This window comes from Nuphar pumila, chromosome 3 (genome assembly GCF_984573655.1).
Source record: "Nuphar pumila chromosome 3, dmNupPumi1.hap1.1, whole genome shotgun sequence".
NCBI lineage: Eukaryota > Viridiplantae > Streptophyta > Magnoliopsida > Nymphaeales > Nymphaeaceae > Nuphar > Nuphar pumila.
The window spans coordinates 133,234,818-133,306,906 of NC_143251.1; the positions used below are offsets into that span (position 1 = coordinate 133,234,818).

Here is a 72,089-nt window from a genome sequence, read left to right on the forward strand (position 1 = left end):
AAACATCAACGGATTCATGGTTTCTGCTACCACCTGATCAGCAACCCAAAGTTCATCACAAGCGTGAAAAGAAAACATCAAGACAACGGGATTTTCAAAGAAGCTCGATGAGGTCAACTACCTCTGTGTTGCTGCATTGCATTATAGAACACTCACCCGACGCCCAATAATCCTAATTCCATCAAGAAACAACAAAAGAAATTCTATTAACAAAGCAAGCACCGTAGTTACGCGACAATGCGATTAGACGAAACCTTGAACACATAAATAAACGAAGATGTAGATGATAACCAAACCAAGAAGCCCTAGACGCGGCGGAGAAAGAAAAAAAAAGAGCTTCCAGGAAATGAGATTCGATCAAATCTCGCCGCGATTTTGAGCTCGTCGACCTGCAACCGTTGGATAGCCTGTTGGAAAGTAGTAGCGGAGGAGGGTAGGGTTCTCGATTTCTCATCCTGCGGAGTGGACGACGAGGGTGGTAGAGAGGAATTGGAAGAGAGAGTTCGCGCGGAGGAGACTCTGAGGCTTCGGTTGGAGAGGAAGAAGTTAGGGCACAGATGCAGAGAGACGAGGAAAGGGGTGGTGATCGTCTTCGAGTGGAGGAAGGAGAGGTGAGGTCTCAGCAAGGAAAGGCTCTTGGGGAAGGCGGTTGGTTGGCTTAAAAAGGAAAGTGGAAGGCGGGAAAGGAAGAGAAGGCGGACCTATACGATTGGATTAACGGGAGAGCAGCCGCCTTTATATAGAGAGAGAAAGAGTTGGAGCGTGCGTAGTGTGGATGCGTTTGGGTTTGGCGCTTAGGAGTCGGGATCGGGTCCAGACCCGAAACAGTCTTCACACGTGAATTGGACGAACGAGATTACAGTATCTGGACTCGGGTCGGGTACCGTACTTTAAAACTTGAATAGCGGACTAACGGACTTTCATTGCCTTTCCTTTTCAAGTGCAATGTCTTTCTTTCCAACTTTCCTAACCTTGCCCTTTATATTCCATTGAACCGATATCGTTTCTATTCATTTCAGTGTTGTCAGTATCGGTATCGGCCTGAATCTTTTGACCAACAATTAAAGTTATCTTCTTTCTTTGGAGGGATTTAGTTTATATATATATATATATAATGATCGAATTGTTTTTATAAAACATGTTATCGTAAAAACACACAAATATGCCAAAATTCACCATTTTACCATTCACAACATATTTGTGCAGACCTCGACGTCCACACACATATGTTGTGAACCTCTGAATACGGTTAAAATCACTGAAAATATTCTCAACATATATGTGCATACTCCTTTATGTTCGAACAAATATGTTGTGAACCTCTAAATATGGCTAAAATCATCAAAGATATTCACAAAATATTTGTGTAGACCTCCTAACGTTTGCACGGATATGTTACGAACCTTCGAATATGGTTAAACTCACTAAAGAGATTTGCAATATATTTGTGCTGACTTTCTGACGTTCACACAAATAAGTTGTGAACCTTCGAATATAAGTAAAATCATCGAGAAGATTAACAATGTATTTATGAAACATCTAAAAATAACTATTTGAGTTAACATGGTTAAAATTAACTATATTTAAAGGTTCACAACATATTTGTGTGAATGCTAGGAGGCCTCTGCAAATATATTCGAAGGCTTGCAACATATTTGTGTGAATGTCAAGAGGTCCGTGCAAATATGTTGTGAATCTCGTTAGTGATTTTAACCATATTTAGAGGTTCACAATATATTTGTGAGAACATCAAAAGAACCGTATAAATATGTTATGAAGGGTAAAATGGTTTTAAATAAGTCAAGAATCAATGATTTTAGTACGCGGAGAATTTTGAAATGTTAGTTTTTGCAACAATACACTTTTTTACAACGACAATACAATCATTATATATATACCTCTTACCCGAGTAAATTGTGTGGACAGTCTTAAATTTTCATTTATTTTAATTTTTAGTTCTTTTTGAATCTTACTACACTGATGTGATCTACCATGGTTTGTTTAGTAGAATTCAGCTTTCAAGTTATCTGATTATGATGTGTGAGCAGGTTTTTATGAGACACTAAAAAATAATGGCTTAGAATTTCTATAAATATTTAAGTTTCTAGACCAAATCTAACCTCACAGGTGTGTTCAACATTGTCCGAACAATAGTAATTGGCTACCCTCGAGGTGCCATACCCTCTAGTAGAAAACAACTATTCTTTTCTATTTTCTTGATTTGTTTTTTGGATCAAGCTCCATGGATATAATCTATATGTTTGTTACACAAAAACATATTTTAGATCGCCTGATCATGTTGTTTAAGCTGATTTTCTAACGACTACATTCAATAGTCTATAATGATTGTTAAAAAAATCATATTTTTACATGAAAACCATATGATCTATAATGATTGATTGGGAACTTAGCCTGACAACTATATTTGTGTTGGAAACTAAGCCCAACGGTCTAGTTGTTGGGAACTAAGCCCAACGGTTAGATTTCTAGACCAATACTTATTGAGGTTTTTTTCTTTCCTCTATCTCTTTCTCTCTTTTCTCTCTCTCAATATATAGGGGGGGGGTCCTATTGTGGGTGAGAGAGTGATGGATAGTTTTAGGTTTTTGTTGTATTTTTTAGGATATTGTAGTGAGGCCCGTATGTATTTATTTTCTTTTATGTATTTTTGTTCATTATGAATGAAATCATTTATTCATACAACTTGTATCAAGTTTTGCATATTGTTAGTATTCAAATACAATTTGATTGGCATTTGGAATATGATTTGGAATGTCTTACGTTTTGTGTTATTTCGTGACATTGTACTTGCCCAAGGCATCTTGTTCTTGGCATCCTGTTCATGTTTGTGCTTTAAAAGAAATATTTGAATTGATGTACGACTTGGACTCAAGACTCTCGTATTCTGGTATGCATTTTTCTTTGGATTCTCTACTTTAAACTTTTATTGTCTATATTTAAAAATGTATTTGAAATATTATGGAAATTTATTAAAAATGAATATATTTTTAAATTAATTAAAATTAAAATTAAAATGTGTGGAAATTATTATCTTTTGGCATATGTTTTTGCATAAACATGTTTACTTAAAGTATATATTTTAATTAGGAATATATATTTTATGAAAAATATTATAATAAAAAATATATTTTGCAAAAATATGTGGTTTCTTAAATTCTATGCTTACATGTTTTGTCATGTTGTTTACAAAAATGTCATTTTTTGTTATATGTGTTGTGTTTATCATAAATTGTGACTTTATGCACATGTCAAAACATGTTCTTTAAACTTTTGTGTGGTACTTTCATTGAGATGTGCTACTTAAGAAATTTTAAATTCTTGTATGTATACTCTCATTAGTTATGCCATGGATGGTTTGTATGCTCTCGTGAGTTTGATCTATCGATATATCATCTACATATTCATGTGTCATACACATATGTCTATGCATGTTTTTATGTGTCATTAATAATTGTGTTATTTCAAAATCGTTGTTTGGCATTTTGTTGAAAAACTAGACATGTTCTCAAATTAATTTAAATTAATATTTTTTCTTAAAAATGTATTGTTTTATTGGTTCTTGCGTAAGCATGATAATTCAAAAACTATATTTTGGGTATGCTAGTATCTTTATGGCTATTTGTGCATATTTCTATGTGTATCTTATGTGGCTTTAAAGTCATTAGATTATTGCATATACATGATCTTTTATCTCTTGAAGAGTATTCATGATTAGTTGTACTTGTGTATGCTCTTGGTTTTCTCTATGGTTCTTTGAAAAATCTTTATATATGTTTTAGCTTATTTAATATTAAAAATCACTATTGTCTTGAATATTCTGCTAACGTGATTTGCTTGATGCATCCTATTTGCTTGTAACGAAAAATAGTTGCAAATCGATATCGTTTATAAAGGAAACGCCAGTTCATTTGTTCCTTAGTCACGAAACAAAGCGAAGTGACACCCTCCTGAACTGGTGCTACGTGTCATTCATATACAAAGGAAATGTCATTTTACCTACCGTCCATTTTAAAAAACCATGAACAAATTAATTTCATTGCGCATTAATTAAATGAAAAAATGTCATTTCATCCGCCTTTTACAAAACTAGTCAATGCGATAGGACGTATCAAGCAAATCACAATAGCACTTATCGTTATAGTGAAATCGATTTGCAATTAAGTCTCCATTTATAGTTTACTAATTCTAAACATCATGTCGATTTGTTTATTGCTTTTCTTTTCTGCATTTTATGAATCTGTAATTGTGTAAATTGCGATAGGATAAATCGTTCACATAGACAAAGTTCGACAATGCAAATCGCGATAGCATAAATCGATTTGCAACTGTTACTTAAATCGGTATCAAGTTGTAATACGATTTGTATTTATGCAGTTACCTCGATTTTACTTTATCTAGTCTGAACATCATCTTGATTTGTTTATTGTTTTTCTTTTTCGCCATTTATGAATCGGTAATTGTGTAAACCGTGATAAGACATATCGTTCATATTGACAAAGCTCGTAACAACAAATCGCAATATGACAAATATTGTTAAATTATAAAACTTAAAGTATTTTGGTTGTAAGTCAATTTGTATTTGTTAAGTTACCTAGATTTGTAGTTTACCAATAAACAATGTGGTGATTTGTATTTATGAAGTTACCTCAATTTTTATTTTATCTAGCCTAAACAACGTCTCGATCCTAAACCCTACAACATAAAACCCTAAATCCTAAACCGTAAGTCGTAAACCCTAAACCCTACAACATAAAACCCCAAAACCCTAAACCCTAAACTCTAAACCCTAAAACCCTAAACTCTAAACCCTAAAACCCTACAACATAAAACCTACAACCCTAAACTCTACAACATAAAACTCTAAACCCTAAACACTAAAACCCTAAACCCTACAACATAAAACCCTAAACCCTAAATCGTAAACCCTAAAACCGATGGTGGCAACGATGGTGCCACTGTGCAGACGATGACAAAGGATGCTCCAGCGGCAGCAGATGACGACAAAGCGTGCTCCGGCGGCGGCAAACAACGATAAAGGGTGCTCCGATAGAGTTTGCTGCTTAGGGCAAAAACAAAATGTTTGAACTTTTTGAAGACTTAAGATCATCCTCTCTTTTCTAGATCGAGGACAATTTTGTCCTTTTCTCGAACTATCATTTCATAACGAGAATGGAGGTACACTTTTCTTGATGGAGAGTAGTTTTTGTCCTTTTCTCGAACCGTTGCTTCATATCGAGAATGACGATAAAAGGTACTTTAAGTCTTTGCAACTCCGATGCTAGGTGATGTTGATACACACGGGGATACGAGCCCCGTTACTCTCATTTGGACCCCGAACACACACTGTAGCTAACAACCGTCTTGGGGGGGGGGGGGCATATAACCTGCTTCGCCTAAATTAAGATCTAAGAAGAGAAGTGCCCAACCAAGAGATATCATCGTCATGCCGAACAGCAAACATATGCGATTGAATAGCATGAGAGACGTGATCCACGTACAACCTTTTATCATTGAAGAGCCTGAAAATTCTCTCCCTCCAAGTCTCCCACCAAGCAGAGAGCAGCTAACATTTCCACACCCATCGCCATTTTTTCAAATAATTTATGAATGGAGGGCCAATAATCAGCAACCCAAGGCTGGCCGACTCATACAGATGCAGATCTAAGGAGCACCAGGCCATTTTAAAAAGAGTTTTAAAGAAAGGCAGGACCAAAAAATGTGTTGATCCGATTCCGCAATTTGTTCACAAAGACAACATCTATTCACTAGCTGGATTTACTGTTCGTTTGTCTTTAAACAGGGCTGTCAATAGCTCAGGTATCTGACCCAATGTTCAGTATCTATGGGTCAAATTTACCCAGACCCGACCCAGATCAAACTCTATAGGACAAACAATAAGACCTGATTAAGACTCGGGTCTGGACCTGAAGGTCCGATATACATGGATCCGGGTATAGTTTGTGAAATTTTATACCAGACCGGGCCCAACCCGATTTTCGATTAAGACCCACAAATTTTCTATGTGAAAATGATAAAAAATATTATTTTATAGGGTATGGTTTATGTAGTTCTTATCCGGTCCAGGTATGGTTTTTCTTATAGTTGACTCGATTAGACTCTTGCCTGGACTCGATACCATACTCTAAAATCTGGTCCAAGTCTGGTTTCACTTGGGTTCAAACCAAACCGGACTCGTTGACACCCCTATCAGTATCGGTGCCCTGTGTCTTTTGGCCAACTATTCAGGCGAATGAGCCAATATCGATACTCAAGTGAATCGTTTTGAATTAGCCAAAAATTAATTAAAAAAATATTACTTGTCAATCAGAGCGTGACACATGTTAAAGTCATTAAAATAATATTAAAAAATAATTTTAAGTATTTTTTTTTATTTATTAAAAAATAGCCAATTCAAGGGTGAAGGTATCGATTGTCTGCCGATACGTATTGGCTGATACAGGCCGATATGGGTCTAAAAAGATATCTGAGCCAAGCTTGAACAGTTCAAGCTCCTCTCGTTCAGCTCGTTTACCAGACCTACACATGGCCCACCAAAGGCTGATATATCAAGCCCCCCTGCTCACTACACTGAGATCCAACGGCCCACATCACTCACATCATGTTCTCATCCAAAACGGGTTGCCTTCTTCTTTTGGAAAGTGACAGGATCACGAGGAAAATTTGTTATCTTCATTCATATCCCTGGAACAGCGTCCATCTCAGAGATGTACGGCTTCCGGTGCGGCTTGACATCTTGGGGGTGTTGGCTTTCAACCAACCATTGAAGCACAAACTTGAGAGAGAACCACAATAGGACAGAAAATACATAGAGGAGAGATTAGATGGATAGATTGCGAGCGTCTCCTCCCCAGTTGGGATTTGGAAGAGAATGGAATAAGACTCAGCATATTCTTTCAACTCTCTCTCTCTCTCTCTCTTCTTCTACACTTCTTCACCTGCATTCATTCGGATATAGGGAAGTTTTGACTCCAAACTCTTTGCATGGCTTCCGCCATAACCACCACCAGCACTGCCACCCTCTCTCGAAGAAGCATATATGCAAGAAGTGGAGGAAGTGCAAGTGAGTCGCTTTCTTTTCACTTCAAGAGGTCACCATTTTCCTCCCACCGCTCCAAAACACTGCAATTCCCCATTTCCAAACAACTTCTTCCCTTTTCGACACGAATATCTCTCAATTTTGTTGCTTCCAGTTCTTCCATTGTTTCAGTAGCACACCCATCAACATTTGATCTCGAAAACGAGATTGCTCGGTTGGAGGCTTTGCGATCGAAGCTCTCGCGGGCCGGGAGTTTGTGGGATAAGCTCAAAGTGCTCGATGGTGATTCCTTAGTTCAGGATTTCTTTAACAGTAGGGCTGGCGAAGCTCTCAGCTTCTTCAATTTGAAACCCTCAGAGGTTTTTCTCCTCAAATGTGTCGTCGCTGCTCGCCAAGAACACGTTTTGTATCGGGATCATATTGAGCAGTTGAATTCGAGTTATGGTGGTAGCTCGCGATCGGAAATGAGTTCGCTTAAAGCTGCATTTTACGCATTGTTGGAGATGATTGAGAAAGGGGCGGTGAACGATGCACATCACAGTAGGGATCATGGGGACTCCATGGTTGCTTCAGTGAAGAAGCTCCTTAGAACACTTGAAGAAGTTGAGAGCTTCTATGATTGTATAGGAGGAATCATTGGGTAATTTTTATTCCCTTGTTTGTTAACAAGTTCTTACTGGAAATTGATGGCCTTGCTTGCTAATTCATGGTTTAAAAATTGCTTGTTTTTTATTCCTTTATCGATGGACTTGGTAAAGACATTGGTACCAACTTCAGCTTGGTGGTTATTTTCATAACTGAATTGTGGAAGTCCGCACCTGTTTGTTCTACTGGAGGTCACTTGACTGATAGAACTTGAAGAGATTTTTAAGTTAGCACATTCATTTAGTTATGACGTAGTATGAATTTAACTACTTAGTTTGGGAACGGGCTTACTATGAGCGTGATTAATTAATCGATAACAAAGAGGCTGATCATTGGGAGATAGTGTATGTTTAAGAAGCTAAAAGTCGATAGCTTAGCTCTTCTCAGTGTGACTTTCCTACTCACTAGATATGATGTACTACTGCAGCAGTCTCCATGTTGCTATCAGTTTTTTTTTCTTTTTGGCATATCACTGTTCTATCATTAACTATCATGATACTTCATGACCAACACCCTGTTGTTGTGGATGCCATCATGCACTCCATCTGCTGTTTGCCACAATTGATTCATGGGAATTGTAAATATTCCCTCACGAGAATTATACATGACCTTCATTATACGCGGCATTGCCTCTGTACTTTGTTTGGAGTTTCAATGTTAATGTTTTTGTCAATCTCAGAGAATAACAAAGGTTTAGCAATATCTTGGTGAAGATATGTGGCTACATGTCTCATCCAAGAGTTCTTTCTTAGCTGTTACAGTGCCTAGGGATCTATCCTTACTTGATGTGGATGCATTTCTTTGACTTAGGTTATCCAACATATCATATTTCTTACTAGGAAAATGCAACATCCTGAGATAGAATATGGGATAGCAACAACAACAACAACCACACAGCAAAGTTGATCATGGAATCACTTGTCAGTAGTATAGGGGCGTGAACCAAAATCTATGTGGAAAATTTGTAAAAACACTTTTTGTTAAGTGTAAAAAGAAGCAAGGAAATTTTCCCATTAGCAATATGCCTTTTACTCAGTTTCTCTTAATTTTATTGTTTTTTAGTTAATGTGCATTATAGCCATCTTGAATAGATTTCAAGCTATGTCACATGGGTGCGGGTGCGGGGATGCGGCACTTCCAAAAAACCCGGGTGAGGGGGTGCAGCAAAATATATATATATATATATATATATATATATATATATATATATATATATATATATATATATAAAGTCCAAAAGTTGGACATAAATGACCCTGGGTGCGTTGACTGCACCCAGGGTCAGGTTGACCGCATCGGGTGCGGGTGCAGCACCTAGTTGGAGAATCCCTGTGACATATATTAAAAAAAAAATCTTTGGCAATTTTTTTTTAAGTCCGAAAAATTGGACCAAAATGACCCTGGGTGCGTTGAGAGCACCCAGGGTCGGGTTGATCGCACCCGGTGCCGCACTTGCACCTGCGTTGCGTTGCATCGCGTCGATGCGGGTGCGGCACACTGCTAGCCGAATCCCTGTGACATAGATTTCAAGTAATTTATTGCTCATTCATTGAAGGGGACAATAAATATCATTTAACTACTATGAAAAAAAGATCCTTTTTCCTGGAACTCCATCTCTGGATGTTGCTCATGTATCAAAGTGTCTCTTTGATCATTTTCTCACAGAACCAGAGTAGAGGCATAGATTTTTATACTTGATAAATCCATTGAAGTATTTTGGTTTTGCTGAAGATCCTTCACATAAGGTGGAGGAAATTAAAACCGATTAGCAATAATGAAAACAAGCAAGTGGTAGGAATGCTGAATATTATCTCTTATGAGGTAGTAAAGATGTGTTAGGTGAGGAAACACCATCATTGGGTATAATGGTTAGATTTTTCCTCTTTCACATTACTTTTCTTACCCATGATAAAAAACAAGACTAGAGAATTAACAGATCTGAGCAGAGTGTTGCAACTTTCTAGCCCATGATCGATGAGCCATGCCTTGAACCATTTAGGTAAAATTCTGGTTTCAGATGAGGTGGGAGGTCCAGCATATTCTAGAAAAACTAGATTAGATGTTTGCTTCTTTAGGCATTAGAGCTTGAATGTGGTCTCAAATAGGTATTGAATGCAACTGATAATTGAACAAAGAAATGACAGTTTTTACTTTGTAAACATGAACATCAATGGAAGCCTGCACCAAATGGAGGTTTGTTTTGAACATCATTATTGATGGGAAAATGGGGGAGGTTTTTTTCTGAGATAGTGATGTAGCTGGTCATGTGCCTTGGAGAACAAATGCCATATTTCTGGTTTTCGGGTTCACTCTGCCTACTTATGCTTCTCAAATAGATGATGCATCTATACCTCTACCCCATATGTTATATTTGTTTGACATGCTTTAGGAGTTAAGATTTTGACAGATGCATATATGCTTCTAATTGGATAAAAAATGCTATTAAAATCATGCACTACCAGGTAATCTTGCTGCTTCGATTTCAAACTGGCTGATACAGAGGAGATGGTGTACACTTGCCAAAATTGTATCTCTTTCGAGTCAAGGAACTTGTTGGTGTTCACCTTCTAGAGGTTGGAGAAACATTGATGTGGCAATTGTAATGTTTTGAAAATTAATGCAAGATGACTATATAGTTTATTGATTTTGAGCTTCGAGCTTATCTTAATGGCGTTGTATATGCTTGATAGAAAAAGTACCTTATAGATTAAGAAACTGATAAAATATAGTTGACTCTAGCCATGAATATCTTTGATGTATAGAGTTTCTTTTATTCGCATGTTAAGGCATGATATGAACTGAAGATCCTCCTGTTTAGTGAATTCAAAGCATACAGAAAGAAAATAAAATTTGGAAATTTTGGATATGTTAACCCACCCTGCTTATAAGTATTCCTTTTATTTGTAAAGTTTTATAGTGTAATCATTGAAATTTTTTACATCTTTTTGTACATTTTTTGACAGGTACCAAATTGTGGTGTTGCAGCTTCTACTGGCTTCAAATTCATCAACAGAGGTTTCAACCTTTGCTTGCAAAAAGGATTTGAATGCTACTAACCAAAAATATTATGTTCCTGTTGGGGTGGACCTCTTTGAAAATCCAGAATATGCCTCACAAGCAGCACTATGGGGGATTGAGGTTAGCAAAATACACAAAATTCATATACATTTTTTTGTGATACTGCATGACAGCCATTCCAGGAAAAGAAAAAAAACAGAGTTTTCAAAGAGCTCGACAATGCTAATTAAGCATGGTTACATGTTTTCCAGGCTTTACCAGACCTAGGAGAAATATATCCCCTAGGAGGCTCAGGAGACCGACTTGGTTTAACCGATCCTGAAACAGGTGAAGGTCTTCCTGCTGCAATGCTTCCATATTGTGGACGGACACTCTTGGAAGGCCTTATAAGGGATCTCCAGGTATACTGGTTTTCAAAAGTTAATCTACACCCAAGCTTAGAAGTTTGTTAAATTGGCAATTGCACAAAATCAAGAATTTTTGAGTCTGCTATTTCTTTTTATTATCTGGCTGTCTCTTAAGTCTCTCATGTTTGATTGTTTGCCTGATTATGTTTGTTGTTTTCTCGATTGAAACCAATTTTTGGGAGCCCCATTTTGTTCTTTTCCTTTAAAAAACTAACTGTACTGTTTCAGTTCCATATCCTCCCTGTTCTGCTAGTAGAATTAGATTTGATGCAATCAGTGTCTTGTCAAGATTAGGCCAGGCACCAGTTTTTTTTATCATGTTTTCTTTTCTTCTGCAATGTTAGGCCAGAGAGTTCCTCTATTTTAAGATCTTTGGAAGGCAGTGCATCACTCCTGTAGCAATCATGACAAGTTCAGCAAAGAACAACCATGAACGTATCATGGCACTTTGTGAGAAAAAGGGATGGTTTGGGCGAGGAAAAAGAAACTTTTTTCTTTTTGAGCAGGTAAAGATTTAAAGCCAGTCTGTAGTGTGGATTGCTCTATGAATTACCAACTTTAGATTGCACTCATGAAACACAACTTATGTGGTTTGCTGTTTTGGCCTTTTCTCAGCCGCAAGTACCAGTTGTTGATGCAGAAGATGGTCAATGGTTGATCCATGGTCCGTTCTCACCTGTGCTTAAACCTGGTGGTCATGGTGTTATATGGAAGCTAGCATGGCAAAAAGGTGTATTTGACTGGTTTTATGCTTGTGGTAGAAAGGGTGCAACCACCCGGCAAGTCAGGTTTTATTTCACATTCCACAAGCTGCATCTAAACTACTCTTGGAAATTTTGAGTTGTCTTTATATAGGAAATGTGTGCCATTATATATAAGCAAATCATGGTGATCTTTAATAGTGATCTTGCAGTAATGTTGTGGCTTCAACAGATGTGACTCTTCTAGCACTGGCAGGGATAGGTCACCACTATAAGAAGGTATGCATAAAGCTGAGTCTTAAGAATTCAGCTTGAAGGGATGCATATCCATTTTTCTGACATCCATTATAAGGAATTGGGATTTAGAAATACTTTTTCTATACCAATATTTCTCTAAAAGGATAGAATCATGTTTCCATGTCCATTAATGGTTAGCATTCTTCCACAGTAAACAGTTTTCTAAACCATTGTGGCCCTCTCAGGTTTCTAATTACCACTCTTACAAATGCATCATTCACAGCACTACATGAAGGGGCGTTCTATAGGAACATTTGGTTTGTCATGTGCCACAGCTAAAATAATTTCAGTTCAAAGTGTAAACTGATAATTTAACAGCAGTAGTCTTATCATACAAACTCTTATGAGACAGAGTAGAGTTTTGCCATCTTTTTTACTGAACTTGTTTTTCCAAATATTTTATTTTCTTTATAGTTTATACTGCATCAATATTTTTAATTGATTATCCTCGATATGATATTTGCTTTATCAATTTTTCAAAAGATGAAAAGGCATAAAAAAAGTTCTGTTTTATTTCATTGATTGCTTCACTTTTCATGATTTTTTGGGGCTATCAAATGTCATAGTTTGTGATACAATTCCATTGTTATTCCTACTTTTATTTTCTAATTAAATGATATCTAATATGGTGCAGAAACTAGGTTTTGCATCTTGTAAGCGTAGTTCATCTGCCACAGAAGGGATTAATGTTCTTGTGGAACAAAAAGAAGATGATGGTTCGTGGTCGTACTGTGTAACATGCATTGAATACACAGAGTTTGACAAGCTAGGAATTACAGATTCACCATTATCACCTAGTGGGTAAATTCTTGTTGCTTCTAGTATTCTGGATGCGGATTATCATCATATTTCACTTGGCCTATTTGATTAATAAAAAATCAATGTATTCATTAACTATGTTGCATGTTTCATGAATCTATCCTATCCCTCGCAGAGTTGCATGTCCTTACTAGAATAATACCTGCTCATGCATGGTTCTTGCTTACATTGGTTTACGTACAACTGTGCAGTACTTAACAGGCTAGGAATCATGAATAAAAATGCATCTAACCTAGTGTATATGTTATGAACTTTTCTATCATTTTAAATAATGTTTCCCTCTCTTGTTTAGTTATAAAGGACCAAAATGCTGAAATTTAAGATTGTATGTCTAACATGGAAGCTTTTCTTGCAATTCCTGTTTCTGTTCATGATTCCATTTAAATAGTCAACCCCAACGAGCTGTGTCAACCAAGTTCGATTACTACCAAAGAAATCTTAATAGAAAATGTGAGGCTTGAGGTCCAAGCAGCAGGTTCAGAAGATAAAGAATGAGATAATTTTCTTGTGTAATAAGTCCTTGATAAGGAAGAAATTTGTGATCCTCAAAAGAAAGGTTGAAGACCTACCGTGAAACTTTAACAAGAGAAAGAACGTGAGAGATGCAATATGGAAGTGAAAACAACAAAGGTCTAGATCCCGTGGAGGTAACTATGCAAGGTCAGTCAACTTTCTTTCATGCCATGTTGATAAGGAGACAACACAAGCTTAGAATTAGGGAAAGTTCTTACATAGTGCTCAGTCATGTTTAGGGTTGATGTCTTAGCTATGATATATTGCAATACTTGCTTAAATCATGTGGTTTTGAATAGTTACTGCAATATCCTTGACACTGACCCTGATATCAGTAATATATAATGTTATGAATGACAAACCCTTTGCAACAGTGAAAGAAAAGGAAGGGTCCTGTTAAGATATATGTATATATGTATATATATATTTAGAATGTATTTAGGATTCTCATGTATTACTTTTGTTTTTTAATTGTTTTTTGTAATTTGTATTGCCCATAAAGCCGTTTTAGTCTTTAGGGCAGCTAGCTGTTAGATCATCCTAACAGCTAGCTGGTACTACTCTTTTGTGTATAAATGGGGCAATGACACATATATCTTATGCATATTTTGTGCATTATCTGAATAAAATTAATTATTTTTATTGTGAGTGAGTGCCCTTAGTGGTTTGTGTTTGTGCTATTGCCTTAGTGTCTTGTGTTAGTGTTATTGGCCTTAGCGGCATTGTGATCTTGCTCTCTTGAAGACTTCATTATAGGGCCTTCCCCTTTGAGGTCGGTCATGGGCGAGGAGGGATTTTAACCCCTGACATTAGGGTTTCTAGCAGAGTTTTCAGTCGAGGAAGTGGAAGCGGGAAGCGAGGCACTTCTAAAATGTTAGGAAGCGGGAAGCACAAAACGACTTAGAAGCAAACCGAGAATCGTCTCGAAAGCGACCTAGGATTCGAGTGGGAAGCAAAAGGGAAGCAAATAGGAATCGAAAGAGAACTGAAAATATAATTATTATTTTTTCTAATTTACCAAAATATAAGATTTGTATTATCATTGACAAAATAAAACATGAGTAGATAACATTAAAGCTGATATATTAATCTCAAAACAGAATCATATATGCAAGTGCAACCATTTAACAAATGCATCCTTTTGCAAGCATTTAATAAATAATACATCAAGAAAAATTCATAATTCATATTCCTTTTGCAACCACTTAACAAATGTATCATATTACAAGCATTTAATAAATAATACATAAAAAATTCATAATTCATATTCTTGTTGCAACCATTTAAAAAATGCATCCTGTTGCTAGCATTTAATAAATGATACATTAAGAAAAAATCATAATTCATATTCCCGTTGCAAGCATTTAATAAATGCATCATGTTGCAAGCATTTAATAAATAATACATCAAGATGGCATTGTTCATTTTCCTAAGAAACTCATAGCAGGGTACAAGAGATAAATGAACAAATGTCATATTTTTTCTTTCAAAAAGAGAACACAATAATGGTTATATGACAATACAAAATACAACCAAATAACTATACAAGTTAAATATTTGTTTTTTATACCATAAATGCATAATGATATTTAGCAATTCCTTTTCAAAAGATGGTTGAATTTTCAAGCATAAATGTATTATGAAAATTGAAAGAAATGAGTAGCCAATGAAGAATACATGGAGATAGCCACCTAATAGATGAAGACAAAGTGAGAGAGAGAGAGAGAGAGAGAGAGAGAGAGAGAGAGAGAGAGAGAGAGTACCTGAAGACACCCATGGAGGTCACTGGAGGTCGCACGAAGTCTGGGAATTGAGAATGAGAGAGGGAGAAAGAGAGGGCAGTCACCTATATTGTTACCTTTATCCATGTGCATATCATAGTCACCTGTATTGTTAAAGGTAATTTCTCGGCGAGGGTATTTCTCGAAGAGTTTTTCAAAAGTTGATAAATCTCAAGAATATCTCAGGAGTTTAAAAAAAAATTAAAAATATAAATAACAAAAAAACTAAGAAAATAATAAGTTTTGCATTTTTTTCCAAAAATATAAAGAAACATGTTTTAAAGGTTTTAAAATATAAAAGAAACAAAAAAATATAAATACAAGCTTAAAATAAAAAAGGAGTTTTTTCCAAAAAAATATCAGGATATTTTGTCTTCTAGCGATATTTTGAAAATATCACGAGATATTACCTTTAATATTGACTACCTTAAAATATTGGTATTTCTCACGATATTTTCAAAATATCGCCGATAGCGGTGATAGTGGTGCAAATGCATGAGTAAGAATTTACTATGAAATGTTGAACAAAGGAGAAAGAAAGAGAACATCAACCGAGTGCCATTTGTTATTCAGCAATTACGCATATAACTAACCTTGATGCAACAAAAGAATAACATATATAAAAAGAAAAATGATTTCATTACTACCTTCCTTACATTCTAATCAAGCTCCAAAAGTTTGCTGCTATCTTTTAAAAAGTGTTGTGGCACTTTTACAAAATTTTCTTTTTTGTTATCAATAATTCCCAAAAGCACCACTCTCTTTGCATGTGTTCCAGCCAGAGTTACCGGAAGCTTCTTAGGTAGGTGGGAAGCGTGCTTCCCAGAAACTCGCTTTGGAAGCGCGATACTCATCGTTTTCGAAACTTCATGGGAATTTTGATTCCCCGACGCTTCTTCTATGCTTCTCACACGCATGGTCTATGTTTCCTACATGTTTTTTTTCACGTTTCTTTTCATGTATTTTCTCTCATGCTTCCACTCACTTCCCATGTACTTTATCTAAATTAGTAACCATCATTGTTAGATTTTAATAAAAAATTCATTCTTTTATTGAAAAATCATGAAATATAAGAATAATCAAATTTATTTTATTTTTACTAGCTTCTTGTTCGGTTCCTATTTAGTTACCATATTGCTTCATTTTTTATTCCTATTTCGCTTTCACATTGATACTTCGCTTCCCGCTTCCTATAAATTTTAAAATATCTCGCTTCCGTTTCCTGTATTGTTTCCCGCTTTTGCTTCTTAGTTTGGCAACCTTGGTTCCAGCATCCATTGGTGTGATTCAAGTTTGTGGTAACCTTGTCAAGATTGATAGAAGAATTGCCAAACTTGTTTAATTCAAGACAGGGTAGAAATTTGCACTTTCTTTTGTATGCCTATAGGTAGTTTCTTGGTATTTATTATTGGGCCATGATTTGTTGATGGTGGACCCTTTCATGTTGCTATTGCATGTCCTCATGTTTCTCTCTTCAAAGCTCTACTAGACTTGTAAAAACTGCTTATAAATTTCTTTATTTGTAACTTGTCTGTTGGATTCAAGATTGCAGGCTAACTTCCCTGCCAATACAAATATTCTTTATATTGATTTAGTTTCAATTGAGAGAATTGTATCAAGTGAAACATCAGCATGTTTGCCTGGTTTACTTTTGAATCTAAAGAAGACAATCTCCTTCAGAGATCACCTTGGAATCCTGCATAGGTAATCCATTTTCCCTCATATTTTGCGTTTTTACTTGTGATTGTTGTGCGCACTCTTTGTTTCTTTTGTATTGCATAAATAATGCAGTTCCCATAGGTTTTGCTATTTTAGCTTGTGATTTTCTTTTATACCCACTTTTGTTTCTTTGCACCCTCAGGATTAAGCTATGTAGTTAAAAGTGCTAGACGGTAGTCCCCTAAAAAGACTAGTCAAGAACTAGGTAGGACCAGTCAGTACCCCAATTAAAAGGTTAAAAAGCATACAAAATACACACAAAAATGTTTGTTTCTTTTAGTAATAAGATGTTTTCATCTCACAAATACAAAATTATACATACTTTCACAAAATATACATCACCAGAGTATACATATATATAACTGTACGCACTCACACACACACACACACACACACACACACACACACACACACACACACCTCTTTTCCTGCACAATCTCTTTCCCGTTCTCCCTCTCCTCTTGACCCATTCAACTCTACTGGCCCACCATCCCTGACAACATCCCTCATCCTCAGCCTTCCCCTCTCCCCACTATGCCACCCACCCCATGACGATTTTCCATCCAGGTGGCCACCAGACGGTTGTTGGGGACCACCAAGCGGCTGCCAGACAGCCACCTCTCTCTCTCCAATCGCCTATGGTCATCCATTGGTGGTCAGCTGTCAGCCATCACTGACCAGCTGTCAGGCAACCAACCACCATCTGACTTTGGCAGCCTGAAGGAGATGGCAGAAGCTAAAAAAGGGGGGAGACTGGCAGCTAGCAGGCGACTGCAGGTGGTTGGCCGGCCGGCCAGCTGGAAGCTGCTAGCTTGTCATTGATGGACCACCGCTGACAACTTACCGGCATGGTGGGACTCATGGAGAGGAATGGAGGGTTCGGGCATGTTGAGCAGTTGAAGTGGGGTTTGATGGGCGGAAGGGTTGGTTAGTCAGAGAGAGAGAGAGAGAGTCTCCAGCAGATCAGACAGTCTGAATCTTGTTGGACTGTCCTATTGCTGGACTGTTCCCTTACTATATATATATTCAATTATTCACAACATATTCAATACTATGTCACAGGGATTCGGCTAGGAGGGTGCCGCACCCGCGTCGACGCGACTCAACGCGGGTGCGGGTGTGGGTGCCGCACCGGGTGCGGTCAACTCGATCCTGGGTGCGTTGACCGCACCCAGGATCATTAATGTCCATTTAAAAAAAAAAAAAATTGCCCAAATGGGCTTCGAAATTTTTTTAAAAAAACTTTATGCTAGTCAGCACAGCTGCTGACAGCTGCAAAATTTGAAAAAAAAAACCCGCCTATTCCCCAACCCCCTTTATATATATATTACATTTTTGCCCCTGCCGCACCCCCGCACCCGGGTTTTTTGGAAGTGCCGAATCCCCGCACCCGCGCCCGCACCCGCACCCATGTGACATAGATAATAGATTCAATATAATCAACAAAATATGCTTTCAGCTTTTCACAGAAAAATTGATTTTAACACACATACAAACATATATGTTATATTCATAGCATAATCAAAGTTCATATATATAGAAAAATCATTCTCTCAGCCTTTCATAGAAAAAATCGCAGAAGCACAGTAACACAAATATATAAATAACATGTTACATAATCAGTAATACTAAACATGCTTTCAGGCTTTTATAGAAAAATTCACAGAAACTCACACATATACAAATAAAAATCGCACATATGTATCACTTTCAGTCTTTAACAGAAAAATTCAACAGAAACAAAGTAACACACATATATAAAAAACATAATCAATTAAAATTAACTATACATGGTTTCAAAGTTTCACAGAAAAAAAAAGCTCAAAAACAAAGCAATACAAATACATATATATAACATAATTAACTAAGCATGTTTTCATCGTTTCACAAAACAAATCACAAAAATACGCACATATGTATATAATTATATATACAAAAAAAATATATGCAATAACAATAAAAAATGCCTAAACTGCCCTCTCGCCTAGGCGAGGTTAATTTAGTTGCTGACTAGGCACCCTAGCCACCACCTAGTTGGCAAAATTTGTACCTTTTAAGGTACCCACCTAGGAATTGCAAAGCCTAGGCGTTTTACTTATGCCTAGGCTGACTAGACAGGCTAGTCGGTGCTTTTGACTATGTAGACCGGAAGTAAGCTAAGGGATATGTCATATGATTCATATAAAAGGTTTTGTAAACCAAAACATTAATGTCATAGAGAGAAATCTTCAGGTTACAATAATCCTTCCTTTATTATAATTTCTTGAAATGGAAATATAAAGTCTCCTTTGCTTCATGGGGACTAATGGTATAATCATAGTTAACTCTTGGGAAAGTTGCTGGCCAATCTTTTTGTGAAATATTTATAAGCAAGCTTCCATACTCAATCATAGATTGCATTGATAAATTTGTCATACAATGCAGGTTTAACCTCATAACCACTTTTTGTGCCTTGTAAGCTTTTTATGCTTGTATTTCAAAAGAATAACCAATTATACCTAAATTTGATTGCACACTATCTTTTTAAATATCTTAAAAATATTTTTAGGTATGTCATATAAAATATAAAAAAGGGTTAAAACGATAAGGTTTCACCTTCTTATGCTACTGAGGTATAACTAATACTTATCAAAATTTTGAAGGGTAAAAGGGTAGATCATATGTAGCCGGAAAACAGTCATATGTTTAGATATGAGATGTAAGATGATCAATATATCTAAAATTTCTTATAGGACACAAGAATAAATGGTTATTAAAAGGTGCAAGAATATACCTTAAAATTGTAAAAAAATATAGACTGTAGATCATAATCATGAAAGTTGCATGTAATATTTTTAGGTGAAACTTTGTTGGTGTTTTGAGAATGGCAGCTTTTCTTAGCATATGTATCCAGTATTCCACTTACATCACAGGTGTTGGAATAGCACATCATTTGGAATGGTAGTGATCTCACTTTTGTCTGAACCTTCTGTTACTCAAACAATAAACAGAGGCTCTGTTACCTCAATTCAGGTCAAGAAATGTAAATTAGTTTCATATTATAACTAATTGATTTGCATGTAATTCCTTGACCACTAGTACGATGCCCCCGTTCTATTGTGTCCAGGAAAGGTGATTTTAGAGCAATATATATTTAGGTAAAGATAAGAACTTTAGATGTTAATATCCCTATTATAGTAGAGGTAAATTGTTTCTTATAGCACACTTCCTTTTATAACACAATGACGTCACACAATCTGTTGTATTTGAAGGATTGATATTGCTCAAGAAAGCTTATTCAAGCGTAGTGCATATGCATATATTGTATTGGAAAAATTATTCTACAATAAGCAAAAGTTGGTTCTATCATCTCAATCATCCTAAATTAGTGCCTCCAATGTGCTTCTGTGTTTTGCTGTAAAAAAGTGTGCTAGGTAAATTTACTTTATGCTCTTTATATGGAATTTACTGTAAAAATATCCTATATTGCAGTGTTCAAGGTGGGAGGTTGGAGTGTACAATGCAAAATATAGCTGATTATTGTTTAAATAAATTTCCATTACAATATTACCACGGTATGGAAGGTAAGCTTCATTTTTTCTTCAGTTTCATCCATTTCTAGGAGTTTTGGTTGATATTCTGTCTACTATTGTTCTTTGTATTTCTTCTGCTCTTTATTGTGTTGAGCGACCATTTATTTTGTCCCTTCTGTGCTTGCAGAATCCCTGGATACTTTTATTGTACACAATGAGAGGAAAAGGGTGACATCCTCTGCTAAGAGGAAAAGGAAACTTTCTGACAAATCTTTTCATCAGGTTTTATATTTCCTATTTAACTACATTTGACGTGATAAATGAATTTATGACCATAAAGAAAAGAAGAAATGGTGATAGTGTAATGAAGTATGCGGAAATGTAATATAAGAATGCTAATGTATTCACAATGGACAAATACAAAGGCACAAGAGAGAGAGCTATGGGACAATACAATGAGCCTTAAAAGGCAATACAAATAAAAAGGAAATAGCTTTATTAGAGATGATCTCTAGAAGTTTAAGAATACAAGGGGAGAACCCCCTATTTATACACAAAAGAAGAGAACAAAAAGGGAACCATTGGGGGCTCCCACATATTGTCTTTGGGAGCCCAACAGTGGGTGTCCCAACGACTATATGTGGGACCCCCTTTGTATATTAAAAAACAAAAAATAAAGAAAAGAAAAAATAGAAAAATAAAAAAGAATCTAACCTACTTAAAATAATTGTTTCTAGAAACAACTATGTAAAAAGACAAAAATACCCCTATCAGGTATTATATATATGTAATGAAATACGCAAAAATAAACACAATGTCCTATAATGGACATTCACACATAGAATGCAAAGATCAAGTCCACAATGGACATACACAAAAGCCAACAATGGCTGCAAATAAAAATGTTATAGAAGCAAGAAATGGGCTTCAAGAAGCCTTACAATGCAAAGGGATCTACTCCTTTATTTATAAACAAGAGAGTGAGAGAGAGAGTGGGAACATCCGGGGGGGGGGGGTGACCGTTGGGGGTCCAACGACTCTCGGTTGGGACCCCCAATGCAACATGCATTTAATGCATGTACAATAAAAAAGAAAAAAGAAAAATACAAATAATAAAGGGAAAAAGAAAAAGAAGAAAAGCATGGAAAAGACTAAAATGCCCATATTGGGCAGAATTATAGAAATACCCTTAGTCGGGTTATATATATATATATATATATATATATATATATATATATATATATATATATATATATATATATATATATATATATATATATATATATATATATATATATATATATATATGAGTACATATATTTTAACACCCTCCCTCAAGCTTTACGGGGACATAACCGAAAGCTTGTTGAGAAGGAACATAAAATGAGGAGCAGCAAGAGCCTTGGTGAAGAAGTCCGCTAACTGGTACTCAGATGTAACATACGGCAAAACTATAGTCCCTCTTAGATATTCATCATGAACGTAGTGGCAGTCCATCTCAATATGTTTAGTATGCTCATGGAAAGTGTGGTTGCTTGCGATATAAATGGCACTTTTATTGTCATAGCACATCTTCGAAGGTGTAGAGATGATTATGCCCATATCACTGAAGAGACTTCTAAGCCACACAAGTTCCATGGTTGTAGTAGTCATTGCACGATATTTCGTTTTCGTTGAGGACAATGATACTTTGTGTTGCTTCTTGCATCTCCAAGAAATCATCGAGTCACCTAAGAATACACAGAAACCAGTAGTTGAGACTCTATCATTGGGATTTTCTCCTCAATCAGCATCAGTATAAGCAATTAAATCAAGTGATGAAGAAGAGGAAAGAAAAACTTCCTTAGTTATAGTATTTTTAATGTATCTGATGATTCTTAAGACTGCACTCATGTGCACGGTTGTAGGTGCATGTTGAAACTAACTGACTGAGTGAACTGCATGAGCTATGTCTGACCGAGTGATAGATAAGTATGTCAGATATCCAACGAGTTGACGGTAGGGAGTGGGATCTTCGAGAAGGATTCCATCTTCCAACCTCAACTTTGCATTGATAACTTCAGGGGTTTCTATTTTCTTGTAATCTGAAATGCCAGACTTTGAACAAATGTCAGCAGCAAGTTTCATCTGAGAGAGAATATACCCTCGTGGAGAGTATGCTACTTTAATACCTAAAAAATATCTTAAGAAACCAAGATCAGACATGTCAAAATTTTATTTTAAAATTTTCTTAATATCATTAATTCCTTGCTCATCACTTCCAGTGATGATCATATCATCAACATAAAGCAGTAGAATAACTACTAAGGACCCTACACTTTCACCAAACAAAGCAGTGTCAGTATAACATGAATAAAAGTTTAAACTTGTCATTACATTGCTAAATCTATCATGCCAAGCCTTTAGAGCTTGTTTCAATCCATATAATGCTTTGTTAAGTTTGAGAATTTTATCTTTACCAATACATACTCCTGGTGGAGGATGCATGTAGACCTTTTCATTTAATTCACCATTTAAAAATGCATTCTTAACATCTAATTGATAAATAGGCCATTTTTTAACTGAAGCAACTGCAATAAGAGTCCTAACACTAGTCATTCTAGGTACGAGAGCAAAAGTTTCTTCATAGTCAATGTCGTATTCTTGGGTGTATCCTTTTGGCTACCACCCGTGCTTTATAGCGTTCTAATAACCCATCACTTTTAGTTTTGATTTTGAAGACCCATCTATAACCAATAGATTTCTTTCCAGTGGGCAATGAGGTTATTTCCCAAGTTTTTGCTTTTTCAAGAGCATTAAGTTCTAAATTCATGGCTTCAACCCACTGGAGAATATTTTTGGCTTCATTATAATAAGATGGTTCATGAAAAGAGTGTAACACAATTAGACACGCCCTATATTTTGGTGTTAGAGACTCATAGAAAACAAACCTATTAGGAGGATTAGAGATTCGGCCAGATCTTCTTAAAGAGGTTTCTTCTATGTTGGAACCTTGAGAGTATTTTTCTAAGGCACTTATGGAAACTTGTTGATCACGCCTAACATAGGTTTAAATTGGTCTACTTTCAATGATATCACTTTCATTTTCAACATTGTTAAGAGGAATATCCTCTTGGTCATTCAACAACTCATTAAAAATTACCTCTTCTTGAGGAGTCACATCTTCTTGAGGAAGAAGATCAAACAAGAAAGCATATTCGCTTTCATCAATGTCTTTTGTTTTCTCAAAACCATTTTCATTTTCTAGGAACGTTACATCTTTAGAAACATATAGTTTGTTGCTTTTGAGGTCGAAGCATCTAAAACCTTTTTGATTTTTTTCATATCTTAGAAAAACACATTCAATAGCTTTAGGGGATAATTTATCTCTTTTATCTGAAAGAACAAATCATTTGCACCCAAAAAATCTTAATCTATTAAAATCGGGTGTTCTTTTAAATAGTTTTTCATATGGAGATGTATTTTGTAAGGATGAAGATATCGTTCTATTTATCAAGTAAGTTGATGTTAAAGCGGCTTCGGCCCAATAGCTTTTTAAAACTTCTTTGGAAATAAGAAGTGTTCTAGTGGTTTCCAAAATATGTCTATGCTTTCTTTCGGCTAGACCATTTTGTTGAGGAGTTCTAGGACAAGATTTTTTATGACAAATTTCATTTGATTCTGAATAATTTTGAAATTCATTTGATGGGTACTCTCCACCCGAATCGGATCTAAGAGTAGAGATATTACTTAAAAATTGATTTTTAACTATCATATGAAATTTCTTAAAGAAGGCAAAGACATCGGATTTTAGGTTGAGAAAATAAATTCACACATATCTAGTGTAGTCATCAATGAATGTAACATAATAGGAGTATTCTCCTTTCGATATGACCGGAGAAGGGCTCCAAACGTCCGAATGAACTAACTTAAATGGCCTCTTGGACACAAAGGTTCTATTTGAAAAAGGAGTAGATTTCATTTTCCCCAAAATGCAACTCTTGCAAACAAAATGTTTCTCATTACAAAATTTCTTTCCAAAGGGAAAGAAGTACATTTTTGAGAAACTTGGATGTCCAAGTCTTTGGTGCCAAGTTTCAATATTTTTATCTTAGACATGGTTACAAAAAGAGTTGGTTGGAATTTTCAAGTTGCTCATGTAATAGAGATCTTCCCTCCTATGACCTTGCTCAATCTGCTTCTCGGACCAGAGATCCTATATAGAGCAACCCTTAGTTGAGAAGGAGATTTCACATCCATGATCACATAATTGAGAAATAGAGAGAATGTTTAAATTAAGTTGAGGTACCACCTTCACATTTGGCACAAAGAAATCTTTGGAAAAACTTAACGTTCCAAAACTTTTGAGTTGTAAAGATGTACCATCGACGGTTGAAACGTAAGAGGTTTTTTAGTTATTACATAAGTCGGATAGCCCATTCTCAAGAGGTGTCATATGAAAGGATGCTCCGGAATCAAGGATCCAAGAGGACATACATGGAGGAGAAGAGGAAACGATGGTGGCACCCGAAGTTGATGGTGATTTGAGTAGAATTTGAAGTGCCTCCGATAGTTGAGCAAGAGAGAAGAAATCATTCTCTTTGATGGGCTCTTCCTTCTTTTGATTAGTTTCTTCAACGGAATCAACCTTACTTTTAGGAGCTTCATTTAGCTTAGGGCAATTAGGTCTTATGTGATCCGGTTCTTGGCAATGATGGCCAATGGATTTTCAATAGTTGTCATTATAGTTATTTTGCCTTCTAAAGTGTGGAGGCTTGTAAGCTTTCATATGATTGCCGGGTTTAGACACGGCCAAAACTTCATCTTCTCCTTTAATCATGTCAATACGAGTTTCTTCTTGGCATATCTCGACTATGGCCTCTTTCAACGGAAGAGGCTTAGATCTATGAAGTAGAGAAAATCTAACTTGTTCATATTCGGGCCTAAGCCCATGTAAAAATTGAAAAAGTGCTCTTTTTCCATTTGTTCTCTCTGAAGTTTAACATCTTCACTAGAAACCCATTTTGGTTTTAGTAGAATTAGCTCATCCCATAAGGGTGCTAAAGTAATCTCTTACACCCATTTTCTCTTGCTTAATGGTACGGATTTTCTCTTGAGGAATAATTGTCTAGCAAGGTCCTTTTGAGTATACATACCTTTCATAAAGAACCATGCTTCGTTTGCCATTCAAAATTTTGCAATGTTGGCGCAAATTTTGAGCTCTACTTTGTTTATGAACCATGCAAGAATCTTTGCATGTTTGCTTTCTCAATCTTCGACTTTAGATTGGTGATCTTCAATGGCCTTCATGCAAGCATTTCCTTCAAGTGCTTTTTCTTGATCACCGTCCATCTTTGTGAGTTGGAGTTGTGGTTCCAAAATAGTGCCCATAACATATCCCCAAAGCTTTTTACCTGTGAGGTTGTTCTCATGGCGGCTGCCCACATCATATAGTTGGTACCATCAAGCTTGAAGGAGAGATCGATCTTTTGTTCTCCTTCCATAATGACTCAAGAAATGATGACAAATAAAGAAAGAGAAATACAATATGCAAACTATAACTAATCAAGCAAGAATCAAGAGCATAAACCTTGCTCTAATACCATGTAATGAAATACGCTGAAATAAACACAATGTCCTATAATGGACATTCACACATAGAATGCAAAGATCAAGTCCACACTGGACATACACAAAAGCCAACAATGACTTGCAAATAAAAATGCTATAGAAGCAAGAAAGAGGCTTCAAGAAGCCTTACAATGCAAAGGGGTCTACCCTTTTATTTATAGACAAGAGAGTGAGAGAGAGAGTGGGAGAAAAGAGAGGAGTGGGCATTGGGGGGCCCAACAAGGAGTCGTTGGGCCCCCAACGGTCACATTTGTGATCGTTGGGGGTCCAATGACTCTTGGTTGGGACCCCCAATGCAACATGTATTTAATGCATGTACAATAAAAAAAAATACAAATAATAAAGGGAAAAAGAAAAGGAAGAAAAGCATGGAAAAGACTAAAATGCCCCTATTAGGCAGAAATACCCTTAGTCGGGTATGATGGAATTATATATATATATATATATATATATATATATATATATATATATATGTTTATGCATATATTTTAACACCCCGCCCTCAAACTTTACGTGGAGATGACCGAAAGTTTGCTAAGAAGAAAAATAAAATGAGCAAGAAGAGCTTTAGTGAAAAAGTCTGCCAACTGATACTCTGATGTGACATATTGCAGGGTAACCATTCCTCTCAAATATTCATCACGTACATAGTGGCAGTCCATCTCTATATACTTAGTGCGTTCATGAAAGGTGTGATTGATGGCGATATAAATTGTACTTTTGTTATTGCAGTATTGCTTCGAAGGACCGGAGATGTCTACACCCATATCTTTGAGAAGGCTTCGTATCCAAACGAGTTTCATAGTGGTAGTTGCTATAGCCTGGTATTCGGCTTCAGTAGAGGATAACAAGACTTTCTGCTGCTTCTTGCATCTCCAGGCAATTAGAGAATCTCTTAAAAAGACACAAAAACCAGTGGTTGAGATTCTATCATTAGGGTTTCCTCCCCAATCAACATTAGTATAAGCAAGTAAATTTAATGGTGAGGATGAGGATAGAAATAGCCCTTTAGTGGTGGTATTTTTGATGTATTTGACGATTCGTAGCACAACACTCATATGAACAGTTGTAGAAGCATGCTGAAACTGGATAGCAGAGTAAACGACATGCGCAATGTCTGGTTTGGTAATGGACATATATGTGAGAGAGCCAATGAGTTGTCCGTAGGGTGTGAGATCTTCTAGAAGAACCCCATCCTCCAATCTTAATTTGGCATTGATCACTTCAGGAGTTTCAACCTTCTTGTCATCTGAAATTCCAAATTTAGTACATATATCTGCAACAAGTTTCATTTGAGAAAGTATATAACCTCGGAGAGAGTATGTAACTTCAATTCCTAAGAAATATCTTAAGAATCCTAAGTTAGACATATCAAAATTATCTTTTAACATATTTTTAACATTACGAACACCAAGTTGATAATTTCTTATTATAATCATATCATCAACATAAAATAGAAGAATAACAATACTAGTTCCTACATTCTTCACAAAGAGAGTAGTGTCAGTATAGCATGAACAAAAACCCAGACTAGTCATGACATCACTAAATCTATCTTACCAAGCCTTGGAAGCTTGCTTAAGACCATATAATGCTTTTAAAAGTTTAAGAGTTTTGCCTTGTTCAATGTTAAATCCCGACGGAGGATCCATATAGACTTTTTCATTTAGTTTTTCATTAAGGAAAATATTTTTAACATCCAACTGATATATCGACCATTTTTTTGTTAACGCCACAGCTATTAAGGTCCTAACACTAGTCATTTTAGCCACAGGTGCAAAATTTTCCTCATAATCAATACCATATTCTTGTGAGTATCTTTTAGCTACTAATCGTGCTTTATATCGTTCTAATGTGCCATCACTTTTAGTCTTAACTTTAAAAACCCACCGACATCCAATAGGTTTTTTGTTTGGAGGAAGTTTAACTATTTCCCAAGTGTTAGTTTTCTTAAGAGCATCTAGTTCTATATTCATGGCTTCAATCCAATGTGATATATTTTTTGTTTGATTATAATGTGCGGGCTCATAATGGGAGTGTAAAATTATTGAGCAAGCCCTATAATTGGGTGTTAGTGTTTCATATGACACAAACCTATTTGGTGGAATGGATTCTTTAGTAGATCGCCTAAGAGAGGTTTCTTCTAGCGACTCATTGTTTTAAGAGAATTTTTTTAAGGCACTAATAGGTTTATGTTGCTCATGCAGAGTATAAACGGTCTTATCAATGATGTCATCACTGTAATGAAAAGAGGCGGAAGCACCAATAGAGCAAATGTCACTCTTAAAGAGTGACCACTAAAGCCAAGAACACAAACACCAAATGTGCACACAAAAACTCTCAAATATGGAAATGACTTAAAGTCATAAGTTGGATATTATTGAAGAAGAGAAGAGAGAGGGGTATAAAACCCATACATGAGAAGGAGAACACCTCCTCTATTTATAGAGGAGGGAGGCTCTAAAGAAGAGACTACAAGGAGGCTCCCTTGTAGTCGTTGGGAGCTCCAACGGTCAGAAATATGACCGTTGGGGCCCCAACGACTACAAGAGTGGGCCCCTTGTGGTCATCCTAAAGAGAAAAAATAAAAAGATAAAAAAGGTAAAAAGCAAAAAGGAAAAAGGAAAAAAGATAAAAAAGAAAAAGAAAGGTACATTGACAGAATTACAATAATACCCCTATCGGGTATTTCAATAGATAAGAATATGTATATATATACATATATGTATACATATACTTGTATATATACGAATGTATATATATAAGTATATATATATATATATATATATATATATATATTTTAACACGCCCCCTCAAACTTTACGGGGAGAAGACCGAAAGTTTGCTAAGGAGAAACATGAATCGTGGAGTTGGGAGCGCCTTGGTGAAGAAGTCAGCTAGTTGATGCTCTGAAGTAACATATGGTAATGAGATAGTCCCTCTGAGGTATTCGTCTCGAACATAATGGCAGTCCATTTCAATATGTTTGGTCCGCTCATGAAAGGTGTGATTACTAGCAATGTAAATCGCACTTTTGTTGTCACAGCAGAGCTTGGTGAGAGTAGAGATGGGGACGCCCATGTCAGCAAGGAGACTTCTGAGCCATACGATTTCCATAGTTGTCATTGCCATGGCCCGATATTCAGCTTCAGTGGATGACAGTGAGACTTTCTGCTGTTTCTTGCATCTCCACGAAATGAGGGATTCACCTAAAAAGATACAAAGACCGGTTATTGAGATACGATCATTGGGATTTCCTCCTCAGTCAGCATCAGTAAAAGCAGTTAAGTCAAGAGAGGAGGAAGAGGATAAGAAGAGTCCCTTGGATATAGTATTTTTGATATATCTAACAATTCTCAATACAGCTGCCATATGAACTGAAGTAGGTGCATGTTGAAACTGGCTGACTGCATGAACCGCATGAGCAATGTCTGGACGTGTGATGGATAGATAGGTGAGAGATCCGATTAATTGACGGTAGGGGGTTGGATCCTCAAGAAGAACACCATCTTCAAGTCTCAGTTTTGCATTAATGACTTCAGGAGTCTCAATTTTCTTTTCATCAGATATTCCTGATTTTGCACAAATTTCAGCAGCTAATTTCATCTGAGATAAGATGTATCCTCGCGGGGAATAAGCCACTTCAATCCCTAAAAAATATCTCAAATAACCAAGGTCAGACATATCAAAAGTTTCTTTTAACATGGATTTTACATTATCTACTCCCTTTTTGTCATTCCCAGTGATGATCATATCATCAACATACAACAGAAGCATAATAATGGAGTCACCTGTTCTTTTAACAAAAAGAGCAGTGTCAGTATAACAAGAAGAAAAAACTAAATTCATTAATACATTACTAAACCTATCATACCAAGCTTTAGGAGCTTGCTTAAGACCATATAAGGCCTTTTTTAATTTTAAAATTTTTCCATTTAAATCCATACCCGGAGGCGGTTCCATATACACTTCTTCATTTAAATTACCATTCAAAAAAGGCATTTTTGACATCTAGTTGAAAGATTGGCCATTTTTTAACTGCGGCTATAGCAATAAGAGCTCGAACACTAGTCATTCGAGCAACGGGGGCAAAGGTTTCATCATAGTCTACCCCATACTCTTGGGCATATCCCTTGGCTACCAACCTAGCCTTATATCTTTCCAAAGAACCATCACTCTTAGTTTTCACTTTAAAAACCCATCTACATCCAATGGGTTTCTTGCCATTGGGAGGATCAATGATTTCCCAAGTTTGTGCCTTTTTAAGGGCATTAAGTTCAAGTTGCATAGCATCATTCCAATGAGCATATTGCTTAGCATCATTGTAATGAGATGGTTCATGAAAAGAGTGAAGAGCAAGTAGACATGCTCGAAAATTAGGCGAAAAAGAATCATAAGAAACAAATTTGTTTGGTATTTTAGAAATCCGATTTGACCTTCTTTGAGAAGTCTCTTCGATGGACTCATTTTGGGAAAATCTTTCAAGGGCACAAGGAGGATTCCTTTCATTCCTTCTAGAGTAGACTTGTATTTGTCTTGAAACATTTTCTTCTAAGTTTTGATCATCGCTTGGATGTTCAACAAGATCTTCACTAAGGGATTCATTAGGATCAATATGATCATCTTTAGGCAATAAGTCAAATAAGAATGAATAATCCATATTTTCATTTGGTTGGGGCGAAAAACCACTTTCCTCTTCAAGGAATGTGACATCTTTAGAGATATAAAGCTTGTTTTTAAGTATGTCAAAACATCGATATCCTTTTTGTTTTTCGCCATATCCCAAAAAAATGCATTCAATAGCCCTAGGGGAAAGTTTATCATTCTTGTGGGTTAAAACAAAACATTTACATCCAAAAATTCTTAGTCTTTTATAATCGGGAGGCATATTATAAAGTTTTTCAAATGGAGAAAGATTTTTCAAGGAGGACGAAGGAGTTCTATTGATAAGATATGAAGAGGTTAGAACCGCTTCGGCCCAAAAAGATTTTGGAATGTTTCTTGAGATTAATAACGTTCTTGTAGTCTCTATTATGTGCCTATGCTTTCTTTCCGCAAGGCCATTTTGTTGTGGAGTGTTGGGGCAAGAACGTTGGTGAAAAATTCCATTTTCTTTCAAATAGGTTTGAAAATCATTGGACATATATTTGCCTCCCGAATCGGATCTAAGAATAGATAGATTTCCCAAAAATTGGTTTTTGACCATTGCATGAAATTCTTTAAAGAAGGAAAAAACTTCGGATTTACGACTTAGGAAGTAAATCCATGTGAATCGAGTAAAATCATCAATAAATACCACGTAATACGAAAAACCACCTTTAGACAAAATAGGGGAAGGTCCCCACACATCGGAATGAATAAGTTCAAATGGCCGAGTGGTAAAGTAACTTCTTTGTGGAAATGGAATAGCTTTAGATTTCCCAAAAATGCAATCTTTACAAGTCATGTGATTGTCTTTACAAGTATTGTTCAAAAACGGAAAAAGAGACATTTTTACAAAATTTGGATGGCCAAGTCTCTCATGCCATATTCCAATACTTTTGTCCTTTACAAGATTGCACGATGGCTTAGATGGAAGAGTCAAAAAATCCATAAAATAGAGGTCACCCCTTCTATGGCCTTGCCCAATCAGCTTCCCTGACTGGAGATCCTGCACGGTGCAATCCTTGGGTGAGAAAGAGACTTGGCATCCATGATCGGTAATTTGAGATACGGAAAAAAGGTTTAAATTTATTTTAGGAACGATTCTTACTTTAGGAACAAAAAAGTTTTTAAAATTAAGAGATCCAATACTTTCAATTTTTAATGATGTACCATCGGCCGTTGAAACACAAGAAGATATAGGTTCGAAAAAAATATTTGAAAGTGAATTTTTATGAGATGTCATATGAAAAGAAGCACCGGAGTCTAGTATCCACATACCTGGAGGAGATGAAGAGTAGGCAATGGCGGCCCCGGATGTTGAAGTAGAAGCCTTGAGTAGATGTTGGAGAACTTCGGAGATGTGATTTAGAGTTTCTTTGATATCTCCTTCTTTGTTACTTTCTTCCTTCTTTGGAGAATCTTCTCCAACCGCGGCAACTTTCCCTTTAAGCTTTGGGCAAACCGGTCTTATGTGTCCCGGTTCATTACAATAATGGCATATAATCCCCTTTCTAGGTCCATAGTTATTTTTGTTAAAGTGGGGAGGTCTATATGCTTTAACATTAGATCCGGGACTAGTAACGGCCAAAACATCATCACTCTTAATGCTCAAACCAAGTCGAGTTTTTTCTTGACATATCTCGGCAAGGGCATCTTCAATAGGTAGAGCTTTGCTTCTATGGAGAAGTGATGCCCTAACTTGCTCAAATTCCGGGCGAAGACCATGAAGGAATTGAAAAAAGTGCTCCTTTTCAATTTGTTCCCTTCTTAGCTCAATATCTTGTGGAGCAACCCACTTAGGCTTAAGAAGAGCAAGCTCATCCCAAAGGGGGGTTAGAGAGCTAAAATAGTCCCAGACACTCATGTTCATTTGTTTGGTAGAACGGATTTTCTCTTGACAAAAAAATTGTCGAGCAAGATCCTTTTGGGTATACATACCCTTAAGGAAAAACCAAGCCTCATTGGCCCTTCTAAATTTGGCAATATTAGCACAATTTTTAAGATCTACATTGTTCATGAACCATGCCAAAATTTTGGCATGGTTACTTTCCCAATCCTCAATTTTGGATTGATGTTCATTAATGGCTTTGATACGCTCATCCCCATCTAAAGCCTTCTCAATCTCGTTTTCAATTTTGGTGAGAACAAGAGAGGGTTCGGGAGTAGTTCCCATAACAAAACCCCAAAGTTTCTTACCTCTTAGGTGATTTTCCATAGCGGAGGCCCACATGAGGTAGTTGGACCCATTTAGCTTAAAAGAGAGCTCCACTTTAGAGTCACGTTCCATCGGCACCAACTATTCTTCTTTTCTTCAAAAAAAAACTTTGAGAGGCACGCGTTCCAAGATGACAAAAGAGAAGCCCAATCACCAACCGAGCTTTGATACCATGTAATGAAAAGAGGCGGAAGCACCAATAGAGCAAATGTCACTCTTAAAGAGTGACCACTAAAGCCAAGAACACAAACACCAAATGTGCACACAAAAACTCTCAAATATGGAAATGACTTAAAGTCATAAGTTGGATATTATTGAAGAAGAGAAGAGAGAGGGGTATAAAACCCATACATGAGAAGGAGAACACCTCCTCTATTTATAAAGGAGGGAGGCTCTAAAGAAGAGACTACAAGGGGGCTCCCTTGTAGTCGTTGGGAGCTCCAACGGTCAGAAATATGACCGTTGGGGCCCCAACGACTACAAGAGTGGGCCCCTTGTGGTCATCCTAAAGAGAAAAAATAAAAAGATAAAAAAGGTAAAAAGGAAAAAGGAAAAAGGAAAAAAGATAAAAAAGAAAAAGAAAGGTACATTGACAGAATTACAATAATACCCCTATCGGGTATTTCAATAGATAAGAATATGTATATATATACATATATGTATACATATACTTGTATATATACGAATGTGTATATATAAGTATATGTATATATATATATATATATATATTTTAACAATCACTACTTGGTGATGTTTTACTATTAGAGTTTTTATGATGTGTATCATCTATTATTTCAAAAAGATTCAATAAATCATCATTAGTATGCATATCTTCCATTGGCGAAAGATCATACAAAAACATATAGTCAATTTCATCTTTCTTATCAAGTTTTTCAAAACCATTTTCATCTTCTAAAAAGATCACGTCTTTGGAAATATAAAGTTTGTTGTTTTTGAAATCAAAGCATCTGTATTCTTTTTTATTTGCACCGTATCCAAGAAAAACACATTCAATCGCTTTTGGAGACAAATTATCGCTTTTGGAGAAATATAACCTTTCTTAAAAAAAAAAAAAGATTTGATATGATCTAGTCTAAGAAAATTATGAGTACTCTTTTCTTTTTTATCTAGTTAATAAACATGATAATGATCATGATAATTGTGATCTTGATATTGATATTGCATGAGAACAATAATATTGATATTCGATGTTCATGAGAGCGACTAATGACACTCATGATGCACATGAGAATGACAATGATACTCAAAATGATATAGTTGAACCACATAATGAAATGCAAATCTATACTCATTGTACTAATAATTATCCTCCATGTGCTTTAGAAAGGTACTCTCAAAATCAAGACATAGACCACTCTTGTATTAGAAGATCCATGAGGATCTCTAAAGCACCTAGTAGATTTGTGTCCTATAAATCATTTGAACTTAAGTATAAAGCATGTCTTATGGCCATCCATTCATACGTAGAACCATCCTCTTATAATGAAGCTAAGAATTATCTAGAATGGATTAAAGCTATGAATAATGAATTAAAAGCCCTAGAAAAGCAAAAACTTGAGAGATTCAATAATTACTTATAGGAAAAAAACCCATAAAGTATAGATGGGTCTACAAAATTAAAACTAAAAGTGATAAAATATTAGAAAGATACAAAGTTAGGTTAGTAGCTAAGGGTTACAGTCAAGAATATGAAATAGATTATAAGAAAATGTTTGCCCTTGTAGTTAGGATGACTGGTTAAAACTCTTATTACCATAACATCTATTAGGAAATGACCCATTTTTCAATTGGATGTTAAAAATGTTTTTCTTAATAGTAATCTTAATGAGGAAGTGTATATGCAAGCTCCACCTAAATTAGGATTGACACATGAAAAGGTTCTCCGTCTACACAAACCCGATAATCTGAAGCACGCACCTAAAGCTTGTTATGATCGTTTTAGCAATGTGATGGTTCAACTAGATTTGAAATACTGTTATACCGACACTGCATTGTTTGCTATGATTTCTGATACAGGTATAGTAATTTTACTTCTCTAAGTGGATGACATGATTATCACAAGAAGTGATAAGCAGGGAGTTAGTCATATCAAAGAAGTTCTTAAGGCTAACTTTGATATGACAGATCTTGGATTTCTTCATTATTTTTTGGGTATTAAAGTAGCTTATTGACCTCATGGGTATTTTTTATCATAGACTAAGTATGCAGCTGAGATAATAAAAAGATTGAGACTTAATGATAAAAAGCGAGTTAATACTTCAGAGGTCATCAATGCAAAGATGATGGAGAACCTCTGAAAGATCTAACTTCATAGATCATCAATACAAATGATTGGAGCTCTAAGCTATCTTTCTATTACTCGATCTGATATTGTATATGCTATTCATACTGCTAGTCAATTTCAACATTATGTCGCTATAGTGCATATAAGTGTTGTAACGAGGATTGTTAGATATATTAGAAATACTGTCAATTATGGTTTATTTTTATCTTCTTTCCCATTATAAGTAATTGTATATTCTGACTCTGATTGGAGAGGAGATGTGAATGATCGATACTCAACTACATGTTTTTGTGTTTTTATTGGTAACTCCTTAGTTTCATGGAGATGAAAAAAACAACAAAATGTATCATTATCTTCTAAAGAAGCAAAGTACCGAGCTATGACAACTATTACTTTTGAGTTTATGTGATTGAGACAGTTGCTAGAAGACTTGAGAGTTCACATAGCAGAACCCTCAAGATTATGTTGTGACAACAAAAGTGCAGTCTACATTGCAAGCAATCACACATTTTATAAGACAACCAAACACATAGAAATGGATTGCCACTATTTTATAGAAGAATCTTGACGAAAACCATCACCTTGTCGTATCTGCCATCTAAGCATCAACTGGCAGACTTATTCACTAAGGTGCTTTCATCTCCGAGATTTCACTTTCTTCTTGGCAAACTCTCGGTTGTGACACCGTGAGTTTGAGGGGAGTTGTTAAAATATATATATGTTTCTTTATCTTGTAATAGGGAATACCTTGTAGAGGTATTTTGGTAATTCTGCTAGTAGGGACAGAATTGTCTTTTTTTTATATTATTTTTTGTATTTTTTTCCTTTTGTTTTTGTTTGAGGTCAATATGGTCAAATGACCATATAGTCATTGGGGAGGCCCAACTTCTATATTTCTAGCTGATGGCCGTTGGGGTTCTCCAATGACTCTCTTTGAGCTCTCTTTTGCCCATTACTTGTATAAATAGGGACCTCTTGTCCCTTTGTAAGTTATGTGCTTTTGTGCATTCTCAAGCAATTAAATTATTAGTTTTTACATGTTCTCTTGGCCGTTTGTGGGTGAATCCTTTTGTGGATTGTGTTGTGCCTCTTGTGAGGTGTTGGAGCTCTTCTTCATTTCATTACAATCACATCGGCCCCAAATCTCATGTTTGGTTGGGCATGAGATTTGAGGTCAATGAGAATCACTCATTCAAATGAGAGAGTGATTCTCATGGGGAACAACCAAACATGCCCTTAACAAAGTTAGGTTCTGATTCTACTTCATATTGAACTTGAAATCACTAAACCAAACCCAAGTCCAGGTAAATCTCTCCTGAAACCTGCAGTCAGATTTGTCTAATACTCATGAAACCTAGTTATATTTATAATGTATTTTATTCATGTTTTACAGACTTTATAGCAACACTTGAGTGATTTTATGCCCTTACGACTAGTGTAGTTTTCTAATTTTTTTCTTGTCTCCCAGTTTTACATGGTGAAACTCAAGGCCATCTTTTTTCATGATATAATGGTATTACAAGGATCCAGTTGCATCATACTATAATCTTGTAACCACATCTCAATCCAGCCCTATTTTGTAAGTTATTGAACCCAACAGATTTGGTATAGCTTATCAAGTCCATTCAAATGGATTTAGGTCGGTTGGATTTCCAACATCCCCAAACATAGGATCATGCAGATCATTGTGAACTTTTCAGTGGAATTCTCCATCTATTCCCTTGGAAATGCATATTTAATTTGCTTGATACTTTGTATACTTTTCTTGCTTTTTCCCCTAATTTTACATATATGCTTCTGCAGACTCCAGATGGATCACTCTTAGATATTATGAGGAATGCATATGACATCCTTTCAGCTTGCAATATTAAAATGCCAAAGGTACATATATGTATTGGCTTTACTATGGGAAGTGGTTGCTTGTTAGCCTGTCAAGTTTAAAAGATATTCATTAGATGTATAGTGTCCTTTCCTTTTCCTTATTGTCTGAATGGTATTTGTAGAGTAATAAATGTGTTTTGGACAACTGACAATTAATTTGAGAAGATAATGTTAGCCGGTCATAATATATTCACCATGCTTAAGGGTGTGTTTGTGTTCTTACTTTCTGCGCAAATGCACAAAACTCTGTTTCTGCAGGCCCCACTGTGGTGACACAAACAGCAGGATCAGAAAGCTGTCCTGGTTTTCATCAGGGACAACTGCCTCAAACTTCCTGTGGGGGTGGAGGGATTGCAACATTTTATATGCCTTGATTTTGGAGAGATTTTCCTATATTTTTGCTCCAGCTTGTTATTTTGCTTACTGACTAGGGTTTCTCCAATACACTTCTAGTCATGGAAATCATTTATCCTCCATATAGATTGTGAATTCTTTTAGTACATCTTTAGGGATGTTTGTATTGGGAAAATGGAAGATGAAAATAAAATACTACAAAATTATAGCATGTATTTACCATTACATATCATGGACTACAGATATTGCAGATGAGTCTCAAAATCATGTCTTTAAATTAAACCCTCATGATGATTAATGTCTCACACAATACATGATTGCATTACAATGAGCTCATTATTCTACATGCAGGTGTACTTTTTTCAATTGACACCCTACTAACACATTATGTTGTCAACAGGGCCATTATCCGTGTATCATGTCTTGACTTTTACAGTTTATTCTGTAATAGTGCAGCCAGAGAAGTGGTTTCTTGGAGACATAATTCTCATTTTATATAAGATCCTTGAGCTTTTTTAGTTAAAGGCTGTTATTGAACTCAAAATAGCTGGATTTTTTTTCTGCATTGGAAAATAGCTGGATACTTGTGTGAAAATCTCTACAAAAAGAGATTGTGTGTAACACCACAATACAAGAAATACAAAGAGTGCACAAAGGCACAAAGGAGAACACTCACAAGTGCACGAAGGCACGGATACACATGCACAAAAGCATGAAACAAAATGAACTTCAATTCATAAGTTCCCAGGAGGGGCTTTACAAAAGCATTGTTATTGCATATGCACTCACAAAAAAGGATGTGTTTACAAGGGCCACTAAGGCCTATTTATAATGCAAAAAGAAGCCACAGGTGCAGCTCAATATGACTGTTGGAGCTGCACCCAACGGTCACATTTGTGACTGTTGGGGCAGCTCCAACAGCTAACAGCTATATGGAGCTGTCCCTTTCACAACAGTCAAAAAGAAAAAAAGTGTAAAAAGCAAAAGTAAATAAAAAAAGAAAAAGTAAAAATGTTAGCCCATTAGGGTGGCTGACACCTATTGAGTAAAAGGACTGAAATACCCCTGATGGGTATTTCAGTTTACAGTTAAAAGAGACATAATATTTTAACTTGCTTATTGTGGTTATGTACTTATTTTTTTTATATTAACGAAAATTTAGGTTGCTGACAATTTTCACTACTTGCACTCGGGGCCACCATTTCTCATTCTTCTTCATCCTGCTCTGGGGCCACTTTGGGAAGTGATTAGACAAAAGGTGTGGTTTCTTCCCCCAGTTACTTTGCAAAATGCAATTTACTAAGTGAATAGGTTTTATTCTGTTTATTTTTTATTTTATCTATTTATTTTAAGGGACAATGCTAATTTTATCATGTGCTTACACCCGGTAAAGAAGTTTCTGTTTGCAGTGAGGAATATAAAACTGAAACATTTTCTGCAGGGGAAACTAATTCACACTTCAAACATGGATACTGCATGGAGTACTATCTGAACTAGAAATTATTTGACTTTGAGTTCATCTGTCCTTTCAAATATGGGTTCATGTGAAGGAGAATAAACTCTTATTAGAGGCAGCTTACATTTCTTGTTAGTTTTCATGAATTATTTACACGATTGGATGAGCAAACTGAAATTTGACTTTGTTTCATCATATGTAAAACCATGTTTTAGGACAACTGCTTTGGTTGCCATCTATGTCACTTGGGGGTACGGGTGCAGGTACGAGTATGGGTACGGGTACAGGAACAGAGGGTATGACGCGGCAATTCCAAAAAATGTGGGTACGGGGACACAGCTAAATATATACTGAAAAATATATATTATATATCTAAAATATATACTGAAAATATATATTATATCTAAAATAAATATTATATATTAAAAATATAATATATAATATAGGATAATATAGGACACGGCAAATGATGTGTTGACACAGGTACCAGTACCTGTATCGACACGGGTACGACACCCTAAGTGCCGTGTCACGGTAACATAGGTTGCCATTAAACCTTTCCATCATGTTGCTCCTGTATCTTGTCTTTTGGAACTTTCTGTAGCAAGATTTTTTATTTGTGCTATGGACAAGAATGCCTTTTTGTCCTACAAGTTAATTTTCTTTGTCTTCTCTTGTGATTGCCAATCAATGCTTCCATGTTCTCAACAGATCTAGCGATGACTTGCACCAAGTAGGCCTGCATTCTTGCCTTTTTCTAAGAGATTTTTTCCCTTCTGCAAGTTCTCATACCAATTAAAGAACTTGCACCAAAGTATTTCTTATCCTAAACAAATATCCATGACTCTCTCTCTCTCTCTCCATATATAGACACATGCGTTTTAAAATACAGTATGCGTACGGATCTGGATCCAGATCCATACGCATGTTAAATAGAACACGCAGAATGATGTTTCATTAATGACAATATTGTAATATCATTTCTTACTTATGTTTATATAAGAATTAGGGCTTGGAGGTCGTGCGTGTTCTGCCGCCCCAGCTTTGTGCTTCTCTCTTTCTTTTTGTTTCCTGTGCAGGTGAGGCGTGAAGCAAACCTATCTCACTTGTTTTCTTATATGGTATCAGAGCCACGGCTGTGGAACCCTACCAGCCACACATTCAACGAGATCTGAAAAAAGGCAGCCGTGAAGACTCCTTCAGCCATGAAGAAGATTCCTTCATCCTGTTCTTCGGCTGCGTCTCTTCCTTCTTTCTTCAACATCGTCTGTCAAGACTTCTTCAACATCAACATCTCTTCTTCTTCACCATCGTATGTCAACACCGTCTGTCAATATCTTCTTCAACATCAGCTGCATCTCCTTCTTCTTCTTCAACATCATCATCTGACTGTATCTCCTTCTTTGATATCACTTCTTTTATCCCCAACTGCACTTACTGTGTTCTATTTAACGTGCGTTAATATTTTCCTAAATCTATGCTGGCATCGACTTCTTCTAAAATCTTCAACGTCATCATCTGACTGTATCTCCTTCTTCGATATCACTTCTTTTATCCCCAACTGCACTTACTGTGTTCTATTTAACGTGCGTTAATATTTTCCTAAGTCTATGCTGTGAATACTCCTTGATTTATACTATTTTGTTTATTTCTCATTGCCATAGTTTAGCATTCACCATCGTATCAGATTTTCTCGAATTTGTCTTGATGTTTTCCATCCTTTTCAATCAGCAGTGAAATCAGAGTTTTCTGTGCAACGCCTATAGGCAGACTGTAACAGATTACATTCTTGTTCTAAAAAAAAAAAGGAATTCCCTTTCAAGGTATTGGTTGCACAAGTACATATTCTTATTGCAGCCCTGTTGATTGATTAAGTGATCTCAACTCAGTTTGCTTTCTTCAATCCTTTTTGTTCGCCTATTCATTGTTGCCATTGATATGGATTCATACTCGTCATCCAGTTCCTCTGCAAGTTTCTTAAATCAGCTTGTTACAGAAAAACTTACTCATTCTAATTTCTTAACATGGAAGAGACAAATACTTTCGTTTATACGGAGTCAGGATCTCGATGAACATCTGGATGGTTCCATTCCTGTACCACCACGGCTTATTTTGCAGGAAACCAAGGATGAAAGGGGTGATGCATTTACCAAATCTATTAAGAATCCGGAGTATACCACTTGGAGAAAACGGGATCAATCTTTGGTTGCGTATATTACATCAACACTCTCTCAAGAAGTGTTGGCTACTCTTTGAGATGATTGCACTGCGGCAGATTTATGGAGTAAGCTCTCTCAGACATACTCTCAGATATCAGAAGCCCGATTTATGTATTTAAAGAATGAGTTTCAAAGTTTAAAGAAAGGCTCCATGACAGTTATGGAATACATAGGCCGCTTGAAGAGTATTACTGACCAATTGGCTGTTATTGGGAATGCTATTTCAGATAAAGACAAAGTACAACAACTCCTTAATGGGTTGGGCTCTGATTTTGACATGTTTACCATAGCTTTGACATGTCTTCCTCACTTGCCCAATTTTGACGATCTTCAAGTGAAACTTCTCCAGCATGAGATGATTACGAAACAAAGGGCAGAAGGAAATGAATCAACTCGTTCTCATTCAGTTTTGGCTATGGAGACTTCTGTAGGTTTTGGATGAGGTAATGCAGAGCATCAAGGGGGCAGAGGCCGAGGCCGAGGCCGCTTTGGACAGAGAGGACGTGGTATCTTACCTACACCTAATATTTTGGGTGTCTCTAATGCAGGGAATCAGAGAGTGCCCACTTGTTTCTTATGTAACAAAAGAGGACATGTGAAAGTTGATTGTTGGTTTAACCTGCAGAATAGAGGAAAAATAAAAAAAATTGAAAATAAAACTTCTACTGTGGACATGAAAGCGCCATCTACAGATGTGCAACAACTTTTGTTATCAGCATTGTCACAGATGATGATCAAGCAAAATGAGCAAGGCGAGTGGTACGTTGATTCTGGTGCTGTCACTCATGTCACGGATAATGCAGGTAAGTTATCTCACTTATTGCCTTATTTTGAAAAAGGTAGTATAGTTACGGGAGATGGAACTTATCACTCCATTAGTCATACTGACAGTGCACATATCCCTATGTCAAAGTCCTCACTTCATTTGTTTGATGTCCTCCTTGCCCCTAATATTAAAAAGAACATTGTTTCTGTGGCTAAACTTGTTGATGATATGAATTCTTCCATCGAATTTACTCCTTCTTCTGTTTATGTTAAGGATCTACGAACGAAGGAGACGTTCGCTAAGGGGGAGCTTCAAGGAAACATGTATGTCTTCAAGGAGATTCCCTCAGTGTCTTCGTCTTCAGTCCCAGTTCTCCAGTTGAAGTCGTCCAAGCATTCTTCAGTGTCTTCGCCTTCAGAGCCTTTGTTTTTCCCTTCATTAAAAGTTTTAAATTCATCATATCATTGTAATAAGACAAACATTTGGCACAGTCGCTTGGGACATTGTAGTCGGGGCTTTGTTGAAAATCTTGTATCTGATGGTCTTCTTCCAGAGTCTAGTTTATGTTCATTTTTAGAAAGTAATAAATGTTCCTCATGTGAACTCTGCAAAAGTCGTGTTCTTCCGTTTCATATCATTAATAAAAGAGCTTCAAGGCCATTTGAGATTATTTGTTTCGATGTTTGGGGACCTGCACCTATTCCTTCTCTTTCTGGCAGTCGTTACTATGTTATCTTTGTTGATTTTTATTCCCGTTATACTTGGATATATTTCTTGAAACATAAGCATGAAGTTTTCCAAATATTTCAGGAATTTCATTCGATGGTCAAAACCAAGTTTTCCTGTGATATTGTGTATTTACAATGTGATGGTGGAGAAGAATATTCATCGAACGAGTTTATTGCCTTTCTTCGGGATAAAGGAATAAGTCGACAGGTTTCTTGCCCTCATACCCCTCAACAAAATGGGGTTGCGGAGAGGAAACACATGCATATTGTCGAGAGTGCGATGAGCATGTTACATGATAGCAATGTGCCCGTTAGTCTCTGGATAGAAGTTTTTCATACATCTGTTCATGTCATAAATTGTCTTCCTATGGCACTTCTGGATCAGAAATCTCCCTATTATACTTTATTTGGGCAACATCCCTCTTATGATGAGCTGTGTGTTTTTGGTTGTGTATGTTACGTACATATTGATTCATCACTATGAAATAAGTTTCAGGATAAGGCCACTAAGTGCAGATTTGTTGGGTATGCGGATGAATACAAAGGCTATCGATGTTATGACCCTACTACAAAACATATTAGGACCTCCAGGAATGTTGTTTTTGATGAACAAAATTTTCAGATCAATGACTTCGATGAGTTGCCATCTCGAGAATTAGAGGTATATGATCCATGGATGAGCGCGGATCTTGTTGCTAATACAGAAGAATCATGTCAGGCGAATTGTCCTTCCTTCGGCTTGAGTAGAGAGTTGGATGACTCACAGATGCATGTTGAACCATCTCCAGTTGAGCCACCTCCAGTAGAACGCTTTTCTGGACAGATATACACCAGGAGGGACAAAAATACAGGGCCGAGGAATGTGGAAAGCATCACCAATGATCCGGCTCAAAGGTTGTCACGCATTAGGCATCCTATTCAACGATGGGTGAGTTATGAGACCTTTTCACTTGACTTCCAGTTGTTTATGTCTCAACTCACAAAACAGGAGGAACCCACCTGTTTTAATCAAGCCCTTCAATCCCGTCATTGGACTAAAGCTATGAATGAAGAAATGGAAGCACTTCATGAGTGCCAGACTTGGGAAATAGTACCTCGACCAGAAGGAAAGAATGTTGTTGGCTCAAAATGGGTTTATAAAACAAAGTATAAACCCGAAGGTAGTATTGACCGATATAAGGCGCGACTTGTTGCTCGAGGGTTCACACAAAAATATGGTGAAGATTACGATGAGACCTTTAGTCCGATAGTCAAAATGGGTACAATTCGTGTCATCATATCCCTAGCAGTCGATCGAGGATGGAGGCTTAGCCAGATGGAGCAGCAGAAAACAAAAGGCAGTGGCACGATCAAGTACAGAGGCTGAATACAGGTCGATGGCTGCAGGCACGGCAGAAGCTACATGGATTAGACACTTATTGAGTGACCTTGGGGAGACAATTATTCGATCATTTCTTCTATGTGATAATCAAAGCGCAATAAACATTGCGTGTAATCCTGTTCAACATAGCATAACGAAGCATATTGAGATTGATCAACATTTTATACGACAGAAAGTCGATATGAAGGAGATAGAACTACGTCATGTTCGAACAGAAGATCAAGTGGCAGACTTGTTTACCAAAGGGTTAACAGGACGCCAATTTTGGCTATTGAAGAGCAAGTTGTACATGCTTCAAAACCACGTACAACTTGAGGGAGGGTGTTAAAATATAGTATGCATATGGATCTGGATCCAAATCCATACGCACGTTAAATAGAACACGTAGAATGATGTTTCATTAATGGCAATATTGTAATATCATTTCTTACTTATGTTTATATAAGAATTAGGGCTTGGAGGTCGTGCATGTTCTGCCGCCCCAGCTTTGTGCTTCTCTCTTTCTTTCTGTTTCCTGTGCAGGTGAGGCGTGAAGCAAACCTATCTCACTTGTTTTCTTATAATGCGCACATGTACACGCATACACATATGTATATAACAGTTAGTTTAAATCAATCAGAAATGTTCTAATTAGGGAGAGACTGTAGGTTTTATTTCCCACAATCGTGGAGCCAAACTGTGTGAAACATACTCTAAGAAAGAGTAGAAGCCAGCTGGCTTCTACAAGGATTGGGCATTTCATTTCTAAATGCATTTATACAATAGGCACATAAAGTCTCATCAAAGTCTCAAGAATAGAAATCAGTTGGCCACACTAAGATTAAGTTTCAAGGTTTTATCTATCACGAGTGCATTGAAGTCGAAGTCCAAACAAATTCATAATTTAAGAATTACGATTGGAAAAAATATGATGAACACATTAAAGTTAAATGCATACTGATTTTGGTTCAAAATTATAAACTTACTCCTTTGTTTAAAACTTTAAATAAAGTGCCTTTTTCTGAGACTCTTCTATTGAGTGGGTGTATTGCTGTGTCTAACAAACTGGGTGCCAGCTTCCCATGACCCGTGTCATGACACCACATGGAGAAGTGGCACTTCAGTGACTGATATTGGCTGAACCATGTTTTTGGTTACTTGCTCAAATTCAGTTGAAGACATAATAGTCAAGATGGTCCTCCCTAAGACCCATTCTGTATTACTAGAATTTTAATTGTAACAAGAAACCCTTCTTTCTCCACAGTTCCAAGGTGGTTCAATTTCTCAAGGTTCAGAGTTACAGATAGAGGTTGCTGAGTTTTTCTGGAAGGATGTTGAGGTATGATTAGTGATGTAGTGTCTTATTGTGATATAAGACTTCCACAGATTTTACTTATGTGAGACTGATGGTCTTATTGTGATATAAGACTTCCACAGATTTGATTTATGTGATAGACTGATAGTGTTACGCTATTGATGACAGCTTGATGGAAGCCTTATCATCATTGCTGAAAACATTATGGGTTCAACTTCAACCACTGATAGTGACAGTTCATTGATACATTATGGTCGTAGGTAATTTAATAATTTATAATTTTGGTAAAGGGTCTACACTTTTATCTTAAAGCTGATATACTTTTGTGGATTTAACAAGATGTGGCCGGTGCAAACTACAAAATGTAAAGGTTGTGAACAAAGGGATTGATTGGAATAATGCTGATAACACCTACTGGAGACATGACGTTAGGCGGTTTGAAACCATGAGAGTTACACTGCTAGGAAATGCAGAATTTGAAGCAGTGGATGTAGTACTTGAGGTAGGTTTCATTTTTAGTAATATAAACGAAAAACTGTAACTCCCCCCACCCAAAATGAAAAGAAAGAGAAAATTTTCTTAACCAGCATGATGCATTTACTCACATTTGAACTTCTTTTTAACGCCATTTTTTTTTCCTTTCAGGGTGACCATGTTTATGAAGTTCCCAATGGCTACAAGCTACTAGTCACCAGTGTAAATCCAGGTTTTAGCAAGCAAATACTTTGGACTTTGCTATATATTTTTTTTCCTCTTATTGGATGCAGTATCATAAATTTGCTCCAACTATTTCCATTTCCTTTTTTTCTTTTTCCTTTCCCATATGGTAAGGCCTACTATAGCACAACATTGAATCATTTGAAATGGCACCAAGGAGATGATGCACATGTTGGGATTTGTGTTGTATACAGCTCACCTGGTTTAGGGATCAAAGAAGGGAACTCTGCTGGAAACTAAAGAAGTGGCAAATTCCATACCAATACAAGTATGACAAATTAAAAGGGAACATGATAAGGCCAGAAGGATACTGTTGCTCTGGTCAGAAGCCTGTCCAGAACTCCAACAGACTGCGAACATGAACTAACCCTCACCATGTGTTAAATAAATGTCGGATCTCTTTAGGGGTCCATGAGAACCTTAATGGAGTGTATAGCCTTGGACAAGCTCATTAATGTAACCGCATGGTCTTGGAATCTTTTATCTACCTGTTCCTCAAGTTGGACATCATTGCACTAATCATCTCCTGAAAGGCAGACAAATTCAGGTAGCATCATGAAGATACACATACTAAATGTTGCAGAAGAGAGTAAATATTTTTAGGGTAATTTACAAAGTTTTGGAGAGAAATGATTGTTAATCGGTGTATACAACAATTGTAAATGAGTGAATAATATAAAAGAACCGACTAAACTGACCTAGTTTAATGGCAAAATTCAAAACTGTAAAGCGCATAAAAGAACCCTAATAATGGATCATTTAGACCAAAAAGATACTTCCATCTGCATTATCAATTGGTTGAAAGCATAGAAATTTCTGGAAGTAGTCTGACACTAATATAAGGTGAAATGCCCTGAGTGGATACACGATAATGAAAGCTATATGCATGAATCTTATGGATCATAAACCAACTGACACATGGTTGCAGAACTCAATTAATTAGCGTGAATGGAGTAGGACTGGTCAACCTGATCAATCAATTGGGTAGTCAAATCAATTGAATCTCATTAATAAACATTACTGGTGTGACAAGTCCTTCCATGAAATGACCATGTAACAAAATTACGAAAAATACAGAAAAGACAGAAAACAAACATTTTAACTTATAAGAAAAGCTACAGGTTCTTAAGAGCCTTTAAGTTGTGAATACAGCAGCAACATGTAATTTCTGCTTTATGGATCTATCACATTCCATCAATGTTTCTATAAATTCTGCTTATTGATTTTGTTTCCTGTAAAACTTGCTTGAGTTCCTTTCTCTCAAGCTTCTGCATCACAAAAACGTTGATCAATATATGCATTATATGGGCATGAAAACGGGATTTACTAAACCTTTGTTCTCTTTCATCAACATGATTAATGGGTACTGTCCTAAGTTTATTAGTGCCTCTTAAAGTTCTTTTATGAATGCTTAAGCCGAACATTGATCACAGAATGCATCACTACTGTTATTTTGTTGGTTCTTCTTGATGGGATGTACATGTCTGGAATCCAGGCCATATGTTTGTCCTGACAGCATGTATTCTTATTCTTATTGTAGGAGTGTCTACCAAACTCATTCCGATACAAAGAGAAATGGACTGTGGAAGCTGGTTCTGGAAGTATAATCTAAACAAGTCACATATCGCCCTAGAAATGGTGGAATTGTAGCCTCAATCCATATCACCCTACCTTCCTCTCCCTCCCTCCACATGCTGCTTATCATGCAACTCCGGCCATGGCGCGATAAATTTGAAATATATAGAAAATCAGCGATCAACAATTTGTTGATCATATATACAATACCTGGTATCTCCAGTTGAATGAAGCTCTGCTACTCCCAGTTGTAAATTTTGTAACAAGCGGATCAATTTATTGTGCATTTAGGTGCGCATGTATGCAGTTTCCATTTATCACTCCTGATTTCTGATGTAAAAGCAAATGATTATGTACATTTGTAATGATATCCAAGGGTTTTTCATCTTCCACAAGAACTCACGGTATCAATGGCCAAGATTGTGAATGATTAGATCGCATCATGTCATATGACCTGATCCATGATCAATCCTATCTCTTCCAATGTTATCTGATGTGACTTGTGGGTTATACTGTTGCTTGAGCTTCTTTTTTCTGACTTTAGTAGGGTTACCCTAGATGACAGTGAGTCGGGTTTGACCCTGACCCGACCCACTATGGGGTCAAGGTTTGATGATAAACAAGCCGGGTCAGACTCAAACGGTCCAATTAATATATGGACTAGGGTATGGTTTGTGAAATTTTATCCCAAAATTGGGCCCAACCTGAGTTCTGACTTAGATCTGCAATTTTTTAATTTTGAAAAAGATTAAAAAAAATATTATTTCACCGGGTATGGTTCAAATTGGATCTGGGTATGGTTTCTCTTATGAAAGGCCCGATTGGACCCACGTCTGGAACCAGAACCAACATCTCAAATCAAATCTGGGTTTGGTTCCACCTTGGTCTGAACCAAACTCGGTCTGTGGACACCCCTAGTGATGGTATTATTGTCAGGGGTTCCTTGGATACCTCTCCATCTATGCAATGCTGTTAGCCATGCATTTGAGATGCTACGGCCATGTGTAAGAAAGCCCCTAGTGAAAATTATAAAATTATTATTATTATTATTATTATTATTATTATTATTATTTGCACATTTGATCCTCCATATGTGATCTAGATATTCGGTACGATAGAAACTGGCATTTGGTTTATGTTTTCCCGATGTGTATGTTGGATTTCAACCATCAAATAACCATATTTTTTATATAAAAAAAAATATGGGTTCAAAGGTCAATTCTTACTATTTTGACCATATAGAACACAACTATAGGACCAGATTTGGTCAAAACAACCTCCCATATTAGTGTGAAAAGCACATGTATATTTGTGTATTAAGCACGTGATCACCTTCCATCTTGGGGACAGACCTGTCAGTTTTGGGGCCCAAGGCCTGATGGAGGGCGATCAGGTGCTTAATAATGCACAAAAATTGTGCCATGTGATTGCACCTGATCCGGACTCCATATTAGTTGGGGTGTTCCTTATCACGAGGTTACAAATATTATTCCCATGAATACTAGTTAAGTCTTATGTTTCCAAAGTCAGATACATACAACCTAACTGATATTTTCTCGAGAAAAATGAACATTTCTAAAATGTCGCAAGATATTCTCTCGGTTAGATGTTTCCCAATAACCTGATTTGTGACACAAGGATACAGCTAAAAGGACACGATACACACCATTTTTGTGTAATTTTCTATTAAGAATAGTATCCAAGGGGACACCACAGGAGAACACGTTAAAGTGTCCCTGTGACATAGTTGCTATGTACCAAATATTGGTGAAAATTTCTAAAAATATCATGATTTTACTATGTTATTGTCTTAAGTTTATATAATCTAAGATAAAACTGCCGTGCAGCTTCAAATCATGGTCATAAATAATTTTTTCAATTTATTGAAAAAAAATGATAGGCAATGTTATAAATGAGATATTTTGAAAATACCGTCACAATTTAATTTATGGAGTTTACATTGTGTCTGTGTGTGTGTTTTATTAAAACAGGACGAGACCTTTGAAATTAAAAGCCATATTTGGTAAGAGCCCTTCGCCGCCGAGTTATCAGACCTGCTGGAAAAGATAACGGGGCTGTGACATCTTTATTCTGGGGTCCGATGTGGGAGTATTTTTATAGTGTGTATCAGGTCAGACGGTAACCCGTCAGTGCTTGCTATGATGCCATTCATCCATGCGATGAACGACATCCCAAATACCATGGAGTAACTCTTTTTTCAGCTGTTCATTTTGAAAACCTTAGATGCCATTCATCCAGGGCATCAACAACTCTAAAAAAATGTGGGATCCATCTAGAAGGTATAGAATCCATCCATAGTATTTGGGATGTCGTTCATCGCATGGATGAATGAATCAGAGCAAACACTGACGGTAAACCGCCAGTTGCTTGCTCTGACCCAATGTTCTCAGTATTGGTGTGTATCGGCCAATATTCATAGTATCAGCAGAAATCAATATGCTTCACCCTAAATCAAATTTTTTTTAAATAAATGCAAAAAGTACTAAAAAATATTTTTACTATTATTTTAATGGTTTTAACACATGTCACGTTATGATTGACACATAATATTTTTTTATTATTTTTTGGCCGATACAAAATGATTCATTTGAGTATCGGTATTGATAGATACAGTTGAATTGGTGGCCCAATGATTCAAGGCTGATACCTGACAACATTGCTCTGACCTGATACACACTCTTTTTTTTATGATGAGAAACCCTTGTTGAAGCGAAAAAAACCCAAGGTGGGGCCCCACAATCTTCCTTACATGGCCCACCTCTTCGATATAGGAGTATTATGTAGTAATGTCATTTCTATGATACCATTAATTACATAACACATCATTTTTTCTAAACAATCATATAAAAAGTGAACATGTACAAGTATGTATTGAGTTTATATATATGTGCAAAGTAATTATTTGTTCTCTTGTTGAGAAATATCATATATGAGACATACCATCCAGTCTGAGTAAGTGTCGTAGCCAAAACACTACAAAAAATTTAATCTATAACCCAATAATAATCCCACATAATATAAGAGAAAAATAAAGATATTATTGAATAAGTAATGAGTTTGTACTAGATTTTTAATGTTCGTATTTGCATTATATATGAATCCCATAAAATTATAGAATCTGAATTTATTTTCTTTCATGACCATCTCCCACAAAACCCAGTGTTCATTGCCTAGTTAAGATTAATTAAGATCTGCAACATATATTGAGTTCAATATATAAATAATTCATTTATATATAAATGTAAATGTAAGTATGCAATATTATTCAATAGATATCTTGTCACATTCTAAAAAAAGATACAACACGTTTTGGTTACTCAAGAAAGTACGAGCCCCTTTTTTATATTCGCATTCGACTATTTACTGTGAAGAATGCAGTTGGTTTCTTTTAGTTGGTAGAAAAACATGAGGACTATCATTTTTTAGACTCACCAAAAAATAAGATATAAGGTAAATGATATTTATTTGTTCATTTCCCGTTGTCATGTCCTGATTGTGATGATGAATACATTTTTATATGAATCTATACAAATGCTACAAAATCGTCATATGTGATACGTTCATATTAGATTTAAATGAGTCTACATACAAGTATAAAAAACAAACAAACATATAAACCTAATACTTGCATCACTAGACAACAAAGTGTTCATGTAGAAATCATGCACGAAAAGCTCTACATCTAGACTCTTTATACGTGGTTGGTTACCATCAATATTTTTTTTCTTCCTGCTGTCACGTTTCTCTTTAGGTATCATATCACGAAAGGCTTAAAAAGCACAAAAATATGAAACATTAGAGCAATTCATTAAAAAATTCTTGATAAAAACATAGAAGCTTCTTAATAAAATCATACACACACATAAAAGACATAAGACATTGAAGAAGTTCATTAAAAAACTCTCAATAAATATATATAAGCAAACAATTGTTAAAAAATACATATACAGACATAGAAAAACATACACAAACACACACTAGTTTTGCAACAAGAAGTACGCAAACATACTTTTATGCACTTATATGGCACACTATCCATTGTTGTTGTTATTTGTCTCTTGACCTTAGGTTGGCATGGTTTATGCGTCACCTTTTATGGATAGACTGAAATAAGAGTCAATGGATCATTGTGTATAACATTATTTGTCATAAGACTGAATGCAAATGTATGATCCTTCATACATAATGCATGCAACTATATGTTTGCATGAAATCTCACTCCCCTACTATTCTTCATAAGAGCATTGTACATTCTCAAGATCAACATTGTAACCATGAGATTGGTCGCATCTTAGTACAAACATCGATGAAAATGTATGACTACTGCATATAGTTGTCTATATTGTTTCTTAGAATTTAAATACTTTGCTATATTAGATGTTAAATACTCATATATTTTTTCTACAAAGTAAGAGATAGCTCAAAACTCCAGTTTTATATCAGTGGCAATATAATCATATGTGGTTTATCTTGCTCCTAGATCTTTTCAAGAAAATAGTTGCATTCTGGTTTCGTGGTAGCTCGAGTTGCGTTCCACTAAAGTGCACTGAGTAGTGAACCAAATTTTTTAGAAAAGTTTTTTGTCAAGTGTTTCATGCAATATCCAACATGACATCTAAGAAAAGTATGAGAGACAACATACAACAACCCTTGATGCCTATCTGAAATAATGGTCAATTTCGTTAACTCTCTAAACTCATTGAATTGTATGAATTTATATTTTAAACGCTCCAAAAATTATGCCCATGGATCATTTGACTCCTTACCTATATTTTCAAGTGCTATCAGAAACATCTCAACCTAAGAATCAACACTATGAGCTAATAACAATATACCTATGTATTTTTCTTTTAAGAATATGTCATCTATCATAAGAACTTGATGACACCCATTTAGAAAGTCATTGATGCATGAACGAAAGGATAAAAACATGTATTAAGTCGATCTTTCCTATTTGTCTTAGTAAACCTTACCGTTCATGGGTTTCTCTTCATCAAATGATCCAAATATGTAAGAAGATTGTTGAAGGAGCCTTCATATGAACCATATAACTTTTTTTTTTGTGTTCACGTCTATGCCATGGTTGTTTATAACTAATCTCTACACCTTCTTTGTGACTGATGTCATTGATGATTTCTCTTATAATTATCTTCGGGTTATCATGAAGTCATTTATGAATAATACTTGCAATCTACACATCAAACATTTTTTCTACTCGAAGGTTTCCTAATGATCCACCACATATATGTTCTTTTTTATACTTCTTCACTTGAAAGAACGTTGTTTCGTGTACTTTTGTGCATTGAATCCTTTAATAGCAATCACCCATAGTTTGCAGATTCTTTTTCATGCATACGACAATTACTCTATTATTGTCGCTTCTCATAAATTTTGGTTTATAGTTATTCTTGATTATATGATCTTTAAAAAACTCATGATAATGATTTAAATCATTAAACCTTTGCCTGACAACAATGTCGTCCTTATTTGAGCTTGTTGTTAGGCATTGTAATGAGTCACAATCATTAAGTTTTTCGTTAAACAACTTTTTAATCAACTGAAATGCCTCCGCTTCAATGATTTTCAATTATTCTTCATCATATGACAACATATTGAACCACGTCTCATTAGTATAAAAAAAAAAAAATTTATTGTCCAAAAAATGCTCATGTAGCCAGTACAACATACCAATTATTCGACTTTTCAATTATCATGTGTGCATCATTTGCATACACCATTAATTGTCTAATGTCATAAATGTCTTTGTCCCCTCTTATCCTTTTTTAGTCATCTTTATCCAATATGGTATAGTTATTATTATCATCCAATTATCTACGGTTAGCGTGATCATTGTTATAACTAATTGATTATTTGAATGCATAAACTAAATCAAGTTATTGTATTTATCACTTCATTTGCTTCTATGCGTGCAACATTCTTGCATTTTTAAATTTCATGATTAACCATAAAAATAACACCATCATCACACCTACATTTCAAGTATAAATTAAAAGTCCAACAACTTATATCTAGTTATGCCATTTGCATTCTCTGTAGTGATCCTCTAATTATGTATAAAATCAATTGTTTATGAAGATTATTTAATTTCTACACATTGAACATCTATATACCTAATTGGTTAGGGCAATTGCATGCCCTTTGCGTGTATGTTAAGAACATCAATTTTGCCCATGGGACAATTGGATGCTCACCAAAGGATTGTACTCAATATATGGTGCCTCATATAGATGCACATTCTTCGTGGAATTTCAATCATTTTTAGTTGCAATTGTCCATTGTTTAACTTTGTAAGCCTCCAAGTAAATATCATCACTAAATAACTGATTTTATATCATCATTCAAAACATTTATCAATATTTGTTGGTTATCTATGTTTAGAGAATAATTTTACTAGAGGCTCAATAACTCTTCTTCATATCTGGTTTAAAATCATAAATTCTTTAAAGCTATTATTTTTGGAGACCACTATAGATCTCCAATTAGGATAATTAGATCTATAGTACTGTACTTTCAATCTTTCATTCATTATCATTAACTTCATACACCAATCATATAACATATAATTCATCTAATAAAAATATAATGTGATAAAAAGGTTATCTATATATCCTTGATACATTCAATTAACAACAAAAATCCTAACCCCTATTGAATGCATACGAAGAGTTAATCAACCCTAACCCCATTACTCCAAGAGAAAACCACCAAATATTAAAAAAAATAATAGAAAACAAACATAAATCATAAACAACACCAACATATATATATAACCTAAAAATAGTAAACACTAAACAAAAAATTTGGTGCCAAATTTTAAATAAAATACACGCAAACATCTATACATTTATGATCAATTTAAAATGCAATGCATAGGATAAAAAGGCACGCCTAAAAGTAAAATATATTTAGAAAGAGAGAATACCAAAAATATGTGTTTACTAAAAAAGAGAGTGCCAAAATAATATAAACAGATAAAATATGAAGCAATTTTTAGAGTTATACATTTATCTATTCATTGAATAGAAAAAGAGAAAGCTAAAATAACTTATTCATGTCAATGTTCAATTATAATAATGGATTCATGTTAGAAATTTCAAAAAATATTTGTTTAAGCCATTAAAGATGTGCTTATAAAAATATCTCACCATCGATGATGTCACTAACACTCAAAAAGTCATAGATAAAATGCCATTAAAAATAGTTGTCAAAAATAGTCACCGAAAAAATTTGCCGAGAGAAACATGATAAGGTAAAAAGGGTTGGGGATCACAAACAAAGCCCTAGAATAAAAAAAAAACCTAAAATGTGAATCATCACTTTTTAAATATCATAGCATCACATTTAATGCTAGCATGGGCATTCACAAAATAATAAGTAGATTCATATTTAAGTTTTCAAAAAATTTATGAATCTCACGTCCAATATTCGAAAAGTCCGCAAATGAGCCACGAGATCCATATATACATGTATTTGCAAATATAAGAGGACATTTGCAGACCTCCTCGAGGATTATTTACTTAAATGAGGTTCGTAGGTTATTTTCACAAAGTTTATCTGTAATTGCAAAAGTTGTACGTATTTACAAACTTTGTAAAAGTCAAAAACATTCACAACAGGTATTTACAAATGTCAACAAACATTTGCAGACCTCCTTGAAGAGTATTTAGTTAAAAGAGGTTTGCATATTATATTCGCAAATGACATACTATATTTGCGAAGGTCATACTATATTTGCAGAGGTCTCATCTGAGTATGAAGGTAGGAAACATTCACAAAAAGTATTTGTGAATATCACACATTTGTAGAGCTCTTCGAGAAGTATTTACTTAAGTGAGGTTCACAAGTTATATTCGTAAAGTTCATACTGTATTTATGAATATCGTATTGTATGTATGGATATTTGCAAAAATTTTATTTTATAAAAGGGTTGCGAACTTTCTACAACGTAATGTTATATCATGCAGACCTCAACAGGTTCGCATGCGCAAAAGGCAAAAATGTCCTAAAAAAGTCAAGAATCGATGATTTTGGATATGCTGGAGATTTTGTTAAATTGTTAGGTATTTCAAAAAACATGTCATTTTGGAAGGACAATATGATCATTTTCCATAAAATATATTTATTGTTACTTAACAAGCATATATGAGGCAAGTTGAGCCGAAAAACTATTTTTTATATTCGGTTTGCTAAGCCAATTTTTTATTTGAAATGATCTCTTTATAAGTTGAACACGAGCGACACAACTTGTTTCCCTAAGTGGTGAAAATGGCCTGATGTCTTTTTTGAAGATATTATAGTTTTGAAAAGATTTTTAAATGAAAAACACATGAAAACCAGACATCAAATAATAAAAACTAGTTCTCATTAGTGGTAGAGACCGGGTCAAACTCTGGGAACGAAAATACTTCGTATTCAAACAAACAACTAAACTATTCTTTATTGCCGAAATGGAAAAAGTACGAAAAAAAAGAAATCTAATTAACTACTTATTACAACAAATGAATACCCTACGCAGAGGGCGTAAAAGACTTTAGTTACAAACCCAGAATTAAATTCTTAATTTCTAAAATAAAAGCAAAAAGTCTTCTACTCTTGTACTTCCATGTCACTTGATCACTTCCGCTCCACTCCTGTGCGATCTTGCACAAATCAAAAAAACACGAGCAACACAAAAGAGAGAAATAAAAACTATACTAAACAAAGTATGCTAATTAAATGTTAAACAATGAAAGATAATATGCAAGAAATCTAAATGACAAATAAGACTATATTAAACCTATAATGCTAATGTATGCAAACTAACTACTAGTTAGTAACATGAATGATTGTAAAGTAATGATATTAAACACCTAAGACACTCTTAACTATTTTACCTAATGACAAATCACTAAGTACTTAAACACTAAATGTAATATCAAAGCAACTAATAGCAATTTACAATTAAGTAACTCTAATTATAAAGCATTAAGTGAATTTGTTTACTTAACTAAGTAAATGAAATCACAAATCTGCTAACAATTACAAATCACTTTTACTAACAGCTAATCAAATTATGTAACTAAACAACATTTGATCAATAGTAAACAAGTAATAATCATGCATCAAACATTCATTGATTCACTTTTAAAAACAAGTAACATTCATCAAACATTCAGTTTTAAAAACTAAACACTCGTTAAAATCACTTTTAAACACAATACAACCGTGAAAACACTTTTAAAAACAACAGACTGTGAAAAACACTTTTAAAACACATTATCGTGAAAATGATTTTTCACAGTTGAATCACAATGCCCGATTTCACGCAGGTGAGATCGACTCTCATAGTGGCTCAGAAAGAGGAGCTGCCAGATAGATGGGTAACCGCCGGTGAACTGGACCTCAAGCAAAGGTTTCCCGACAAGGGAACTCTGGTGAGAGCAAATAGAGGTGTCATTAAATTGTATCCAGCAATTGAAAGGGGGTTCCGACCAGTAGAAGGGCCGATTCCACGGCAAGGTGAAGACACTCTGTAGAGGCAAAACGGATCAGACAAAAAGAATTTATCTTTGGTGACTGCTCTGCCGGTGATGAAGGTTTTTCACCATGAAAATTCTGTTTCACAATGAAAAAGAGGCAGAATGAAAACAGTTCGGCAGATCTACCAGAAGAAGCAATGGAATCCAGCGACTGATAAGTAGATCCGGTGTACAATGATTGAATCTGGTGGAGCACGATAAAGTTCAGATGCTGGTGAAACTTCCGGCGGAACAGGTGACTCTAGCCAGAGGACGCCGGCTGAAGCAATAGAGTTCCGGCTAAACAGGATTCAGCCTCACCGTAGAGGAATTTCGGCAGGTTTGGGACAATTTTGACAGATGTGATGTGGATTCTGGCTGAATCAAAGACTTCGGCAAACAGAATGGATCCAGCGAATCTGATTAGAATTTGGATTTGATCGCACGTTCTGGTCGATCTGGAGTACTGGACTGAGGCGCTGATGTTGAGCTTGTCAGAATATTTAATCGGCAAGCAAATATGCAATCATGGTGAAATACAGTGTTATGAAATCTACAGATGCAATGTTGTAGCATCAATAACACCCGATGCAATGCAGATGAATGCACGATGCATATGTTGAAGCAATGAAATGCAGATGATAATGATTGAAATCAAACACGCACAACAAAGAATACTAGTTCTAAGATGCAACGAAGAAATGCTTAAGTAAATCAGATGCAAAAGCACGAAATTAAACACAAACGCAGATCGAAAAATGCATAGAATCAAATTGAAATGAAAATAGCAGAAACAAAAATCAAAATTTGTGAGATGAGAAGGAGAAGTAGAAGAAGAAGAGGAAGAAAGAATTCACTTACCAGTTTAGGTTGAGGAGAGAGGTAGGCTCCTCCATTACGCCATCACCGTGTTGATTGTCTCAACCGAAAAAGGAAAGATGAGAGAAAGAGGGAGAAGGACAAGAAGAGGCAAGAAAGAGGTGGAGAGGAAGGGGAAGAATAGAGGGTTCTGGCAAAGGGGGGAAGACCACCCCTCTCAAACCCTACGTGGGTTACTCAAAGAGAGGGGTTTTTAGAAAACACCCCACTTATTTTCTAAAATTCCTAAAAAGGGCTTAAAATAAAAATATTTTCTAAAAACTCTAAAAAAAGCTATACTATTTACTAAACTACTAAGACTTTCTAAAAAACTATTTTGTTGGTTTAAAAATCTAAATCCTAAAGAAAATATCACTAACTAATTCCTAAACAAACTAATTCGCCAAATTAACTTGCAATTTATGCTTTTTCCAATATTTATCTTTTTCATGTGTTTCTCGACACTAATGATAAATGTGAGAATTTAATGCGATTATTCATCGAATCATGCATGAATTAATATGATAAAATGCTAAAATAAATGCATGATCATGGCCCTTGGTGGGAGGTGTTCATTCTAAGCGGCACATGCATATGGCTTTCAACCCACAATATACAGATGATTCCTTTCATGTTCCCAGCGGGTTGGATGTACCTGATCCAGCCATCAATAAGGCTTAGAATTTATGGAGTTTCTCTAGCAGCATTTTGCAATATCTGGATATTATCAAAATATGTGAGGGTAGTGAAAGGAGGATCATCTCTGATGCATAACCATTTCCGTTTTGGTACAAGTTAAGCTTCTCATAGTTGGGTCTGGGTCTTACTTTGGTACCATAATGCAAATCCAGTGCTGGGTCTCCCTAAACTCGATACTAGATCACATAAAACTAGTTAAATGTATGTGCATGTCTGGTTTCTTAGTATATTTAGGAGAATTTTAAGCAAACCTTGATTTGATTTAGTTTCAATTCTTCTCAAAAAATTAAGGTGATCTAGCTATGTGAGAAATAGAAAACTACAAGCTGTGAGACAAAGTTGCAATTTGATTTTATCATTTTTCCAATTCGATAAGCCCAGAAGTTTAAGTGCCTCAAGTTTATTAGACTCGATATTTAATAGGGTTTAAAAATTAAGCAAAACCTGAACTGATATGCATCAGTTTGGGTCTAAAAAAAATCACAAATCGGGTAACTAAGAGAGGCGTAACATCACCAACCAGGGTTCCGCTTGTCTGGCAAGAGCAATTATTGCATGTCACGTTGGGTTGGGACGTTGCAAGTTCTAACCCCAAATGGCATGGTTGTATAACTCAGTGTTGTGAGAGGCGTATGCCTCAGAGGCGAAGCATAAGCAAAAAGTATCGAGGCGTTGTAGTGAGGCGTTTGAGTCTTGAACCGTACGCTTCACATGGGTGAAGCGTATGATTCGCATCGAAGCACGCTTCGCATCATGTTACTCTTCCCTCTTCGGTGCGCGGTGGAGTACCTCGAGATGACGGAGGAGCACAACCACGACAATCTTGTCGCCAAGACGCGTTCCTGAGCTAGACGTTGTCAAGACCCTGAGCTCGTGCGAGCGGCTCCTGTCAGAGGCCGAGGAGCTCAGCATCACTAGGCAGTGCATCGAAGCCATAGCGATTAAGGCCACCACTAACCTGTCCCTCTTCGGATGGCTGGTGGCGGAAGGGGCATCCGACGATCTGGTGAGCCCCAGCGACAATGTCCCCTAGAATGGGATCGAATTCGACCTCTGACAACGAGGACCGGTGAGGTCCGCTTGGTGGTTACCTCATTCTTATGTAATACAAACCTGCTTCATTGAAACTAGTCGCCAACACCAGAAAATTTTCCAATGAGGCAGGGGTTCTGGAAACGACGATCTCAGAAGTTCCAGAGAAGGTATTACTTGATAAGGTATCCTTCTGCTTCTTGATTTTCTTAGGAGATGAAGGCTCTTAAACTGTTATCGATTCCCCTCTGTTGGTCTGCGGTTCATGGACTCCACTAGCACTGGGGCGTTAGACTGTGGTGGGACCTGTGTTTAAATATCCATTGCAGCAACCAAAGCAACTATAGTAGAGGCGTCTCCCCCTGTAGATTTGAAATCTTGAGGAGTTTTATCGTTCTTCTCAAAATCATTTAGGACCGGAAAACAGTTGGTTCGATTCTCTCTGGGAACCTTTGCTTTAACAATTTTGGGTTTTTGAAGCATCTTCACCTGGGTCCACTCATCCTGGGAGGCAGATTGAGGAGTCTCATAGGAATCAGATTTCTGAGCAGGACAGGTCATCGCCGAGTGGTTCATCGACCCACATTGAGAACAGAACTGTATCTTCTGTTCGTACACTATTTCTTGCTGAAAGAATCATCCATTGAGAATAGCTATCTCAATTTGTGGCTTAGCAACAAAGTTCAGTGGAGCCGCCACGCAAATTCTGGCGAAGGCACATCTATCCATGGTGCGAGTGTAGGCATCGATGTCCCCTAGAATGGGATCGAATCCAACCTTCAGCACTGAGGACTGGTGAGGTCCACTTGGTGGTACGATGAGCTCACCGTTCTGGTTTGTATTACATAAGAATGGTTGTGCCCCGAGAGCATTGAGGGGTCGTTGGTGTGCTATGCCAAGAAGTTAATCTCGGGCCTCTCACGGAGAAACTGGGCACCGTCTTCTCACTTTGTTTCCATCGCAATAGAGGACGAGCAGAGGGAGCTCTTGGAGACGGTGGTGAGCCACATGGCGGTGAGGAAGAGCAGCAACCCGACGGCAACGACGAGTTAATTATAGGAAAATACTATTTATTTTATATTATCGTTTATTATTAGTTTTTATTTAAAAATTTTATTGTTTTATTAATATTATATATTTTTTTATTTTGATCATGAAGCTTACACTTCAACACCTCGAGGCTTACGCCTCGCTTCATAACAAGCTCAATGCATCGCTTCACCTCAACGCATTTAACAACCTTGGTATAACTGGCAGGGGTCTGCCTAACCCCTAGCTTTCTTACGCGTAACATCGAATGCTCAATGCATCAAACAGTGGTTGGACGAACAATTGTGTGATGTGTGTCTGCCCGCTGTAGTTAAAAAACAAAAAAGACCCTTTAATGACGCACGAAAAGGGCCAATAAAGGTCCGGAGGGACCTTTAACAATGTTTTTTTTTCACATCATTGATGATTTTGTTCGAACAAGAAGGGTATTGGATGTTACTAGGGGTGTCAATGGGTCTGGTTTGGTTTGGATACAGGTGGAACCAGACTTGGACCAGATTTTTGGGTATGCTATCGGGTTCAGAATTGAGTTTAATCAGGTCCACTATAAAAAAATCATACCTGAACCCGATAAGAACTACATGGACCAAACCCAGTAAAACCGTGTTTTTTATCATTTTTACATTGAAAACTTGTGGGTCTTTATCACCATACTTGGACCCTATAGGGTCTGGTTCAGGTTGGGTTGGGGTAAACCAAGGCCCATTGACACTCCAAGATGTTACACCGTTCTCGGGTAACTAATATCAAATAAAGATATTGAGATCATTTTGATTAATTAGTAATGATACGGTGCTCCAGGAGAATCTACTCCCAATTAATAGAAACTTTAGATTAACAAAATTTTTGAACTTTTTTAGTTGATCCGACCCTATGATCTATAAGCATTATTTAGTAGAAAACAACTTTTGGATCATGTGATTATATCATATATGTATGTTTTTTAAGACCTTTGAAAATGAATGGTACAATGTATCAAATTTTATGACTTAAAAAATCTTACTTTTATGTAAAAAAAACATGATCCAAAGCATGGTTCCTACCAAATAAACTATGTTGAGTACTACATAAGGTATAATTGAGAAGATACCACCTACAACTATGATTTCTAGTATGTGGGAGTAGGTACTCCTGAAGCACCATAGCATTCTTTGTAAGGTTTAACATAGGTTTAGGTGTAGCTTTATTTGGGTTTTTATCCATTTGGCTCCGAATGGTTTTGGTCTTGCCTTATGTTGGTTCCAATCAGGTAAAATTGGGTTTAGTTCAGGTTGGTTCGAGTGCATATAAATAACCAATTGGGTAGGGCATATGAGCCGGCTAAATACAAATGACATAAATATTTAAATTTCTGTACCCAAGAACAAAACCTGTTTTTAGATAGGTCTAAGTTTTGGAGTGGACCTACTCCTGGTCTACTAAATGGGTTCGATCTTAATTGATTCGACTGCTTAATCCAGCTGGGGTTCAACCTAGTTTCTTACACGCTATGCCATGTCTAGTTTCCAGTTTTCTGGACCCAAATCATAAAAAATCCTGGATCTCTTATCTTTTATTAGATAATCCAAGAAAAAAAAACTCGTATCACCGACCGCTCATTGGCTGGCCTCCGATTGGTAAAACCTTTGAGGTCCTCCGTGCCTAGGGGTGTAACTGGGTCAGGTATACCCAAACCAACCCAATGTTCCAAATCGATTTTACATGACCCAAACCGATATTGGTGGACCCATGGGTTTTGGACAAGTCCAAAATATAGACCCATTGTAAAAATGGGTCGGGTCTTGGGTGTTGTAAATAAAGAATCAAACCCGAATGGACCTGACCTGATTTTATACTTGGATTCAAATGATTCTTCATATTTTAAAACCGAAACAAACCGAACTCATTTTGTACTCAAATCAATTATACCACCGAACCCAAACTGACCCTACTATAAACCTGAGGCAACATGTACCCAAACCTACTTCATACCTGATCTATCTTAAAGTTTCTAATTGGTAAATATTATATATTCAATTAAACATTTAAAGATGTTGATAAATTTAAACTTAATATGCATTGTATTTTAGTAATCTAAATAATTCATTTTTGCATCTACTTTCTATTGCCCTTTTGTCATGAAAATTGTCAAATTGAAGTGAATCCCAAAATAATACTCAAGAACTCATTGAATTTGATCTATTTTGAATATGAAATATCATTGCTTTTTTGTTTCAAATTAAAATGCATACATATATTCTTTTTATATTGAGATTTTGACATTGTTTAGAATAGTTATTAAGCTTATATTTTGTTAGTACATAATCTTCTTAATAAGCAGTTGATTACATTAATTGTTGTACATTTTATTGGCAGATGCTTAGGTCTATAATACTGATCATATCAAGACCCTAACACATTATTACCTGAACCGTTAGTACCCAAACTCGTTAACCTATATCAGTCTACTTTTTTCAGCCATACCCCAAACCCGAACCTGACTCAAATCAAAACGAGTCTACTAAAAACCTGACCCGATGTATACTTGAACCCGTTAACCCATATGGGTCCACAGTTTTTAGTTGTACCTGAACCCAAACCCGAATTAGAGTGGGTCAGATTTGGGTCTTACTTTTAGACTCCATTCAGTATTGGGTCTGATAAGACCCAACCTGGTTACATCCCTATCTGGGTGACATTCACAGGTCGCCCCTCCTGTGGGTAAATTCTGGATTTCCTTATTACCGTATTTGCTAACTGGCAAGGGGTTGAAGGATATCAAATCTGGATCTTGTAGAAGCACCCCCTATCTGAATTTGGACTTTAGTTGAGATAACTCTACATTCTAATTTGAATCCAAATCCGAACCTGTTGTTGAACTCTGGTGGCTGTTGAAGCCTGACGAGGGTGGAAATGGATCAGATCTGGCCGGGTTAAGATTGAGGCCGATATTTTCTGCTAGATCTACCTTCAGTCCCGGGTCAAAGCCTAATCTTTATGTGAAATCCTTGTCTTCAGATTGTTCTTAGATCGAACCCAATATTACCATTTAAATTTCGGGTCAGGATTTCAGCCCACTAAAACGGGTCTAGTTCGGATCCTGATCTGGATTCAGAGTTATTTAGTACTATTTACTAATATTAGGATTCGAACCCGAATATACCACGACCCGCCCGCAAGATGCAACCCTAAAACCACCAAGCGCGTGCACTCGCCTCTCACTCTCGTACCGACACCCGCCGAAGAAGGGAGTGCGAGAACAGGCGACCGCACCGCACCGCTCCTCCTCCTCCACCATGCCTAAATCGAAGCGCAACAAAGTTGGTGAGTACCACTTTCCCTTTCACTTTCTCCTGCTCTCTGAATCATCATCGTCTGCGGGAAAGGTTCATGGTTTAGCTAGGGCGTTTAATTGTGCGGAGATAATTGTTTTGTTTTTTTGAGATTTTTTGGATGAATTGCAGTGACGCTGTCGAAGACGAAGAAGAAGGGGAGGGTGCACAAGGAATCGATCGTGAGCGCGATCAGGGAGGCCGCGGAGAGTTACACCTCCCTCTACGTTTTCACCTTCCAGAACATGAGGAACCTCAAGTTCAAGGAGTTCAGGGATCAGCTCAAGTCCTCCAGCAGGTCCTTATCCTTCTTTGTCGTTTTCGTTGTCATCGCCATCGTTTACGTCTTCTTTTCCTCCTCCTGTGTGTGTGCGTGTGTGTGGTGCGTGTGCAATGGCATAGATGAAGCGTATAAGGCATTTGTTTGTTGCTTTCCGGAGTCGGGACGGATGTTTGTTGATGCGAAGCTGACCGTATGAGTTTCGATTGTGTTTTTGTTGCTCCGGCAGGTTCTTCATTGGTTCGAACAAGGTCATGCAGATCTCCCTCGGGCGAACGCTGGCCGATGAAGTCAAGGAAGGATTTCACAAGGTGTCCAAGGTAGTAGAGGACCTGTGGTATTGTTGTGTTCTATGAGTAGAATCATTCCTCCTGTATTTGTGATCATGAACAGTTATGTTTTTTTTTTGTCAGATGCTGCATGGAGATACAGGGCTTTTCTTTACCAACTTGCCGAAAGAGGAGGTCGAGAGGTTGTCAATACTTTTTAAGTGTTGATGCATTTTACTTGCTCTTAATCTAATGCAAAGTATTGGAGGTTTATGCGTTATTTGGTTTTTCACTTCAATCTTTTTGAATTAAGATATGGGGTATCACTCTTATTTCAACCTCTGAGAAGTGCTTGGGTTCCCTAATCTAATTATCTAGATGTGGGGCAGGTTGGGACATTATGTTCTACTTTGTAATGAAATGTCCCGACTCTCTCTCTCTCTCTGGGATAAGTGGAATGTTTGGGCTCAATCAGATTAGATTTTTTCACTCTTATTTGTATTTCATATTTCACCAGTCAGAGTTTTGTGCTTTGTGCATGTTTTGGGACCTTAACTTCATGTAATTCTCAGTTGAAAGAAACCATCACTCTATCCTTTCTTTTTTTCTTTTTTCATTTCAATACATAATTGATGGTAACTTTTCAAGTTTTCCTCGAGAATTCCCCTCCAAACCTTTCAACTCTTTTTAGCAAAATTTTGTAGGGCTCTAATTTCTCTACATTCTCGGATTTTAATTTTTTTGGCCTTGAATTACACCTAATTTTGCAAGAGAAATTGCTTCAGTCATCATGCATTAAAACCTTTGGCCTTGAATTACACCTAATTTTTGCAAGAGAAATTGCTTCAATTAACCTTTTTATTAAAACCTTTTGAAGTGTGGGCATTTCCTTTTGTTATGGAATGTCTGATTTGAAAATAATGTTTATTATTCTTTTTTTGTTTAATCTTTTTGAAGTGCTTATTTATGTGCATGATTATTCTTGTATGATTCTTGTGCAAGCATGCACAACCAACTTCATTATATATATTTCTACCCTTTGTTGGATTTTTTGATCTTTTGGAAGGACATTTTCAGTTCTTACTTTATGAAAGACATGATCCAACTCTCCCATAACCAAGTTGATCTGGATATATTATAGTTCATCTTGTTATGTGGATGTATTATAATTTTTTTTGAAAGGCAAGCTGGGGATAGGCAGACCCCCACCAATTATTATTCAACGTATCACTGGGGTTTGAACCTGCAATGTCCCACCATAAGGAGACGAGCATTGACAGCTCCTACCAACCATGTAGAGCCCTGTTGGTGTGGATGTATTATAACTGCACTTATGAATATATGATTATATGAAGGCTTCATATCGGCTGTTTTAAGGCATTAACCAATATTAGATGGAATATAATGAGTCTTTATATTGCTATTTTTTATATATTAATGTTGCAATTTCACAATCAAATACATTGTTGCGTGATAGTAATGTTGTGCTTTTTGAAATTTCTTATGTAGGATATTTGAAGAATATGAGGGACATGACTTTGCGAGGACTGGGACTATTGCAACAGAGAAGGTTTGACACTTTCAGCCACATATCTGGTCTTGATTAGCCTGCATCCAGGAAGTAGTTTATGTATCTATTTTATAAGTATAATTTTTAGAAAAGGTTCTTGCATTACAATATGATAAGTTTGGTAAATACCTATCTCAAAAATTTATTTCATATCTTCTATAATGTTATTGAACATGAGAAGCTTTGCACTAAGATTCTATGTAATCAAAAGCGTTAGGGGGTGCCTAGTCGGTAGACCCCTAAAAAGACTAGTCGAGGCGGGACTAGTCGGTACCCCAATTAAATATAAAAAAGTACACAAAACATAGATAAAAATATGTTTAATTATTTTACTAATAAGATGATTTCATTACACAAGTACAAAATTACACATGCTTTCACAAAATATATTAATATACATAACTAGAATATACATATATAATTGTACACACACAAATATATATATATATATATAACATATTCAGTATAATCAACAAAATATGCTTTCAACCTTTCACAGAAGCACAATAACACATACATATATAAATAACATATTACATAATTCATAATGCTAAACATGCTTTTATAGAAAAATTCATCAGAAACAAAGTAACACATATAAAAAAACATAATCAATTAAAATTAACTGTGCATGCTTTCAAGTTTCAATGTTTCACAGCAAAAATCCCAAAATCAAAGTAGCACACACACACACACATATAAATATAATAACTAAGCATGTTTTCATGATTTCACAGAACAGATCACACAAACACATGCCTAGATATAAATATTTATACAAAAAAAATAACAATATATATATATATATATATATATATGAATAATAAATAACTAAACTGCCCTCGTGCCTAGGCGGAGGCAGCTTAGTCGCCGACTAGGCTTCTTAGTTTGTGCCTAATCGGCAAAATTGGTACCTTTTAAGGTGTCCACCTAGGAATTGCAAAGCCTAGGCGTTTTACTTAGCCTAGACCGACTAGGCGGACTAGGCGGACTAGGCGGGCCTTTTGACTACATATCTAAGATTCTAGTACAAAACATAATGTTGATTGAAAGCGGGGGCATATTTCTAAGAAATGACAATGATGTATCTTGCAAATCTAGGAATTGATCTTTGGCTGTTGCATTTCATATAGCTATGTATCTAAATGATATAATGCAATTAACTTTGAAGTCAAAATCCCACATAGTTGGTTGATTAGGTCCCTTGCAAGTAATCGGTGCCTAGCCCTAGACATCTAGTCATTTGACTTGGTCCTCGGCGACTGGTTGGTGTCTATGCTGACTAGTCCTGGACTAGTTTGTCCTTGCCTAGGTGCAAGGACAGACTCATCCTCTCTTTTTTTAATTGACATGTATAATGTAATGATGAAAGAGGGGGAGGGGGGAGAGGGGTATTGTTAAAATTAATGATGATAAATGTGGAGGTGTGTGTTTCAAGCATAGTCACAGATATTGGTGATATTTTCAAAATGTTGCGATATTATCTCTGTATTTTCAGCAAACTATATTGTAGGTAAAATATCACAATATTTTGAAAATGTTGCCAATTTGATAATATCACGATATTCTCGTGATAATATCACAATATTATCAATTATTGTTACTGTTTTTATTTATTTTCTACACCTTAAATGTGTTTTTCTTCTTTATTTTTCATTGTTACTTATTTCTTTTATTATATGTGTATTTTATTATATAAACATGATATTTTCTTACTTAATTTTGTTATATATATATATATATATATATTTATCTTTTTAAGCTCGAGATTTTTCTGAAATTTATCACCAAACCTATAATATTGCGAGAAATAGCCTCGCCAAGATATAGCCGATATTTGTGATTATGGTTTCAAGGATAGCCTTTTTCATTGTTTTTGGAACACAATATCATTATTTTGATTTTCTGGATGCTAATCAAGCATAAGGTAAGATGTTCCTACATTTTTCCATCCATGCATCAAACATGGTTGGGGAAAATCCACGGAAATTATTGTCTAGGAAAAAGTAGTCTCAAATGGCTTTCACCAAGGGGGTGGGCGGGGTGGAATTTTGAACAAATGAAACAGCACCTTAGCTACTGGAACTTTTTGTGCATCTGATATGATGGGAAAGTTTGGAAACTCCGGAAAACCGTACGCGTGTATCTGTCACTGCTATTTAAATATACATTCAAGTCTCACTCCACTGGTTGTATTGTGAAGTATGCAAGGCATAATTGGATATTTGGCTATAATGCTGTTTTTAAATGTTTTTATTGGTTGAGGGAGGGTCCTAAGAATTTGTTGCTACATGCTTTATGGAGAGAGAGAGAGAGCATGTGTAGCAGTAAAGAGATTCTTGTGCTGTCTGATTGTTGGTATTGATATTAATTGCTTGTCAGGTTGAACTAAAAGAAGGACCGCTGGATCAATTTACCCATGACTTGGAACCTTTCTTGCGGAAACAGGGGATGCCTGTGCGCTTGAACAAAGGTAGTTCATCTTGCAATCTGTTTTATTATGTTGTCTGTTTTATTTCTTCCTAGTATTTCTGAATAATTTAATATCTATTCTTAGTACTTCATTGCTGTGGCACAGGAGTGGTCGAGCTAGTAGCAGATTATGTAGTATGTGAAGAAGGAAAGCCATTATCACCTGAATCAGCTCGCATTCTGGTTTGTCCCATATAACTTCACAATGTGTCTGTGTTGCATGCATGCGCGTGGGAGGGCATGCATGCAGTATTGTGAAAATATGATTGCATCTCGGTGCCTAAGGACACAATCTCCTTTTTTGACAAGATTTTGCAAAATAATGAATCTTGAAAGCGCCACTAGATTTAAACAAGATGCTAATATCATGACACAGTATAGAGCTTCTTCCAGGGCTTGAAAAAGGATTAGCTTTCCAAATATCTTCCTGTGGTTCTCTTTTTTGTTTCCTTAAACATTTTTGTCGAGTCTCCAAGTTTTTCTCTTGAAAATTTTCTGAATTTAATAAAATACACATGCTCACACAAAGCAACCTGTGTTGCTTGTTTTTTTGTCATTCTAGTCTACGACAAGCGAGAACATGCTTTATATTAAGTATGGGACAATCTGTATTTGCCCTATTGCAGCGTTTGCTTGGTGCGGAGATGGTGACATTTTGCTTGCACCTCTTATGTCGATGGACCCTGGGCGATTTTGAGGTATACAGAGACAGTCTAAATGTTTCTGATGTTGAATCTTCGTAAAGCTGATCGGGTGCATCCTTTTGTATCAAAGTTCAATGACTTGTTTGTTGAACACCAGGCAGGTCACAAATTTTGTTTTAGTTATTGTATGAAATGCTCATGGAGAAAAACTGGTATCTATGGTTTTCATTCTTTTTGTATTTCCCTGATCAAACTGCTTGATACTTGGGTTTGGACTTTGGATCGATGTTATTCCACCAATATGTATTTTATGAGGATAGAAATTTTGCGTAACTTTTTTTAGTTGGTAAATTTCTTGAGTGTAGTGAAGTTGGGCTTTGTTCTTGATGTCTTGGTTATACATGATTTTAGTTCGTCTTAAATGTTGGGTACTGATGTTAAGCAATTATCAACTATATTACATTATTGATAAGTGAAGATGGGATGATTTAGATTAGATTGATTTAAGGAACTTTGTGCAAATATTTTGGTCTATCCATACCTTATGAAAAGTGGAAGGTTTACCATTGCCGTGGTTTACCCATGTGGTCAGCAAGGCCTTGTGTCAAGCTGAAGGCCCAGAATCCTGCTGGGTTCATGGGGCCTGCAATTGCTTTATCAAGGTTTGGGCTGTTGGCGTTCTTGAAAACAGAACCAAAATGTGATAGCAAAAATACATACTGATAGGCGCCATGGATAAAATGAGCCTATACGGGTGCTCGGCATTCTCTTCAGCCTATCAATACCCACGATGAGCTCAGGCCATCAAGTCGATGGTGAGCATGATATAGACTTTTGATAAAAGCCTATTGTAGGAGGTTACTACTATCCATGATTACCTATAAACTCTGGTGATGTATCCATGTTAAACCAGGTTACATTAGGTTGGATATAATCCATATTTCAATATTTTCTTACTTGACCTATTAACATGAAAAAATACTTCATCAAGGTTTTACGTTTTACTGTTATCTGGATTCAATTTTATGTGGGTTTACATGTTATCTTGTATTATAAGAACGAATCACAGAGCTGACACTTCTTTATGAAATGTTATATTTTCATTCATTATAATATAATTCATTTTCAGTGCTTTACCATGTTAAAATTATTTTTATGAATAAGTTGGTCTTTAACTTATTTTATTAGTATTTTAATATTATTATTTTGTTATTCGCTCAATCAAAATGAGAGATCCTTTATGCAGAATCAATAATATACAAAGCCATATATAAATAATTTAGCTTTTACATGATTTTCAGTCATTTCTTTAACAATAAATTTCTTTCACTCTATGTATCTACACAAGGTTGAGCTTTTGTTGTTATTCAAGAAAGATAAGACAACTTCATTATTACATAAGATCTTTAGTGACCTCTCAATATAGTCCATTATACTAATATTCATAATGAAGCTTTTAATCCATATGGCCTGAGATAAAATCTTGTATAGATTAATAATTTTTGCTTCAATGGCTTTCAAAAATTTCTTTATTGTCCTGCAGTGAGAGATGATACTTCGAACATTCTTAGTCACTCATGATTGTAAAACCAATAGGCTAATATTATTTGAGTACTCTCACTACTTATAGACATCTTTCTAAGCACTCTCACTTCTCATTGACAACCTTTATAGTGATTATTTTATTCTCCGTGCGAGTGAGAGATTAATCGTTATATAAGATATTCATATTGAAAAGGTAAATATGATACTTCTTATTATTTGCTTTTTATGAGACAATCATAATTGGGTCATTATCATTTCACTTTGGTGAAAACGATAATACTTATAGTTGTTTCATCTCATCAATTCACAAGAAATTGACTTCAATTGGTGAAACTAGCATATCATGTAATTATAGGCAATTCAGCAATGTACATTTGGGTACGAACATGCATCATGAGCTTATAAATACATATGTTATTGTACCTTGTGTAAATTTGGAATACAATGACCTACCTTTGGGTAAAATCATTATTTTATAAAGTCACACACAATCATAATATCAAATCTTAACACGGTTCAAAAAATTCTCAATTAACACAATTCAGATCACTTTGGTGATTACATGAGTCAGTTAATCAAGATATTTTACTGCAAATATATTCGTATTATGGAACATGTCATGAACACATGATAATATATATATATATATTTATGATGAAATATGTATTATATTATAAAAAATATAAGTTCATGCTTTAACTTATATGCATAAATAAAGTTTGATCATAACAAATCACATGCCATAAATTTAGTCATAATTCATGCTTAAATATCATGCATAACTTAAATAACATTAAATGCATGTAAAAAGTCGTGCTTTCATGATAATAAACACCTATAAAGCATGAAAAAATAACAAAAACATGCTCTTTTGGGTAAAACCCAGGGTCCTCATGCTGGAACCGGTCTAAAAATGCTTTCAACCGGTCTGAAACGACCTTGAACCAGTCAACTAAGGGTCTGAACTGGTCTCGAAATTGTCGAACCGGTCTGAAACATGTATAAAAGACTATAAACCCTTAAAACTGAATGAAAAAATTCTTGTTCTTTTACCGATTCATGAAAACAGGGTATCTATATTTAGGAAATGATGAAAAACTGATGGGAACCAGTTTAAAAAGGGTTCTGAACTGGTTCTAAAATGCTCTGCATCGATCACAGAACCCGTTCAGGTGTAAATAATAC

At 35.9% G+C, this 72,089-nt stretch overlaps 2 protein-coding genes across 4 annotated transcripts; both read left to right on the plus strand.

Annotated features, from left to right (window-relative positions):
* The first annotated feature begins 6,865 nt into the window (after window positions 1-6,865).
* UGP3 (UDP-glucose pyrophosphorylase 3) lies at window positions 6,866-48,081 on the plus strand. 3 transcript variants are annotated; one of them, XM_090001987.1, is made up of 17 exons: window positions 6,866-7,718; window positions 10,687-10,861; window positions 10,993-11,142; window positions 11,493-11,654; window positions 11,764-11,936; window positions 12,062-12,128; window positions 12,781-12,947; window positions 16,805-16,963; window positions 20,450-20,541; window positions 20,678-20,772; window positions 37,068-37,145; window positions 38,662-38,757; window positions 45,293-45,367; window positions 45,512-45,603; window positions 45,683-45,845; window positions 45,989-46,049; window positions 47,601-48,081. In XM_090001987.1, exons 1-17 carry the CDS (start codon window positions 7,024-7,026, stop codon window positions 47,708-47,710), a joined length of 2,610 nt encoding a protein of 869 aa, XP_089858113.1. In that variant the 5' UTR covers window positions 6,866-7,023; the 3' UTR covers window positions 47,711-48,081. The 3 variants fall into 3 exon arrangements, with proteins under 3 accessions (XP_089858113.1, XP_089858115.1, XP_089858114.1); XM_090001988.1 differs by lacking the exon at window positions 10,993-11,142 and having other exon boundaries at window positions 6,872-7,718; XM_090001989.1 differs by lacking the exons at window positions 45,293-45,367; window positions 45,512-45,603; window positions 45,683-45,845; window positions 45,989-46,049 and having other exon boundaries at window positions 47,601-47,810.
* A 15,936-nt stretch (window positions 48,082-64,017) lies between these two features.
* On the plus strand, window positions 64,018-69,701 carry LOC149843912 (uncharacterized). The gene is made up of 8 exons (XM_090001990.1): window positions 64,018-64,116; window positions 64,257-64,422; window positions 64,634-64,724; window positions 64,818-64,876; window positions 66,183-66,243; window positions 68,626-68,716; window positions 68,822-68,898; window positions 69,342-69,701. Exons 1-8 carry the CDS (start codon window positions 64,089-64,091, stop codon window positions 69,456-69,458), a joined length of 690 nt encoding a protein of 229 aa, XP_089858116.1. The 5' UTR covers window positions 64,018-64,088; the 3' UTR covers window positions 69,459-69,701.
* The last annotated feature ends 2,388 nt before the right edge of the window (window positions 69,702-72,089 follow it).

Coding starts and splice junctions, on each gene's coding strand:
- UGP3 (XM_090001987.1), top strand. CDS start 7,024: ATGGCTTCCGCCATAACCACCACCAGCACTGCCACCCTCTCTCGAAGA. Junction 7,719..10,686: donor TGTATAGGAGGAATCATTGG/GTAATTTTTATT, acceptor ATTTTTTGACAG/GTACCAAATTGTGGTGTTGC. Junction 20,773..37,067: donor CTGACAAATCTTTTCATCAG/GTTTTATATTTC, acceptor ATGCTTCTGCAG/ACTCCAGATGGATCACTCTT.
- LOC149843912 (XM_090001990.1), top strand. CDS start 64,089: ATGCCTAAATCGAAGCGCAACAAAGTTG. Junction 64,117..64,256: donor ATCGAAGCGCAACAAAGTTG/GTGAGTACCACT, acceptor GATGAATTGCAG/TGACGCTGTCGAAGACGAAG. Junction 66,244..68,625: donor GGACTATTGCAACAGAGAAG/GTTTGACACTTT, acceptor ATTGCTTGTCAG/GTTGAACTAAAAGAAGGACC.